Source organism: Martes martes (genome assembly GCF_963455335.1).
Source record: "Martes martes genome assembly, chromosome: 1".
Taxonomy (NCBI): Eukaryota; Metazoa; Chordata; class Mammalia; order Carnivora; family Mustelidae; genus Martes; species Martes martes.
In genome coordinates, this window is record NC_137888.1 from 100,462,524 (window position 1) to 100,534,612 (window position 72,089).

Here is a 72,089-nt window from a genome sequence, read left to right on the forward strand (position 1 = left end):
CCGACATACTCAACAGGAGATAGAAAAGAAGAAGAGCAGCAGTTCTAGGGGAAAAAAATCAGCCACTTTCCAGAAGGTAGGACATGCAGAGAAGTGAATTTGAAGCAATGGGAAGGTAGCCTGGGGGGGAGGGGTGGCTCCTGGCAAGTGAGAGAGCAGTGTAGCACAAAATCGGAACTTTTAGAAGCCTGTCCCACTGAGGGATATCACTCCAGAGGCTAAGTGGGGAGCGCGTGGGAGGGGGTAGGGGTGAGGCCATTGCAGGGACAGTGTGATTTCAGGACCCACAGGGACACAGAAAGACCTGGGTTGCCTGACTGTGGCAGAGCTCCCATGTATTGGAGCAGGGAAGCCAGTTACAGAGAAGGAGCCAAGGAGTGGGATTAGTTGGGATTAATTTACCAATTTGGGATTACCTTAAACCATGATCCAAGTCACAGTTGGGCCACTGTTCTTTGAGCAGGGACCCTATAAGTGGCAGATATGGAGAGACCCCCCTACTTCCTCCTCTGGGAGGAACAGTGTGAGAGCACACTGCAGGAATCTGCTGGGTTTGAAGGTTCCATGTGGGGCCATGCACCGGAGATAGAAAAGCTCAGTCAGAGGCTGCATGAGTTCAGAGTGTAGCCGGAGACCAGGGAGATGGGAGGGATTGACTGCTTTTCTCTAAGGGCACATTGAGGAGTGGGGCCCTGAGTGTATGGCTCCTACAGGGCCGGATATTGGGAGGCCACCATTTTCATTCCCATCCTCCCAAGCTGTACAGAAATCATTCAGGGAACAAAAACTACCAAGAGTGAACCCAAGCCAATTACTGGCCCCTGGCAAGGGCAGTGCAACTCTGCCTTGGGCAAAGACATTTGAGAATCACTGCAAGAGGACCCTCCCACAGAAGATCAGCAAGAATATCCAGCCAAGACCAATTCACTATAAATGAGAACTGTGGAACTCCAGAGCTAGGGGAAAGCAAAACATAAAATTCATGGCTTTTTGCCCCCATGATTCTTTAGTCTTTCAAAGTTAAATTTTTTAAGTTTTATTTTTTTCTTATTCAATTTTTTTTTAATTTTCCTCTTTCCTATTTTAACATTTTTAAACTATTTTACCAATACCTTTTTAAAAAATCTTTTAAAATTTTCATCATTATAGTCATATTTCATTCCTTCATTGTATTTGACTTTATTTTTTGTATACATATAAGTTTTTTTTTCCTTTAAAATTTTGGGATACAGTTTCTTTTAATAGACCAAAATATACCTTAAATCTAGCATGTGGCTTTGTTCTACTCTTCAGCCTGATCACATTCTTTCCTCCTTTTTTTTCTTTTTATAACCAACTTCTTATCTTATCAATTCCTTTTTTAGAATCTTTTTAAGTTTCATCTTTACAGTCATATTCCATCCCTTCATTGTGTTTACCCTTATTTTTGTATCTGTGTAAGTTTTTTTTTCTTTAAAATTTAGGGAGGTATTTTCTTCTAAGAGACCAGAATACACCCAAAATCAAGTGTGTGGCTCTGTTCTATTCCCCAGTCTAATATATATATATGTATATATATATATATATATATATATACACACACACACACACACACATATATATATGTATGTGTGTGTGTGTGTATATATATATACACACACACGCTCCACCTTACTTCTCCCCCTGGTTTTGGGTCTCTTCTGATTTGCTTAACATATTTTTTTCTGTGGTCTTTGCCACCCTTTTAGTATTTTGTTCTCTCATTCATCTATTCTTATCTGGATAAAATGACAAGGTGGAAAAAAATCACCACACACACACACACAAAAAGAACAAGAGGCAGTACCAATGGCTAGGGACTTAATCAATATGGACATATGTAATATGTCAGAACAAGAGTTCAGAATGACGATTATCAAGTTGCTAGCTGGGTTTGAAAAAAGCAAGGATGATATTAGGGAATCCCTTTTTGGAGAAAATAAAATGCCCTTCTGGAGAAATAAAAGAACTAAAATCTAACTAAGTTGAAATTTAAAAAAAGGTTTTAATGAGGTGCAATCAAAAATGGAGGCTCTCACTGCTAGGATAAATGAGGCAGAAGGGATAATTAGTGATATAGAAGACCAAATGATGGAGAACAAAGAAGCTGAGAAAAAGAGAGACAAACAACTATGGAACCATGAGGTGAGAATTCAAGAGATAAGTGACACCTAAGATGTAACAATATTAGAATACTTGGGATCCCAGAAGAAGAAGAAAGAGAGAGGGGCAGAAGGTACATTGGAGCAAATCATAGTAGAGAATTTCCCTAATATGGCAAAGGGAACAAGCATCAAAATCCAGGAGGCACAGAAAACACCCTCAAAATCAATAAAAATAGGTCCACACCCCACCATCTAATAGTAAAACTTGCGAGTCTTAGTGACAAAAAGAAAATCCTGAAAGCAGCTTGGGACAAGAGGTCTGTAACATACAATGGTATAAATATTAGATTGGCAACAGACCTATACACAGAGACCTAGCAGGCCAGAAAGGACTGGCTTGATGTATTCAGAAATGAGAAAAATATGCAGCCAAGAATACTATTTCCAGCTAAGCTGTCATTGAAAATAGAAGGAGAGATTTAAAACAACAACAACAACAACAAACTTCCAGGACAAACAAAAGTTAAAGGAATTTGCAAACACCAAACCAGCCCTACAGGAAATATTGAAAGGGATCCTCTAAGCAAAGAAAGAGTTAAAAGTAACAGACCAAAAAGGAACAGAGACAATATACAGTAATAGTCACCTTACAGGCAATACAATGACACTAAGTTCATATCTTTCAATAGTTACCCTGAACGTAAATGGGCTAAATGCCCCAATCAAAAGACACAGGATATCCGAATGGAAAAAACAAAAACAAAAACAAAAAAACAAGAACCATCAATATGCTGTCTACAAGAAACTCATCTTAGACCCAAAGACACCTCCAGATTTAAAGTGAGGCGGTGGAAAACAATTTACCATGCTAATGGACATCAAAAGAAAGCTGGGGTGGAATCCTTATATCAGATAAATTAGATTTTAAGCCAAAAACTATAATAAGAGATGAGGAAGGACACTATATCATACTTAAAGGGCCTATCCAACAAGAAGATCTAACAATTTTAGATATCTATGCCCCTAACATGGAAGCAGCCAATATATAAACCAATTAATAACAAAATCAAAGAAATGCATTGACAATTATAAAGTAATAGTAGGGGACTCTAACATCCTTTCACTGAAATAAAGCAAAAAATCAACAAGGAAATAAAGGCTTTACATGATACACTGAACCAGATGGACATCACAGATATATTTAGAATATTCTATCCCAAAGCAACAGAATACACATTCTTCTCTAGTGCACATGGAATATTCTCCAAAATAGATCACATCAGGTCTCAACCAGTACCAAAAGATTGGGATCATTCCCTGCATATTTTCAGACCATAATTCTCTGAAGCTAGAACTCAGTCACAAGAGGAATGTTGGAAAGAACTCAAATACATGGAGGCTAAAGAGCATCCTACTAAAGAATGAATGGGTCAACCAGAAAATTAAAGAAGAATTTTAAAAATTCATGGAAACAAATGAAAATGAAAACGCAATTGTTCAAAATAATTGGGACACAGCAAAGGCAGTACTGAGAGGAAAGTATATAGCAATACAGCCTTTCTCAAGAAACAAGAAAGGTCTCAAGTACACAACCTAACCCTACACCTGAAAGAACTGGAGAAAGAACAGCAAAGAAAGTTCAAACCCAGCAGGAGAAGAGAAATAATAAAGATCAGAGCAGAAATCAATAAAATAGATACCCAAAGAACAGTTGAACAAATCAACAAGACTAGGAGCTTGTTCTTTGAAAAAATTAATAACACTGATAAACCCCTCACCAGATATATCAAAAAGAGAAGAGAAAAGACCCAAATTAATAAAATCATGAATGAAAGAGAAGAGATCCTAACCAACACCAAAGAAGTACAAACAATTATAAGAATATATTATGAACAACTACAAACCAGCAAATTAGGCAATCTGGAAGAAATGGATGCATTTCTAGAGACATATAAACTACCAAAACTGAATCATGAAGAAATAGAAAATGTCACAGACCGATATCCAGTAAGGATATTGAAGCAGCCAACAAAAATCTCCCAACAAAGAGCCCAGGGCCAGATGGCTTCTCAAGGGAATTCTACCAAACATTTAAAGAAGAATTAATACCTATTCTCCTGAAACTGTTTCAAAAAAATAGAAATGGAAAGAAACTTCCAAACTCATTTTATGAGCCAGCATTACCTTGATCCCAAAACTAGACAAGGACTCCATCAAAAAGGAGAATCACAGACCAATATCCTTGATGAACACGGATGCAAAAATTCTCACCAAAATACTAGCCAATAGGATCCAAAAGTGCATTAAAAGGATTATTCACCATGACCAAGTGGGATTTATTCCAGGGCTTCAAGTTTGGTTCAACATTGGCAAATCAATCAATGTGATACAATACATTAATAAAAGAAAGAACAAGAACCATATGATACTCTCAGTAGATGCTGAAAAAGCATTTGACAGAGTACAATATCCTTTCTTGATCAAAACTCTTCACAGTGTAGGGATAGAGGGTACATACCTCAATATCATAAAAGCCATCTATGAAAAACTCACAGTGAATATCATTCTCAATGGGGAAAAACTGAAAGCTTTTCCCCTAAGGTCAGGAACATAGCAGGAATGTCCACCATCACCACTGCTATTCAACATAATACTAGAAGTCTTAGCCTCAGCAATCATAAAACAATAAGAAATAAAAGGCATCCAAATTGTCAAAGAAGAAGTCAAACTCTCACTCTTTGCAGATGATATGACACTTTATGTGGAAAACCCAAAAGACTCCACTCCAAAACTGCTAGAAATCATACAGGAATTCAGTAAAGTGTTAGGATATAAAATCAAGGCACAGAAATCAGTTGCATTTCTATACACCAACAGCAAGAAAGAAGAAAGAGAAATTAAGGAGTTGATCCCATTTACAATTGTACCTAAAACCCTAAGATACCTAAGAATAAACCTAACCAAAGAGGCAAAGAATCCGTACTCAGAAAACTATAAAGTACTCATGAAAGAAATGGAGGAAGACACAAAGAATTGGAAAAGCTCATGGATTGGAAGAACAAATATTGTGAAAATGTCTATGCTACCTAAAGCAATCTACACATTTAATGCAATCCCTATCAAAATATCATCAACTTTTTTCAAAGAAATGGAACAAATAATCCTAAAATTTTTATGGAGCCAAAAAAAGACCATGAATAGCCAGAGGAATGTTGAAAAAGAAAACCAAAGTTGGGAGCATCACAATTCCAGACTTCAAGCTCTATTACAAAGCTGTAACAATCAAGACAGTATGGTACTGGCACAAAAACAGGCACATAGATCAATGGAACAGAATAGAGAGTTCAGAAATGGACCCTCAACTCTATGGTCAACTAATCTTCAACAAAGCAAGAAGGAATGTCCAATGGAAAAAAACAGTCTTGGGGCACCTGGGTGACTCAGTGGGTTAAAGCCTCTGCCTTCAGCTCAGGTCATGATCTCGGGGTCCTGGATCAAGCCCTGCATTGGGCTCTCTACTCAGCAGGGAGCCTGCTTCCCTTCCTCTCTCTCTGCCTGCCTCTCTGCCTTCTTGTGATTTCTGTCTGTCAAATAAATAAGTAAAATCTTTAAAAAGAAAAAAAAGAAAGAAAATAGTCTCTTCAACAAATGGTGTTGGAAAATTGGACAGCCACATGCAGAAGTATGAAACTGGACCGTTTCCTTACACCACACACAAAAATAGACTCAAAATGGATGAAAGATCTCAATGTGAGACAGGAACCCATCAAAATTCTTGAGGAGAACACAGACAGCAGCCTCTTTGACCTCACTGCAGCAACTTTTTCTTCCTAGGAACATTGCCAAAGGCAAGGGAAGCAAGGGCAAAAATGAACTATTGGGACTTCATCGAGGTAAAAAGCTTTTGCACAGCAAAGGTAACAGTCAACAAAACCAAAAGACAACTGACATAATAGGTGAAGATATTCACAAGTGACATATCAAGTAAAGGGTTAGTATTGAAATCTATAAAGAATTTCTCAGTACAACACCCAAAGAACAAATAATCCAATTAAGAAATGGGCAGAGGACATGAACAGACATTTCTGCAAAGAAGACATCCAGATGGCCAACAGACACATGAAAAGTGCTCCACATCACTCAGCATCAGGGAAACACAAATCAAAACCACAATGAGATACCACCTCACACCAGTCAGAATGGTTAAAATTAACAAGTCAGGAAATGACAGATGTTGGCAAGAATGCAGAGAAAGGGGAACCCTCCTACACTATTGGTGGGAATGCAGGCTGGTGCAGCCACTCTGGAAAACAGAGTGGATGTTTCTCAAAAAGTTGAAAATAGAGCTACCCTATGACCCAGCAATTGCACTGGTGGGTATTTACCCTAAAGATACAAATGTAGTGATCTGAAGGGGCACATGCACCTGAATGTTTATAGCAGCAATGTCCACAATAGCCAAACTATGGAAAGAGCCTAGATGTCCATCAACAGATGAATAATTAAAGAAGATGTGGCATATACATATACAATGGAATACTATGCAACCATCAAAGGAAACAAAATCTTACCGTTTGCAATGATGTGGATGGAACTAAAGGGTATTATGCTGAGAGAAGTAAGTCAATCAGAGAAAGATAATTATCATATGCTCTCTCTTATATGAGGAATTTGAGAGGCAGGGTAGGAGTCATGGGGGTAGGGAAGGAAAAAATGAAACAAGATGGGATTGGGAGGGAGACAAACATAAGAGACTCTTAATCTCATGAAACAAACCGAGGATTGTTGGGTGGTGCGGAGGTAGGGGTAGGTTGATTGGGTTATGGACACCGGGGAGAGTATGTGCTATGGTGAGTGCTGTGAAATGTGTAAGCCTAATGATTCACAGACCGGCACCCCTAGGGCAAATTATACATTATATGTTAATAAAAAAAAATAGGAAAAGCTTAGTGACAACATTTCTAATGAGAAGAAGGTAAAAGCTGAATTTCTTAGATCATTGTTGGGATTCAAAGCAACTGGTTTACCTTGAAAAAAATTATGTAGTTTGAAAGAAGGTCCTGTGACTTGGCAGAAGAAAATTTTAAGAAAGACATATCTGTGTAAAGCTATTAGAGTCTTTAACACCACCCTGTGATGATGACAGCCAGGCTTAGGAGAACATTAAGAAGCTGGAGAAGAATATAACGTTTTTTAGCCAGTGTATGTCATGAATAGCCAGGAGGGCTTAGATATTGGGAGCTATTAATCAGGAAAGCTAGATTAGTAAAGTAGTTGAAATGACTCAGCAGGTAGAAAATCTGAAGAGAGTGCATGCCAAAAAGCACACTGAACTAGAAAAGCCAAAACAGGTTCTTTTGCAAAATGAAGTCATTAACTTTCTTATAAATAAGATGACTGCCAAGTTTTTAAAAGGTTTTCCAAATACCATGCATTTTCTCTTCAAAGAGTGACCACTGCCTCTCTACCCAGAAATATTAGAAATGTAGGAATGGTTGCTGGGATGGTCATGCAGTTGGTGTATTTTGGGGTCATGGCAAAGTAAACACCATCCCTCATTACATGGATTTACAAGTACCTATTCCTAGGTAGATACTGAAGAAGAAAAATGTGAACTAAAGACTAAAGGAGAGTTGGAACCATCTGGAAAATAAATAGTATAAAAGACAAAAATGTCAAACCAAGTTTTTCTGAAGGTAAATTATCAAAATGTGATGTCTTTTTGATTTAGGCGTGGTAGTTTCCTGGACAAGACTTCCGCCAGAAAGTCTACTAAGGCACTCTGGCTTTCTCTTGTATCCGCTGTACTATATATAGCTTTGATGAGCTTCCTCATAGGCCAATTTCCCCAGATGTCTCTGGGTGCCATTCCCACACAGGACAGGTTCCCCTGGATGTCTCTAGAATGTATTTTGTAGACAGTTCTCAGACTTCAACCCAATGAGCCACCACCCATGTAATTATAGGACATCCTAATATGCGTAACTTGATTTTTAAAGTTTCAGTATATGAACTCTGTAAGTTAGTAACTTTCATCTGAGAAATTATAACATGGAACCAAAGGTTCTCAGAATTGCTGCAAGATATTTTACATTACTTTTTTTTTTTTTTTGAGATTACTTCCCCAATTAAAATACAGTAGGGGGAAAAATCCTGCCTTTGATTTTTTTCTGCCTCTGATCTTTTTTTTTCTTTAAGATTTTATTTATTTATTTGACAGACAGAGATCACAAGTAGGCAGACAGGCAGTCAGAGAAAGAGGGGGAAACAGACTCCCTGCCAAGCAGAGAACCCGATGTGGGGCTCGATTGCAGGGCCCTGAGATCATGACCTGGGCTAAATGCAGAGGCTTTAACCCACTGAGCCACCCAGGTGCCCTGCCTCTGATCTTTTAATAAGCTTTCTGAGGAAGAGATATATAAGATATATATTGTTTGTTAAAACTTATTGAAATAAAGAACCAATGAAATCTTTTAAAAAAGGAAAGGTCTTTTGAAACATGTGTCAAATCTACACAAGTTAACTCTACCTCTTCCTTTGAGAAAATACACAAAGTTACCATCACTCAATTTCTGAAATTCCTATTTAGAAATCACCTCCAATAGCCTGTAGCACATTCTGTTGAATACCTTCAGCTGTAGTAAATTATAATCCTCTGAGGTGCATGTTTTGAAATAGCCAAAAGTCATTCAAAGTAACTTCTGAGAAATAAGATTAATAAATCATAATCATCAGATTAATCATCAGAATAATATTATATGATTATAAAAGTATAATCATCAGATTAATAAATCATAACCTATTTTCCCAGCCTTAAATTTCATTTATTCTTTCTATAGAATTCCCATGTAATTCTCCTCCTATGGCTATATTTTTGCCCTCTCCAAGGACAAGAGTCCTTGTCTTTCTATACAATATAATCCAAATGTTTTGTTAATATTTCATTTCAGGAATTGTTTAATGCCTTACAGCATTCAAATACATAGAAATGATGTATCTAAATCACCCTGGAGCCTTAAAATATAATTGGGAATCTCAGTAGATCCTGGGAAAGCTGCTTCTAATCACTATGATACTTGACTGAGGGACTCTGCTCTATCTTACTCCAACCACACTTTTGTCCTTATCTCATTACTTTTATGACAACAGATTTCTGTAAGGAAGAAGCAAAGAATTTCAAATCCTGGATATATGGATTTAAATCCAAGATCCATATTTAACTAGCCAACCATAGGCAAGTGACAACATCTTTGAGGTTCTTCTCAACAGGAATATATTAATAGTTAATCTGAAGGACTATTGTAGGAATCAAAGTAGATTATGTATGTAAAGCACATAGCATAGTCATTGACACATAGGAGTTTTAATAAAAAGCAGAAATTAGGGCACCTGGGTGGCTCAGTGGGTTAAGCCTCAGCTTAACCCACTTAACGGCTCAGGTCATGATCTAAGGGTCCTGGGATCGAGTCCCACATCGGGCTCTCTGCTCAGCAGGGAGCCTGCTTCCCCCTCTCTCTGTCTGCCTGCCTGTCTGCCTACTTGTGATCTCTGTCTGTCAAATAAATAAATAAAATCTTTAAAAAAAAAAAAAGCAGAAATTATTGTCAATTTCTCATTGCTATTCAACTCTACACATGTTAAACATCATTTCTCTAATAATTTATTTAATTATAATTGCACTTGAGGGCACCACAGTTATCCATAGAGACTTAAAGTTCTTGTCATCATTTTTAACAAACATGGGCTCCCATCTAAGTAAACTTGGTCCCTTGAAAATAATTGGGTAATTGTTAGGAAGTATGAGAGTATCATGCTCACACAGGACAAAAAGAGAAACTTTAGCAGATAAATAGATTATTTTAACTTACAAAAAGCATGAGGAAAATATTGAGGATTGAATTAATAGAAAACATTTTCACAACCTAACTTTCATCTTATTCCTTCTAAATATGATCTTTGAGTTCCAAAATTATCTTTCTTTAAAGGAAAGTGTGCAATTAATGCTATGAACCCTAAATTTGGAACTTCCATTCCTTTAATCCTATGAGGATAAATTTTTCAAAAGAAAACTTAATGCTTGTGTTTCTGACTCTCCTCAGATAAATATCAAGAATGAGTACCAGAGTTCAGAAACTTCTAATTTGGGTTTTCTTTTAAAAACTTCAACTTATTCAAAACAAGTTGCTTTTTTGTATGGTTGGTTTTGGTTTTGATTGTTTGTTTTTGTTTTGTTTTATTTTTTGGTCTAACTCTGCCAGAAATCTGACTGTAGAACAAACAAGAATGTATATGATTGGCCATAATTTTAGCCATAGCTTTCTTGCTGGATACTTGCAATCCTTTTTCTTATAAGTTGCTCCTATCAGGGCTTCTAGTTAACACCCAACTTAGAATATTGTGTTTAATTAATATCTACTGAATCCATAAATGAGTAAATGACTGTCATAGAAACATAAAGAACAGGTATTTAACGCAAATTGTAAAAGGGAAAGAAGAGCTTTGGGAAGAGATTGAATAAGAGTTGAGTCTTGGGCGCCTGGGTGGCTCAGTCAGTTAGGCATCTGCCTTCAGCTCGGGTCATGATACAAGTGTCCTGGGATTGAGTCCCACATGGAGCTCCACACTCATCATGGAACCTGCTTCTCCCTCTCCCCTTGCTCCTTCCCCTGGTCATTCTCTCTTCCTGCCTCTCTCTTTCTTTCTCTGTCAGATAAAATCTTTGAAAAAGAAAAAAAAAGTTGACTTTAGTGATTAATGGAACTTTGTTGGGGAAATGTGGGATGTTGTGGAAAAATAGCCAGGCAGAGAGAACCATAAAAATTAAATGAAGAGAAGAAAGAACATCTTTAATATAAGAACCTGCAAGCAATTTTTCAAAGCATTAGTTGGAGATAAACCTGAAGAACTAGGCAGGATCCAAGTTATAAATGATTTTGATGTCACATTAAGAGGTTTAAACTTGACCCTGTAGTAGATGGATAGTCACTTAATATGGTACGAAGATTTTAAGGAATGGAGTAATTTGATCAAATAAATCAAATATATACTTAGTTTTTTAATGGATCACTCTGTTAGATATGTGTAGGATAGCTTTAAGAATAGGGAATGAGACAAATATAGGAAAATATTCAATACATATCTGTTGAAATAATTATGGTAAAATGAGGACAATAGTAATATTAATAGTTACCAGCAGAATATAAAGAACTTATACAACTTAACATCAAAAAAAAAAAAGACAACAAATAATCCAATTAAAAAAGGGCAGAACCTGTGAACAGACATTTCTCCAAAGAAGACATACAGATGGCCAACAGACACATGAAAAGATACTCAACCTCATTCATCATCAAGTAAATTCAAATAAAAACTGAGGTGAGATATCACCTCACACTTGTCAGAATGGCTAAAATCAACAACACAAGAAACAAGTTGGTGAGGATATGGAGAAAAAGGAAATCTCATGCACTGTTGGTAGAAATGCAAACTGCTACAGCCACTGTGGAAAACAGTATGAAGAGTCTTCAAAAATCAAATATAGAATTACATTATAAATATATGATATATGATTATAATGTATGATATATTATAATTATATTATAAATATATGATTCAGTAATTCCACTACTGGGCATTTACCCAAAGAATAAAAAACACTAATTCAAAAAGGTGTATGCATCTCTATGTTTATTATAGCATTATTTACAATAGCCAAAGTATGGAAACAAACCAAGTAGCCATTGACAGATGAATGGATAAAGAAGAGGTGGTATATGTATACCAGGGACTATTACTCAGCCATAAAAAAGATGAAATCTTCCCATTTGCAACATGGGTGGATCTAGAGGGTATAATGCTAAGTGAAATAAGTCAGTCAAAAAGACAAATACCATTGATTTCACTCATATGTAGAATTTAAGAAACAAGACAAAGGAACAAAAAAACAGACCATCAAAACAACAGACTCTTAAATATAGAGAACAAACTGGTGGTTATCAGAGGGGAGGTGAGTGGAGGGGTAGGTGAAATATTTGAAGGGGATTGAGAGTACACATATCGTGATAAGCATTCTATAATGTACAGAATTGTCGAATCACTATATTGTATACCTGAAACTAATATAATGCTGATGTTAACTACACTGAAATTTTTTTTAAAGGTTCATCAAAATTTTTTTAAAATTTAAAAATGAAATCCCTAAATAATGATATTAGACAATATTAAAATTACAATTTAGTGAAAGTATATTAGAAGGTATCAAGTTTAAAACACAAATTATGCAGAACTAGAAAATACAACAGCTGTGAGGAATGGTTTCATATCTTTCACCTGCATGAAAAGATTGATTTTTCTTCTTTTTTGAAAAATTTATTTATTAATTTGAGAGACAGAGAGAGAGAATGAGCAGAAAGAGGGGCAGAGGGAGAGGCAGACTTCCCATTGAGCAGGGAGCCTGATGCTGGGCTCAATCCCAGGACCCTGAGATCATGACCTGAGCCAAAGGTAGACACTTAACCAGCTGAGGTATCCAGGCACCACAAAGACTGATTTTTCTAACAACAAACTTAGAAACTGAATATATTTTCATTCTACAATGTGATAATTATTGGGATATTAAAAAAAAACTTTTTATAAAGTATATGTATTTCAGGTTATGGATTCTTACTTGCTCTTTCAGAAGCTAAAAAAGTAGTTGAAGAAAAATTTTTGATTAAAAAAATACCAGAATAATTATGATAATGATGATTATATACCTAATATCAATTGAAACCTTTATATGCATCAAGTCTTATGCTGAACACATTATTTTATTGCCCCTTTAATTATCACATCAGACCTATGTATTATTTCATTTTATAGACAAGGAAACTGAGGCTCAAAGAAGTTTTTAAAAAATGTGCCTGTCACCCCTGTGGTATTTTTTTCCCAAAATACATAACTTCAGTCTAAACAGAGTATATCAGATAAACCCAGATTGAGGCTAATTCTACAAAATACCTGACTAGTACTTTTCAAAGGTGTCATGTTCATGAAAGATAAGGAAAGATGGAAGAAATAGCTATTTTTGCTTAAATATTTGGTTATATAAGATGTTAACATCAGGAAAAGCTGGGTGCAGGCTGAAGAGGAATTCTCCATTATCTTTGTAAATATTTTGTAAGCATATAAAGAGTTCAAAATAAAAAAGCTTTTGAAATTTCTTTGTGTCTACAGAACATGGCAGGTAAAATATAAGATGAGCCTAAAGTATTTTGTAGTGCTAGAAAGTAAAGTAGTAAAACACACCCACACACACACACACACACACTTGCACAAGAATGCACACACACACATACAAAATACAGCAGACATTCTGAAAGAACTCTCAACAGCCTGAAACAATTTGAGCAATACAATAAATAACAATGATGATGGATTAAAGCCATTGATTAAAATAAATATCTATGAGTCCATACTAATGTAAAGAAATTATTGAATAAATTGCTAACTGAGGTTTAAGAGACAAAATTTCTTTATAGAAGAATTCCAAATGATAAATGTAAATTAAATGGAGAAAATAGAAAATCAGCATTGGAATACCATGTGGTAATTGCTACAGAAAAATACTAAAATCACTGGGCAAAACTGTAAGGAGAAACAGGATACTTTCATATCTGCGAAGTATCTCTATAAAAATTATTTTTCAATTACTGTGGGGGTTTTAACATATATCCACTAACTCTTTTATACTTTCCCTCCAACAGGTGAAATGTCATTCTCCTTCCCTTGGATGTGGGCTGAACTCTGTGACTCACTTTTAACATATGGCAGGGGAGGGGACAAATTTTATAGCAGACGGACCTGGCAGAAACTGCCTTAACCAAGTGATTAAGGTTAACATCACCATCTATAAGTCATGTTGATATGATGCAATGAGAAGGCATTTCAGCTCTGAAGTATTTTCCCAAAAATGTATAGCCCAGTCTAATCATGAGAAAGTATCAGAAAAACTCAGATCAAGAGGCATCTTACAAAACAAAGCACCTATGCAGTATACTTCAAAAGTGTCAAGGTCATGAAAAAGAAAGACAAATTCAGAAACAATTAAAGATTGGAACAGATTAAGAAGACATGACAATTAAATGTAATGCAGCATTCTGGATTATCTTTTGAAATAGAAAATAATAATATTAGGAGGAAAACTGGCAAAATCTGAAAAAAGCCTATATTCAATGAACAGAATCGTACCAAGGTTAAATTCTTAGTTTCAGTAAATGTACCATGGTAATGTGAAATACTAACTTGTAGGAAGCTGAGCGTAAAGTAGATGGAAACACTCTGCACTACCTTCACAACTCTTTTGTATGTCTATAGTTTTTTTTTAAGACTTTATTTTTTTTTAAGATTATTTATTTATTTAATTGACACAGAGAGAGATCACAAGTAGTCAGAGAGGCAGGCAGAAAGAGAGGGAGAAGCAGACTCCTTGCTGAGCAGAGAGCCCGATGCAGGGCTCCATCCCAGAACCCTGAGATCATGACCTGAGCCCCTAAGGCAGAGCCTTAACCCACTGAGCCACCCAGGTGCCCCTGTATGTCTATAGTTTTAAAAAAGAAAAAATAATTTTAAGTACCTAAAGTTGAAAGACATTAATAAACTGTTCACAGAAAATAAAAGAAAAAGACCAATGGTCCTTAAAGGGTTAACATCACTCAAAATAACAGAAACTCAGAATTACACAGAGATATCATTAGTTAATTATCAGACTGGCAGAAATCCAAGAGTTTGAAAACACCCCTTTGTTAGTGAGTTTATAGAGAAACAGGACTTCTTATACATCAATGGTAAATATAAGGGACTAGCAACATGTGCATAAGGCCCCATTTATAATAAGAAAATTTTATTTAATTCTAATTAATAAGGGATATTAACAAGGGATATTCTGAATAAACAGTGGTGCAACAGTAAATCTATGTTATAGAATCATGAAAAGGAGCAAGGAAAATTTGTATGCATTAAGATGGATGCACAGGAAATATGGAGTGAATAAAAAGCAAGACACATCAGTTTATTCTTGCACAAAAGTTAGTATACTCTGAGTTTTATTTGTTTGTTCATTTATGTTTGGGGGGGGAACAGAGAAAGAAGGAGAGAGAATCTTAAGCAGGCTCCGTGGGAGCTCTAGACACATGAGCTCAATCTCACAACCCTGAGATCATGACCTGAGCTAAAATCAAGAGTCAGATGTTTGACTGAGTTACCCAGGTACCCCTAGTATACTCTGAGTTTTATATAGACACTAAACTTTGTGTAAGAATAAAACTGAAATAAGAATTAATCTATCTGTCTATATGCATATTTGGCTAATTTTTCTAAAAAACGCAGAAAAGATAAACCAGAAAGTAATGAAATTTGCTACTGAGTATGGAAATGGGGTAGAGCAAATAGGGATGGAATCAATATTTCTTTAAGTATACCTTAACTTAGTTTTACTTTAAAACCAAGAAATATATTGCTATATATATTATGAAAATATAAAAGCAAAAAAGAATAGCAAACCATAAAATTAATAATAAAGAGAAATAAATCTATGAATCAAATTGATAACATAATGACACAGAAAAAAAGTATGACATCAGATGACTTTCAAATGACTTTCAGGTACAGTGCTCTACATGTCCATCCTTAACAGGGTTTTATCTCCAGACCAAAAAAGAAATTGCAGAGAAATTTTAAAAATTCATAGTTATATTTTTTCAATAATAATATACTGATATTATAATTTGCAACTATTTATGGATGTGGAGGAATAAAAGATTTAAATGAGTATATTGTTACTAGGAAACAAGATTTTCCATGTAAAAGGAAAAACATAAAAAGATAAAAAGAAGTTATAAAAATAACTCTGGATATTAAATTTGAGTTAGAAATATCAACATGAATTCATGGTTTTTAACAGTGTGTTTCCTATCTCTGTCTACTGAAGTGTCCTAGAAGCAGTGGCACCCTAGTAGGAACAAACACACATGCACTCAGATCTTGATTTCAAGATGCTAATCTTCTCTAAAAGGAACTACATCTTTAAAAAAAAATGGCTGAGTCCATGTCTAGAGTTCACAAAAATATAAGGTGAACCTGGGATAATTTGTTGAGAAAAAAAGGGGTGTGCTCAAAAGATGCTCTGCTTGCAGTGGGAGTGATTAGGTTGTTTCAGTCAAACCACATGGCAAGTGTAACTGGAAAAATGGGACAAAATACAATAATCAATTTGAAAACAATGGAGAATTATTAATACAGTAAGAAACTGCAGAGTCGAGGTAAGATGAAATAAGGAAAACCGGTGAGCCTGTGATGTGGCAATGCTCTCCTCTTCAGTGTGTCTGCTGATTCCTAAAGCCAAGGCTGAAAGTCTGAGAAGCTGAGAAGAACTTTCAGCAAAATCACTGAGCTAGCGAGGGCAAACAGGGTTCAGGTTTTACGCTAAGAGAGGAGATCTAGTATACATTCCAGGATTTTCTAGAAACACCAAAGGAATGCATTCTAGAAATACATGCAAACTGAAAATAGTCCCTATGAGGACTAAAAGGCAGGTTCTAATTATCTCATTTCTTGAGTGGAATAAGTTGGCATGCTCCTGCCAAGCTGACTACCATAGCAAAACAAATCCTCTCAGGAGAAAAAAAACATCACACATAGCCTCAAGTAGTCTCTAAAATTTGTCTTGTAAAATGTCTGTTCCTCAATAAAAATATAATCAGATATGTAAGAGTAAAATGTTTGGCAAAGACAGAAGGATGGAGGGTGGGGAACCAGCAAAATTGAAACGGATGCATAGGACAATGGAGGTATCAGACAAGGTGGGAAAAACTGTGATTAATATGTTCAGGAAATTAAAGAAGAAATGAAAAATAGTCATAAAAAGTAGAAATAATAAAGGATATCCATATGGAAATTCAAGACTAAAAAAATAATGGAAATGATTTAAAAATAGATTAGAAGCAGATGGAGAGAATTTGCAAACTGACAGATAAGTCAAATAAATTAGCCATACTGGAACAGGGAGGAAAAAAATGAAAATTAGAGAAAAGAGCTTAAGAATACATATCACAATGAAAAAATGTTTTTCATAATTATAATGGGAATTCCAGAAAAAGAGATAAGAGAAAATGAGGCAGAAAGTATTGAAAGGAATACTGACCAAGAATTTCCCAAAACCAGTGAAAAATAAGAAATCCACTGAAAGATCTTACATACTCCAGGCAGGACTAAAAACAAAATACTGAACAAGAAACAAACCACAGATGAAAACCAAAGAGAAAAAACAAAGGTTGAAAAATACACAGAGGATTATAATACATGATCCTAGAGGAACAACAGTAACATTGGCAGCTTGTCGCTCACCAAAAAACAATGGAATCTAGAACATAAAAGTACTGAAAGAAAAATAATTGCTAACCTAGAATTCTACTCCCAGAAAAAAAGAATGAAGACAAAATAAAGACATTGTCAGAGAAACAAAATGGAGAGATTCTATTACCAATGAAAGCACTCTAAAGAAAATCACATGGGCATTTTTCAGGCGGAAGGAAATGAAATCAGATACAAGTTCAAAAATATAGATTGAATGAATGAAGCATGAAGATTAACAGAGACCATAAATATACTGGTAAATTAACATAATAATTTATTGAATTAAAATCACATAAACTGAATGACTGAATGAGAAGATCACCATTGACAACCCCACTGTAGTAAGTATTTCACCCAAGGGTCATTGATGGTTGCAAAATCATCAATAAAGGTTATTGAGGAACAAGACAGTCACATGGTGCCAAAGTATTACCCCATAGATACTATTTTAAAAAGGAAAATAAGACTTTATCATGGACAGTCACTCAAATGTTCAAATTTAGCATCCTTAATAATTCAGCTATCTCACATCATATGCCTCTTTATGTTATATGACATGAACAACATACCTATGAAGTATTTTGCCAAAGTGTTTCATTTGAATCTAATCAAGAGCAAATTTAACTTCCAATTTATTGAGGATACAAAAGACAGAGGAGCTAATTAACTGGCACAATAATGAAATAATCAGATAATTTCAGAACTTGGGGCATTCTAAGAAACAACTGACTGGACTCAAAAACTCCATGTAATAGCGGACGAAGTGAGTTGATTGTTTTAGCTTAAAAGAATCTAAAGAGACAGATCCAAAAAAAAGGCAATGTGAGCTTTGTGACTCCTAGTTTGTTTGGTTTTTAATAGCTTAAGAGGATATTTTTAGTATAATTTGAGTAATATGTATAAGGATTATACATTAAAATTATGAAATTAGTGTTATTTTTCAGAGGTTAGATAATTGCATTATAATTGAGGAGACTGTCATTATTTGGGGAAGTTTCCTGATGAACTATTTAGGGGTTAAGTCACTTGATGACTGCTACTTAATATAAAATGGTTATGCAAAAGAAATAGAGAAATAATCAAATTTGTAAAATGTTAACAATCATGAACCAAGATACTGGATATTTGGAATTTTTGTTGTATTTTTTCAATTTCTCCATATATTTGAAATTTTTCAAAATAAAAAGTTGGGGAAAAATAGACTAAAACTGACTCTAATCTATACAAGGGTTTGGAAGAATAAAAATGAAGGTCCTAATCATGTTTAAAATGTGATAATTACAAATCAAGCTAGCAAAATGTTAAATAAAATATTCCCTACCCTCCAACCTTAACAAATGGATCTTCATTTATTTCCAGGGCCAGGTTTATATTTTTTAATTCTTTAGCTCTTTGGAGTTGTGCACCTAAAATCAAGTAGTCTCTGCCTCTGACCTCCAACTCCCAGGCTCACCCCTTTCTCTTTTCATTCCAGAATTCCACTGCAAGAGAAGGTGGTCAGGGGGCCTCCCACAAGTATACACTAACATTCTAGCCCAGTCCAAGTAGCTACCATACCTCTCACAAACAGCCACTCCTGGCCACCACTTCAGGCCCACTCAGGAGTGCTGGGAAGAGACCCATATGAGTGCTAGAAGCAAGCTCAGAGACATTTAGAAAAAGAATTTAGTCATCCTAGGAAACTGGAACATGGTCTAAAAGTGGAGACAGAGGTCAGAGCACTTACCTTTGGCCTTGTGATATCATCATCCAGGAGCAAAATTCTTATTGTATGCTGGGTCTATCCAATTTGCAACAGTTACCAGGCTAGGAGTGAGATCCCCAACTTTGTAGGAGGCCAAGCAACCTCACACATTCACTGTGCTGCTTCCGTGGAGTTCAAACACTCTCAGCACTGTCGTGGGCCTCACCTAATTTCCAAGTGTTACCGCAAATTTTGTTTCCCTTTTTACTGAGATGTGTCAAAGCATCCCCACATGGAAATGACTGGGAGAGGTGGCTTTCACCTTATGAACGTAAACATACTTCTGCAATTCTTAAATCTTTAAGAGTTACCATCTTTTGTGGTGATGTACAGAGTCGCACCCACTAACCCAGTCAACTGACCCACTTCTTCTTGTCCACTTCCCATGATCTTAAACCTGTGTACCACATTCACACCCAACCCTTTCTCTGTCTTCCACTACAAGAAGGCTAAAAGCTCTCATGCATAATAAAGGAAGCAAATGGGCCAGTTTCTTCACTGATAAATAAAATCCATCAACTGATTGGTCTTTGGGAGATGAGGGAGATAATTTAGAATCTAAAAATAAAATAAAATAAATATAAAAATGTAATGGCTACATCATTTCTATAATTTTTTCATTTATTTTCAGTGTAACAAAACATTTTGACAGTCTTTCTGTTTAAAAATTACATGCATAGTGTTATTTAAAAAAAAAAAAAAAAAAAAAAAACAGGCCCAAAAAGGGAGCACTTAGGCCAAGTCACTGAATTAAGGTTTAACATCTAACCTAATCGCACTTTTAATCTTGTCAGAAATGTGGTCTTAACTTGTGAGGAATTTTGCGAACAGCACCAATGAAGTAATCTGTCATGTAGGCTCTCTAACATCCAAAGGAAAATGAAGTATTCACCTAATAAGACTCTCTCCCCTTCCCCCTAAGAGAAGGTGATCTCACCTGAAATAATCCTTTCTTTTCCTTTGCTAATAACTTTTTGCCCCACTCTCCATCTCGTAAAACCTTTCCACTTTGTAAAACTCCTTGGAGCACCCCCTACTTGCTAAATGGAATGCTGCCCGATTCATGATTGCTTAATAAGGCCCATTAGATCTTCAAATTTACTAAGTTGAATTTTGTTTTTTACTAACAGGAATAAATGCACAATAAAAATATCATTTCCTCTTCAGAAGTTAAAACACTGCCTTTTCATCTTATTACGTATGGATGGAGATATCAAAGACACAAATAATTTCAAAACAGTGAAACTGGTTCTTGTTTTCCTGCCTGGGTAACTTATTCTCAGGACCAACCACTTTGCCTATATAATCTTTTTTTCCCCAGGCCTTACAGCCAGAAATTGCTATAAAAGTGGGCCTTTAAAACAGTTGGTCTATTTCATAACTTGAGTTGAAAAACCAAAGAAAATGAAATCCAACATTGGCTAAAATCAGCAGCAGATGACATTTGCATGCTCCCTCTACCACTCTACACAATTCAGAGACGTCGATATGCTATTATCTCTACAGACTGCATAATTTGTTGGTGCACCAGTATATGATGTGCTTTACTTAGGCAGGGGGGAAAACTTGACTTCAGTATGTCTTGGGCTTAAGTAAGCATTTCAAGATCTAAAAAGTGTGTGTGTCTTTGACTCCTTTATGCTAACACAGGTTGTAAATCAGGGGAAGATGTCAGAGGAGGAGCCCTGTCCCTGCTCTCTCCGTTGCCACTAGCACAGGTCTTCAGGGCACACCTTCTCTCTTGGGTTTCTATGTTTGTTTTACTCACTGTTTTCCTATTCTGCTTAACGCAGTTTTATGAATAAGCCAGAAAATGCTCAACACAGAAGCTTCCCAACTACCAGAAACAATGAACTTTAGCTTTGAACATCACACAGATACAGGTAGGTAATTTTTTAAATGATTACTGAAGCTATTTTTTAAAAGAAGTAATGTTACTGTATTATAAGGTATTCCTACTGGGATACTAGACTAACTTTTCCTACCTCCCAAAAGGAAAATAGGACTTAACCATAGTATCAAAACAAAAAATGGTTTGTGAGCATTTGGTAAAGTGTTTTTCCCCTTTATTTATGCAGAAAAGTTAAAAGTATAAGAATACTTAAAAGTAATCAAATTTGTTAATTATTTATACACCCAAACTTACAAGTTAGCCATTTAACCTTTTACTTACTGTTTATCTGATGAGACTATATTTGATTTTTTAAAAAGTTGGCTTTTTAGTCCAAGGTCTTGCTTAGAAGGTATTCCATTAATATCAGGAACAATTGGGTGGTAGAATAAAAAATGAACCCATGTTATTAAGGAAGTGCTACCTATTTTAGCAAAAAATGTCAAAACATGACAAATTTCAGAATAAACTTCCTTGAGCAATCTTGATTTAAAATTATTGTCCTCTGATTTATCCTGAATAATATTTGAAACAGTATTGAGAAACTAATGAAACAAATGAAAAATAGAGATAAATAATCCCAAACCAAAATTATGAATTTCTTTCAAGTTGCATGATAATATGAACTTAAAGTGAGAGCATGGCTCAGAACATATGAAAAGGCTCTGATTCAAGTAGTCCAGGGCAACAGAGAACACCTCTGTTATCAACCTCACCATAAAAGGCAGCAGGTCAACAAACAGAATGGCCATGGAGGAAGAGGAAACACTCAAAGAAAATGTGTATGGATGAAATGCATATGCATAATGAAAATGAAAATGTATATTTAGGAGTTCCCTCCAGGCTCCTGAGGATTCATGGCCAATACACTGCTGGCAATATTTGTGCAAGTTTTCTTGTGAAATGAGGTGATGAAACGGGTCACACTTCTAGACCTCACTATTTATAATGGAATAGTTTGGGTCCTCCAACATTTAGTGCACATAAAAGGAGAAAATGTTAGAAGCCACCCCTCCTTTATAACCCATATAAAAACCAATTTCCTGATGTATGGATTAGGCCATAATAGGATGCACATTAAAACTAGGAAAGTATCTACTGAGGTTTTACAAATATTTTCCTTTTCTGAAACTAGTAGCTGATTTTTAATAACATAGACTTGTTTTGTATAAAATTTGATAGCATTTTTCCACCATAATTGAAAATTGCTAAAATGAAAAATAAGTCTTAGATGAGCTTTTTCCATCTGTTTCTTAATTCTACTAAGAGGTCTATTAAAGAAATTGTTCATAAATTTAAATCCCCAAATGGACAACCAGTATAAATCCATTCTAGTTTTATTACTTTAAGCTTTGCTAATGTTCACCCATAATGGATCTTGAGCTCTAAGTGACAAATTCATACATCATCAAATGCCTTGAAAGTATGGTGCAAAATGCGAAAACAGTATTTTGCTTCAGTTTTATGAGTTCTTTCCTGAAAACACAGAAGCATTGTCCAATGCTAACACTTAAAAATAATACTAGCTTCACTCTTTTTTTAAAGACAGAGTAATTATTAAACTGGACATTTAATCCGGAAAACCCAAATCCAGACAGATTGAATTTTGTTTAGATTGAATTTTCCCTAAAGTGCAAATTGAGTCAAATTTGAATGGTTATTTTCAGGCGCGCACACTTCCTCTGCCTTAAATCCCCTCATTTTGTTTAGTTTCATCCGTATTTTTTGTCTTAAATAAATGAAGCAAAACTAAGTCATTGCTCACACTTTCCTCAAGTTCTTAGGGAAGAATGCAAGAGGCTACATCATGGTGCAGTCCGGTAACCACTGAAGAAAAGGCATCAGGAAAGAGCAGTCACCTGTATTTGCTTAAGGAAACCTGACACTGATAAACACTATGAGTTATTTCATAGATCTGAAATCCTACTTAAGTGCTGTAAAAATCAATATATGTTCTACCCAGCATGTTTGTTGTAATAACATAGCATACATTTTTGACCATACACCATTACTTTCTTTTGCCTGCAGTGCTTATTTTAAACACATGTACATTTCTCCCTGAACCCTAAATAACGGAGTCATTATCATCATAATAATCAGTTCAGGATTTGCTGTGTTTAACTTGAATTATTTGATGATAAGTTCTGCTGGAAATTTTAACTACTCTGTAGCAGGGTGCATTCTTCTCTCTGAAAAATTCATTTTTATCATCAGAGCTTGCAGTCGCTACTGTGCATCTTAATCATGAAAATTAATATGTACATAAAGGATCAGAAGGAATCTTCTAACAAACACGGATTTTGTTTCTGTGTATGGAGATTGATACTAAGGAGTATAAGACAAAATCTGTTCTGTTTGAGTCTGGGACTTGGTTGGAGGAACTGAGGAAAGTACATGGGTAACAGTGAAGTGACAGGCAATGATAATACCAAAATAAGGTGCGCCTGGGTGGCTCAGTGGGTTAAGGCCTCTGCCTTCAGCTCAGGTCATGATCCCAGGGTCCTGGGATCGAGCCCTGCATGGGACTCTCTGCTCAGTGGGGAGCTTGCTTCCCTTCCTCTCTCTCTGCCTGCCTCTCTACCTACTTGTGATCTCTGTCTGTCAAATAAATAAATAAAATCTTTTTAAAAATACCAAAATAAAAGATAACAACAATAATTTCCAAGGGAGTTATGAAAGGTGATAAAGGTAGGTTGACACCTCAATGGAGGCCTCAGGCATTTGAGAGGCATGGCACCATTGGATGGATGCCTGAATAGGATCTGGGAAGATCCAGGGGAAGAAGATCAGTTCAAATGTCACCTCCACTTTCTGGGCTTTCCTGCCTGCCTTGAACATAGCGATGGCTTCTTTATGTTCCATCAAACACTTCCCAAGCAGTGGCACTTGTTCAATGCTTGATAATTAATTGTTTATTTGTCCTCCTTCCTTACTCCCCTCTCAGCATCTAAGGGCAAACCAGGAGCTTCTTCATTTTTATATCCCTCTTGCCTTGAAAGTGCTCAATAAATGTGTAGTGAATATATTTTTTGATGATCAGAAAGCAACTTAAGCAAAGGTACAAGATGAAATAAGCACCGTGTGTCCAGGTTTTATGCAAACTGGCTGTGTAGAAGAAGGAGCTTTACACTGAGGACAGTGAAAGATCAGTTTAAATGATTAGGGAGAAGACCTAAGAAGACATTGTTTGTCTAGGTGGGCAGTATGTTCTCTCGGCTGGACTCAGAATCCAGGTTTCTCTTGGTCAGCTGGGTCTATAATTGCCCAACCTACTGTGATCAAGAAACAGCAGTAACCAGACTTGAGATCTTTCAGGGCTGGCCAACTTAGTCTTCATTCTACCCAATACTGAGCCACTGGAGAGTTCTGTGACACACAGAATGAATGTTACAAAGGCTAATCCAGCTCAGTACCTGAATTGAAAAACTAAGAGGTGATTGCAAAAGTCCCATCTAGAAAAAGGTACCAGTGGAGGCCTAAAGGAAATGACTATGAGAAATTATGGAAAGAAACTGGTGTTGATAAGCTGTGATGGAAAATGTTGACAGAAGGGGAAGGGTTAAATAGGTCTCTGTGAGAGGATCACTGCACTGTTGAGAGAAGTAAACCTAGGGAGTTTTATTACGGTTTTATTACAAGGAAAACACAGTTGGCTCATAAAAGACATGATGGGAGTGATGGCACAATATACAAAGATAGTGAGAATGTCAGAGAAATAGGGGGAGAACTTCTCAAAGTAGAAATGGCAATCTAAAAGCAGTAAGAGGTGATGCTATGGGTGTGAGTAAAATTTAAAGGCAGAAGAGAGCTCTGGACCAGGAATTATAAAAGCATGAATATCTTTGTGTAAGTCACTCAATCTCTTTTTTTCTAGAAAAGGAAGCTAATATCTTATTGTTTATCTCAAAAGGAATATATAAGGAATCTTACATATAAAGAAGGAAATCCAAAGATAACTAAAAATCTGTGAAAATGACTCTGGAACACGTAGGAAATAAAAGCCTAGCATCTAAGGCAACCAACTGAAAAAGAAAGGAAACCACGCACCTAGTTGTCCTGAATCAATGTGATAACCATAACGACTCCTAGAGCAATAAAAGCACTTTAAGTCTCCAACATTGGAATACACCCCAGAAGATTAAATTAGTTACCATGAAAACAGACTAATTATGATGTCGCTAAAAGGTAAAAATTTAAAAGAAAAAAAAAGAGCCAAACCAGATAAATAGCTTTTACAAGAATAAAATTAGAGGAAACAGAATAAGACTAATGAGGAAAATCATACCTTAGAGCGTCCTCTTCCAAAATAATTAGAAAGATGACTTTGGACGAATTCATACTAGTGTTAACTATAGCTTCATAAAGACCTTAGGTAAGCAGGACACTCCTAATTGTCCATGAAAAATGGAACTCATACCTGCAAGGTGCAGTGAAAGCTTTTGTTACAGATGTTTGGTTCTTAAAATTAGAGCCACTTGGCAGTGAAACTATTCAGTAAGATTCTGTAATGTTCAGTATGTGTCATTATACATTTGTTAAAACCCACAGAATGTACAATACCAGGAGTGAACCCTAATGTAAACTATAGACTTTAGTTAATAATAATGTAATAATACCAATTATAATGAATGTACCACTCTAAGGCAAGGTGTTAAAAATATGAGAAATTAATGGGCAGAGACATAAGAGAACGCTGTACTTTCCACTCATTTCTCTGTCACTGTAAAACTGCTCTCAGATATGAAGTCTATTAATTAAAATTTTAAAAATTAGGGGCATTTTAAGGTTGCTATAAGCACCAAGGCTATATCTCACATTTAATCAAATTTCTATTAAAATGTCTGCATTTCCAATAGTAAATATTATTTTCAAATTTCAAATATTACATTTGATATATATTTGAAAATATTTTCAATATAAAAATATTGTATAATATTTTTATAATTTTGCTTTTTAAATTACTTGAGCATGGCTAACTCTTCTAATTTATGATCACCAATTATCTATCAATCATGGCACATACTCAAGATTTCTTGTGATATGAGCACATTTAACCCACAAATTATTCAAATATAATAAAATGTTTATGAATATTGATTAACTATGGACCAAGTTTATATAATGTTATGTTTTGATACAGGTAGATATTTTTAAGTTTAATTTTGCCATGATTTTCTTATTTGGGAGCCAACTCCCAAACATTTTTGTAGATCTGAAAAAGCCATTAATACCTGGCATTATCTCTATATATCCATACTTCTGTATAAAACAGACCTACTTCAAAGATATATATCTATATAGATTTTAAAAAATGAAGCTAAGTTACAGGGGCTGATACACAAGTATATTTCTTTTTGTATTTATTACCTTACCTATTTATATTTATTATATTTATCATATTTCATTTTAATACTTTAACCAGTTTCAGTAACAAATCTTCAATCTTAGGAAAAACAGGACCCAGGCATTTATTGCAGCTTTTTTTCCCTATGTTATATAACATTTTTAAACATAGACTTGATCTTTTGTCATCTACATAACTCTACAAAGGGATAATATGATGCATATAATGAGATTGTGATATTGCTTCTTTCCTATATAAACTGTCAAAAATTAAAGAGTTTAAAGTGCTCATTTAAAAAAAAATACTAAATAAGATGAAATGAAGTGGAATAAAATAAGAAAGGCAACCATTTTATATTTTCCACAAAGTACAATGTCAGTAACCTTGCCTCCAGCCTTCCCAGATAGCTTTCTTCCAGAAGCCTAAGAAGGAGACTCTAATGAAAAGGGAATTTGATCTAACTATAACTAGGCTGAGTCACACCTCATTACACATCTGAGCAGACTTTGTGAAGGGGAGCTTTTCTCAAGGAAATACCTTATTTAAAGTATGAAGACATTCGAGTTTGAATACTTTAAAATAGTGTTTTTGGTTTAACTTGAAAAGCCAGTTCTCATAAAACATCCAGGAAATCAGTGTGGAGGCAGGCATCCAAATCAAGCCATCAACCTTCTTTTCTTTTCTTTCTAGTTATTTCATTTTGCTTCTAACTCTTAGCAAAAATGGAACAACAACAACAACAACAACAAAAAACAACGATGGCTTGTCTGGATAAATTTTTATATCAAGCTCATACTAAAGCCCCGTAAGATGACATAGGGATAAAGACTAAGTATTCAACATAGGCAAATGATAACAACTCAATTAATAGCTATTCATGCAGTTATTGTACAGTGATGGTTAGAACATGCTCTGTTCTTGACTCCCAGGATGCAGAGATGGTAAGTGAACAAACACTTCTGCCCTTTAGAAGCTAAAAATCAAGTAAATGACTATGAATAAATCATTTGTAAATGCAAATCAATGTATTACAATAGAGTGTGATAAATATGAAGCAGAAGCATGTACAAAGTAGAATCGTAGAACAAAGGAGAGAGATGAATAGAGATTAGTCGCACATGCAGAGTCAAGGGAGAATTGCTAGAAGAGGTGATATTTGTGCTGGATTTTTAAAGATGAGTAAAGCTTTGCTCCATTAGAGAAAGTTCATTTCAGGCAAAAAATAATGAGGAAGTGCCAAGGCATGAAAGTTGAAACTAAACTCATGTATTTGAGCAACTTACATGTACCTTAGGACTCTCAGAGCTAGGGATACATGTGTCTGTTGAGCCTCTGAAGTGTATACTCTGTCAAACGTCAAAATGACAATATTCTGGGTTACCTCTTGTTGTTGGAGGATATTTAGTTTGGTTGGTTGGTTGTTTTTCCTATTTTACTGTGGCTACTAGAAAGTTTAAAATTACATATTTCTGTTGCACAACGCTGTCCTGGAGTGTTGAAAACAAAGAATCAATTATGAGAGATAAGGCTGGATAAATCATCAGGAGAAAAATAATGAAGAATCTTCTGTGACCTACAAAATAGTCTCAAATTGCTCTTAAGGAAAAAAAAAAAAACCCACATAATCAAAGACCAGTCATGGGAGTTAACATGGTAGCAACTATAAGGGACATGGTAGGGATAGGAAAAAGTAAGAGAGGAAAAGGGTTAGGAACCTCCTAGGGAAGAGAAAGAGAACACTAAGATGAGAGTTCAAAGCTAACCGGAATCCAAAGCTACTGAGAAAAAGCCATTTCACACCTAGAGCAATACGGCCAAAGCACAGAGCTGGACCAAAGAGCAATGTAATGATGCAGGTGGTCAGATCTGCATTCCTAAGAAGAGGAAGATAGTCTGGGCAGGGCCACCAACAGCCCAGAGCACAGCTCACAGTTTACGGTAGTTTGCATCACAAGCTCCCATCAACCAATTATTAGAACTTGGTGTTTCCCAAAGGGGGCCGGAAATAGTGCCTGACTGCACTCTACATTGTAAATATAGGCTACACTGGGTCTGGCAATGTGGCAATATGACTTCACTTAATGAACACTTTTCAGTCATTTAATACTCAACCTGGGAGCAGATCCTATTTGATTTGTTAGCTTGTCATGTTCCCTGGAAATAAGCAGGAAATTGCAGGAAGTAATGTTTTCAAAGCAGCAGATGGCACTCTTTCCTATGCATCAGATCTAAAGGTTTTATGATATGAGAGGTTGTCTTTTACAGAGGATCAAAGATTTTAAGGAATACAGCACTTTGCAGGAAAGTTGGGGGTACTTAATTCTAAAGTCCAATCTACATTAAAAAGTTCATATCCAATTCTAAAAATTTATCCTAAGGAAATAGCTCAAGAAAAGGAGGAAGGAGAATATATATGTATAAAGATGGACACTGCAGCATGATTTATAAAATGAGAAGCAACCTGATGTTCATAGGGAGGGGGATGGAAATTATTTTTTGTCCATCCAATCTACAGATTATAATTCAACCATCAAAATGACAGATGTGGGAAAATGCTTCTTAGCTAAGATTCAGTACAAATAGTATACAGAAAGTACTTCCATAATACAGCCTTTACCATACGCACACACACACACACACATACATGCACGATCATTAGACAAGTAATTTTTGCAAAAAAAAAAAAATAAATAAAGATATTGTTTGGGGGGGCTAGGGTTATTAATGCCTTTATTTGTATTTCCCATTTTAAGTAATTTTGTAATTGCCTAACAATGATATGACAGCTTCCCCTCCTAAGATAGCCTTACCTAGAAAGTATCTGGATAGCCTATGCTTTGGGTGATTTTAAAATAGTGAAAGAGGGTTAAAGATTCCCTGAAGTTCTGGTTGATGGTCTGGCTTTAGGAAAATTTACCTTCTCCCCACTTTAGAGCCTGAATTTCCCAACATTTCCCTCTTGAGTTGTTGTTGAAGCTAACACAGCATTTCTTACTTTCCTGGTGGGACCTCTAAAGTGAGGTTCTGGTGTTCGAGTTATGGGGCTTGCACTGAAAGCACGTGGTGTTGTAGTAATGGGAACTGTTGGAATAACTGGAATAAACTTTGTTCTCTACGGCCCCCAGGGAAAGGGCTGGGGTTCTGCAACAGGGAGAGAGATGGGTTGCCTTTTGCTCTCCACGTCTGCTGTGGGTCTCAGAAGAAAGAACTGACTACAACAGAAAGAGGGATGTGACACAGTCTCCAAGATGCCATCAAGGCATTTCTGCAAGATTCATCCCCCTTAGGAGAAGGAAGACAAGGCTGAGTATGCAATAGACACCTACTTTTTACTGCACCCCCATTATTAAGTGACCTTTGTTCTGGGTGCTCTATGCATGTTCTCTCCCTCATCTTCACAGAAACTCTAGGTAAATGTGATTGCCCCATTTTACAAAGGACAAAACTGAGGCCCAGAGAAATTGGGTATTTTATCCTAGGTTTCTCAGTATGAAAATTGCTGACATGGAATCAAATCCGGTCATCTGACTCTAAGCTATTTCCACTATCCTATATGAATGCAGATGGTCTCCTTTCCTAGACCTAGCACACAGTGATTGTCAGTAAAACTTCTTACCTGACACCGTGAAAAGGTAGAGAAAGGAGAGCACAACAGAACCCAATAGTTGGAGTTTTCCAGAACTCCCTCAGGAAAACTTTGTTTTACAGAAGTAGAAAGTGAAAATCAAGTAGGTAAGATCCGGTTTCAAAAGAGTATTTGTGGGGTGCCTGGGTGGCTCAATCAGTTGAGTATATGACTCTTGGTTTTAGCTCAGGTCATGGTCTCAGGGTGGTAGGATCGAGCCCCATATGGGGCTCTGTACTGAACGCAGAGTCTGCTTGAGATTTTCTCTCCCACTTTCCCTATGCCGGTCCCTGCTCAGTCTCTAAATAAATAAATAAATCTTAATAAATAAATAAGTAAAGAGGCGCCTGGGTGGCTCAGTGGGTTAAGCCTCTGCCTTTGGCTCAGGTCATGGTCTCAGGGTCCTGGGATAGAGCCCCGCATCAGGCTCTCTGCTCAGCAGGGAGGATGCTTCCCTTTCTCTCTCTCTCTCTCTCTCTCTCTGCCTGCCTCTCTGCCTACTGGTGATCTCTCTGTCAAGTAAATAAATAAAATCATAAATAAATAAGTAAAATTACAAGAAATAAAAATAAAATAATATCTGTACAGTGCTTTAAGCACAACTGTTATGGGCCGAATTGTGTCTCCTTAAAATTCATATATTTAAGCCCTAATTCCCAGTATCCAAGAATATGACTGCATATGAAGATAGGGTCTTGAAAAAAGTAAGTTAAAATGAGACCATTAGGGTGGGCTCTAATCCAAAATGACTGGTATCCTTAGAGTAAGAGAAATTTGGACACAGACAGCACAGACAGCTACAGAGGAAAGACCTTATGAAGACAGAGAGGTGGCATCTACAAGTCAAGGGAGAGAGGCCTCAGAAGGAAGCAACCCTGAAGACACGTGGTTAAGCCACCCAGTCTGTGGTACTTGGTCAGGATGGCTATAGCAAACAAAGACAACTATTCCCTCTTCTATAGTGTCCTTAAAATAATTCTAGAAGAAAAGTTGGCATCATTATTATTGTTTTACTGATGCAGAAATTGTGGCTTAGAAAGAAAAGGCAAAAGAACTTGGGAGTCCCAAAAACATTTAGGTTAGTTTTTATAAAACAGGAGAGTTATATGATGTCAGCCAACAGACCTGTGATCTAAGTGCGATTTTTTTTTTCCTCTTTGCTGAGTCTAACCTAAGCAAACTATTGTTTAGGTAGAATCAAGGAATATTACAGAATGCTTTTTGAGATTATCCTCTCATTTTATAGATGAATAAATAGAAGTCCAAGGAGAAAGTCCTCCTTGTGCCTACTGTACCAGGATGCATTCCCTCCTGCTATGAAACTGAGAGGACTAGAAACCAGTAATTGGCAGCCATACAGTGAATTGCTTTTAGTACAGCTCTCATGCGTTTAGTCGTACACAGGACATTTTCAAGTTTTCTTTACTTAAAAAAGAAACACTAGTATCAAGATATTATTCTTGTGTCACAGTAAAATTCTTTGTCTATTTCCAATTCATTTAAAGCACAAGGATTTATAAGACCTTGACAGGACCCTTAGGATCATATTTTTAAAAAAAAAAAAGTGCTCTAAGTTTCTAGAGCGAATTTTTCCTATTATGTCCAGTAGGTGGCACCACGTGAAGCACACAAAACAAGAGAACCCTGAAAAGGCGGGAATGCTTGGGATAGGGATCCGCGGCTCTGAGATCTTGGTTTTCAGACCAGCAGCATCAGCATCACCTGGGAACTTGTCAGAAATGCAGTTTCCTAGGTCTTAAGCAAGATGAGCTGAGTCATAATCTCTAGGCGTGGGGCCCAGCAATCTGTGTTTTAACAAGCCATCCAGGTAATTCTTTTGCATACTAAAATGTAAAAAAAAAAAAAATGATAAAGATTACTCATAGAAAACCAGGTTGGCATGAAAGACAGGCAATCATTTTCAACATTGAGGCAACAGAACATGTACAACATTACGGATGTCATGTCCTAATAAAAACAATGCTGTCTTTTCAGAACTGATAGCATGGGCAAACCTCATCAATTACCATTGCTATGGGCCTCATTATTAATCACCTACTATGAATCTAGCACTTCACAAGCACGCACTCAATCTCCAGGACAGCTTCTCACGGAAAGCACTCTTATCTCCTGCTCCCTTTTTTTATTTTTATTTTTGAAGATAGACAAGGAAACAGATTCTGGAGTCTTAATACTTCAGTAAGGACAAGCCAGGACTCAAAGTGAGCTCAATCTTGATGCCAAAGCCCAAGCTTTCCCCCCCCACCCCACCTTTATTGCCCACTTAGGTTTGTCAGGTTTAATAAAAGTATAGGATGCCCAGTTAAATTCAAATTTCTGCTTAACAACAGGGTTTGGGTTTGGGGGGGGTGTTTCTTGTTTTGTTTTGTTTTGGGGTTTTTTGAGTTTAAGTATAGCCCATGCAATATTTGAGACATATTTGTTGTTTATCGGAAATTCAATTTACTTAGGTGTCCTGTATTTTCACCTGGCGACCTGGTCTTGGTGTCCTTCAGCCTGCTTTCCAATCTGTTGAAGAAAAAGAGGCTGGGAAGGGGTCTTTCCTCAGTGTCATTCGGAAGAACCCTGAGCTTAGGTCTTACTCCAGGAGCTGCGTTTTAACACCATCCCTAGGTGATTTATATGAACATTACTATTCAAGGAGCACTGGGCTAGAATAGTTACTATCCACAATGACTTCAGGTCCTTCCAGGCCTGAGATTCTAGGATTTTATGAGGAAAGAAAATGTGAGACAGGTTATCAGGGTTTTGCTTTTTTTTTTTTTTTTTTTGCTTTTTCTAGAAATACTGATAGAAATCTGTATGGGTCAATGAGAAATATTGAAAAATCAATAAATATTTCATTTACAGAATTATAATTATTTATGAGGTTTCTGAAGATAACATGGAGCAGAATTTTATAGTTAGTAAAGTATCACAAAAAAATGCCTTTAATATTGGATTTCATATCCCTTATTCAAGTCACTAACAGAATATTCACAGCAGAAGAAAGGCTACTCGTTAACAAATAAGAATACATTTTTTAAGACATAACATCAAATATGAGATACAGAGGAAAGAAAATATTTCCCAAATCATATATAAACTCACTTAATTAGTGTTTATTAAACACCTTTCTCCTGTCATGATGGACAGACACAATTTGTATAAGATGTCATAACATCCCCTTATGCAAAATTTTAGTTGACCTTTTTGGGAGACAGTCTCAAGATGACTGAGACGGGAATGCCATCGAATTGCTCTTCTTACTGTGCCTATAAAAATCATTATAGCTCAGATAAATATATGAATTGGCTCATTCGGCAAACAAAAATTTATTTCCTATCATGTGCCAGGCTTGAAGGATGGGGTGTATGTGTAAGAAAAAGGGTACAGGGAAATCCAGACATGTGCAATGATTCAGAATAATATGAGTGATAGCACTGTCTAGACCAGGTCCTTAAAATGGAGAGGCAGAGCTTGAGGGTATGTACGAGGGTGCAAGTGGTCTGCTCTAAGGCCAGGAAGGCAGAAAACCCCCATAGTCTCCAACATTGAACTTATCATCATTGACCTGCATCCACTCACAATTAAACAAAATGTACTTAACAACTGATACATTTCCATCTGTCTGGTTTTAAGTTACTCAAAAGTCTTTCCAATTTAAGAAACATTTATCTGCAATATTATTTTACTCTGACATTAATTTACACCTTAGAAGAATATACTTCATTAAATATTAACTTAAGAAGTGACACTTAAGAAATTTGGGATTTCCAAATTATTAATAATACTAAACAAATATATACCATCCTCTCTTCATATTTGGCCCACAGAGGTTCAAATTATGAAAAGAATTTTAGTGACTTATTTGATCTGAGATCCCCAGATGCTATTTTTCATAAATTCCTAGAAACAGTCCACACCTCAGATAATGAACGAATGCATGTTACATATTTCAATGAGTACATAGGATTATTAAAACATGTATTTATTCCCCAAATGCTAATGTAAATTCAAGCACTTGAATAAGAACCCTTCAGGGACCTCTCTTTCCTTTGTGCAATGGGAAACACCTGCAAGTGGGGATGAGTTAGCGGGTGTGCGTGGCCAGAAGGAAGGGACAGGAGCTTATGCTAAGTAATGGGGGAATTTTGCAGTCATTTTCTGGTGTGCTGCCTGGACTTTTCAACAACAGTGGGCTCTCTGGGTCTTAATCATTATCTGGAAAAATTCAAAACCATCCTAAGCAACATGGAGAGGGTGGGGGTACCTAGGAGTGACTCAAGCCATCTAACTCTCCTTTCTCTACCACATTATTAACCATAATAGTACCCCATTCTGGGCTGAGCTCTGGACTAGATACTTAACATTTTGTCATTTTATCCTTACAAGCCTAGATAAAAGTACGTGTGTTGATCTCCACTTAACAAAGGAAAACAAAACCCAAGGTCAATGAGCTAATGAATGGTACGGGATATCTAACCCAGATTTGTCTTAACTGAAGCCAGTTTTGTGTTCACTAAGAGGCACTACTTCCCAATGCCATGTAGAATGTGGTATTAAAACTAATAATAATAATAATAATAATAAATAGCAAAAGCACACTTTGAAGGCAAAGGAGAGGACTGTGGCATATAGACTTTGGGCCTGAATGCGGAGCAGGGGAAAGCTCAGTGCAAAGTCAGGCAGCCAGGCTCACCTACAGATTACGTACATATTAAATGTATTCATACCAGCATTGGTTAATCTCCATTTGTACCAGATGGGAGGAAATTCTCCATGGTATTTCTATGAGACTTGTGACAGCTTTTGTTCAGAATGATCTTTTCAAAGATGTGTACACAGCAAATAGCCTTGGAAAGTAGAGATAATGTCCCCCTCCCAGGCTGAGAGATTCATTTCCTGATTAGGGTAGTGTACACTTTGTCCCCAGAGGACAAAGTTTGGGCATGTTTGCTAGCATCTCTCTGAGGCTTTTCCTAAGCTCACTATTCTTCAGTGATGGCACAACTCACTGTGTACACGGTATCCATCTGGACTCCTTCCTATAGCCCCCATGGAATTTGGGGGTCGTGGGAACTGATGCAGACATGCAGCTAATGCTGCCTGTTGTGCTAAGTAATCAACTGTCTAAATCTATCTGGGTTTGTTGAGTCCTTACTGAGTGAATCTATGCAATTGTCGAGAGCTGACCTAACAGCAGACTGCTACTGCTTAGGGACTGTTTCACTGCACCACCTACTCCTGCCTCCCGTCCATTCTCCACATATCACAATCCTTTGCCGAACCCCATTTCTAACAACTACACCCCTGGCCTTCCTTGCCTCTGACTCTCTGGTTAGAATTGGACAATGGAAGGGGCGAGGGGAGGTTGGGGACCAAGAATTTGGGTATTTATTCCTCTTGCTCCTTCTCTGCCTTTGTGGCGACAGCTTCTGTTGACAGTCCCTCTTTCATAGTCACTTTGGCCCTCACCTCTCCTTGTCAGACCCGGGGAGGAAGAGAACAGACACTCTTGTGTCTGTCGCCATCTTTTATTGGCTCCTTTGAGCCCAACCAAATCTCCATAGCAGTCTTCAGGAAGACCGCACTGAAACTTTTTTGATTGTGCCACCTTTCTTTGAAAAATACTTTAAGGCACTGTTTTGTGTATGTGGAACATTGGTTATACACATATACATGGAAGGCAGCTTTTAAAATCTTAAATTATCTCTTCTTCCTCACCTTACCAACTCAATACTGCCATCCTAAACTTATTGCAGCACAGGGGACTCCATAGGTAAAGAACTTTGCCTTGATTTCTGGTACTCTAGGGATGGGTCCAAGTGAACTGTGTTGCAAACATGTTTTCCCTTGCTTCTAGCTCTATTGTTTTGATTACAGAAGTACAGTGGATGGACATGTTTGGGGATGCTACAAAGATGCCTTTCTTGCCAGTATGCAGTTCACTACACCTCCTCTGGAACTAGTTCTAATTCCCAGGGTGCGAATAATATGCTGTAAGTCTTGGTTTAGCTAAATAAATACATAGAAAATTAAATAAAGGCCACAGCACAAACCATTTTACATAAAATAGACCATTTGGAAGAATTTAGAATCAGTTTTTAGTTGGAAGGGATCCTTAAAGAGCTTTAATAAAACACTTTCATTTTATAGTTCATTCAATTCTAGAAAAATTAATGTTACATAAGTTCATTGTAGTCTCCAGCAAAACAATTTCATTTTCCCTTTCTTTAATATTATTCCTACAATTCACCAGAAAAAAAAAAAAGCTACAAGAATAGTTCTAAAATTTCTAACTGATGCAGAAACATATTACCCCAGTGCCACATAAGGGAAAACTTAAGTGAAATGTTTCCTTTTATTAATAATAATGATAACAGTGTGTGAAGTAGGAGATGATGTCTGTGTTTTGTCTTAAAGGATGGACCGGCATTAGCCAGGAGGATGGGGCCCAGGAGGATTGGACCACACAAGGGTAACTCAGGCAGAGGAGACACCCCAGGCAAAAGCCTGGAGGTGAGACAGAAAAGAATGTGCCGTGGGAGTTTTAGATAGCTCAGAATTGTAGGAGCATAAAGGGCAAAGAGGAAAACAGAAGGGGGGAAGGTGAATGCCCCTGATGTCCTCCATTTGAGATTATCTGCTTGTAACCACACAGCCCAGCTCTTCTCACTGCAAATTCCTGCCAGATCTGGACTGGAGAATAGCCATAATCAATGACATCTAGGTTCTCAACTGACCAACCAATCATGCTCAACCATCTGGCTATCCCTATCTCCATTGGGTCAAGTGTTACTTAGCATTTGTCATGCTCTCTAAGCATACCAAGAAGTGAAGTAAAAAACCTAAGTAATTTTAACTCCAATTAAGTGATCATTATGAACCGAAGTCAATGCATCTACTGAACAGTCTCTACCTGCTTGTCCCTTCCAAGAACTGGTTTTTGATTCTCTTCCAGGAAGTCTAAGTCCACCTAGCATCTACATCAGTGTGGTTCAAGGAAAAATGTAATCTCTACATTGATAAATGTAACTCCAAACAAGAGGTGGTTTATAGATGATTTTATCCAATCCACAATCTACGTCAGTAACTCCCCACAATGTTTTCCCCCAAACAACCATACAAATATGAAATAAAATGCTTGTTAGACTAACGCAGCTTTAAGACAGGTCACCTACCACTTAACACTTCCCAGACACCAGATTATCTTCTTTAAGCTTTATCTGTGTAGAAATGTGACCTAAGTAGGATTTCTGCCTAAAGTGTTCCTTTATTTCTAAGGGGGAAGCTTTGAGGAAGGGTAAATAGTCTCAGAAATTAAGATAAAAGAAAGAAAAAAAAATGTATTTTGTTTCTGTTAATCAAGAGTTATATTCCAACTAGGTCGATAAGTATTTTAAAAAGTACTTAATCGGAAACGGAGAACCCATGCTTAGAAGAACCCCGCTCTTGCTTTAATGTCTTGCTATTGCCAACTTGAAGTTCTTAATGATTTTTGAACAAAGGGTTCTATTCATTTTATCCTAGGCCCTGAAAATTATTGTTTCCTGCTTTTGTCTATACATGACATGGAAGTTCTCAGATGGGTGGTCATTGAGTGGCAGGCAGTCAGGGGAAACAATTGGAGGAGATAGACATATGCCAGGCTTTGAATAATATGTAGGAGTTGGATAATGCAAACAAAGGTAGGGGGCTTAAAATTCTGCATTAGTATACTTTCTGGGAAAACACTAAATAAATAAGTAATGCCAAAAAATTAAAATTAAATTCTGAAACAATCTCCCAAAAGGGCTCCAAAATTCAAATTAATCTCCTTTTGCTCTCTCCACTCTTTTTACTTAAGCAGCTAATACATCCCCCTCAACCTATATCACTGCTTCAGCCTCCAGAAACGATGTAGTAATATATACAAACCACCAAGTAAGTTCCTCCTCGTCAGAGAATTCCACAAGGTGTCAGCCTTGGGCTAAAATGATAAATCCAATAATGGGAGATAGTTTTCATTTAAAAATAAATAAATGAAGAGTCCTAGCCTCCATTTTGGAACCTATAGGTCTGGATCTATAGTCACATAGCAGGTCCCAATTGTTGACTGCCTAGTATGCGGTAGGCATTTAATACACACTATTTATAATCCTTAAAATAACACTCTATTAATTTATATTCCCATTTTATTGTTGAAAAAGCCAAGATCCAATAAAATTAAGTCAGTTTCCCAAGGCAGCCAATAAGAGCCAGAGTTAGTATTCAAAGACAGAACTATCTGAGCTCAAATTTGTGCTATTTCTACTTCACCATACACTCTGAAGACATCAAAGAAAATAGACAAAAGAGTTCAAAGAGTGGACACAAAAACCCTGGGATCTCTCTCCTGCTCCTGTCCAGGTTCTATTCTATGTGAGCTTATGGATGGCCAGAGTGCCTCACGAGGTCCAATAAGCATCAAAGTGGCAGGTGCCCTGAGTTTGTGAAAACAACAGAACACCCACCAAGGCCATTCCCAAGGATATCTAAGTCCAGCAAAAGGACATTCCAATAAAATTCTATTGTTTTTGATCATCATCTATTTTTACTGTTATATAGTATTAGTGTCAAAGTTAATGTCCAGAATAAGTCATGGACATTAATCCTGCTTCCTGTCAGATCTTCCTGACATCATCTGAAAGATTTCCTGCTCTCAGGAACCTCTCTGTATCTGTAATTTCTTAACCAGACCTACAAACTCAGCAACCCCTCCAAGGCTCTGGGGTCACTCTTCAGTCATTTAGGACTTGGAAAGGCAACAAAAAGCAGGAGAATTAATATATCAGGCTCTGAGTTTGAGTCCTGGTACCATCACTTTTAAGGTAATCGACCCGTTCTGATTTGCCTGGGACTTCTCTGGCTTCAGTTCTGAGAATCCACAGTCACAGAAAATCCACAAGTTGAGGGCACACTCAGATAGCTAGTCACCCTAAATTCACTTCCTAATTCTGCAAGTGTAAAAACAATGCCTGATATGTAAAATGGACAAAATCTTAATATTTACCCTACTAGATCATTTTGAAGATTAAATGAGGTATATGCATGGTGTTTAGCATAAGATATGCACACAATATACTTTAGCTAATATTATTACTCTTGACCCACTCAGCCCATAATTCTTCCAGAGTAGCCAGGACCAGGACGGCAGACAGCTTTGTTTTTGCTAATCCCTTCTCCAAGAGAGAAACCCCACCACAAACCCTGAGATGGAGTCCTTCCAGACCTCTACCTTCCCTTGTTTTTCCTATACTGTTTATTTGTATGCCATCAGCCTTCCTACTTAAGAAACCCTTTAGATCTCTGTTTTTGACCATCAATAAGTATTCTGAGAGTTCACACTACCAAAAGCCTCAGTGACTATGTATGAGAATGTCCCTCTCAAGGAGGCATAGCCAGTGATCATGGGGGACAGTAAGGAAGGTGTACCACCAACTGAGTATGGCTGAGTGTGGCTGAAAATGTATATCTTCACTTCATTCACTGGTACAACATAGATCTAGCCTCAAAAATAATTTTGTTGACTTTGCCAATAATTCTTCTCAATCCAACTGTATCTAATGTCCTGTGTAATTAAAGATCTTTCTCCAACCAAGCGTTTAATGGCTGTCATGTCTGACTACACTTTGACAAATATATCTTCATCATCATTGCAAATATCGCTTTTCACTACTTTATAGAAACACAATGCATATTTAGATTCTATTTCATCTTATAAAATATAATTATTTTCTTTGCAACAAGAAAAAGGAAAAACTGGCTAAAAGTGATACCTGTTTTATTTTCTTTTTCCATTTTTTGTACACTCATATTTATGTTCAAACACATTAAAAATATATGTACATACTGCCTCTCTTATGAAATCTTGCCAAGATATTTTGACTATGTTATCTACTATGCATGAAATAATAACCTAGGGTCTATAACTGAAAATAGTATGCTTTATTTCTATCTTCTAAAGAGATACTCAGAGGTTATATTTCCTTTTCATAGGATACTGTTTTCTACTAAATTTTTAGACTTTGTCATTTTAAGTAAAATCAATACTTTGGGATAGTAATATCTATATTTCGTCCTTTGTTACCTCATTCAAAATGTCTAAATCATGAGCTGAATGAGTGATTTGCACAGCAGAGCCAATGTGGATGATTTTCCATGCAGATTTCTGTATAGCTCATCTACCTTTTTGACAAGACTTGACTGAAGTTCTCATATCACTACACAGTAGATTTTATTCTCCCAACACTCTAATCCCTTTCTGAGAGGAGGATAGAAGACAGTTCCTGTTGACTCTGGGGGAGAGACTCATCTATCAGGCCTGTTCTCCCAGCTAGCTGCATGTACTAAGTCCAAGGAGCATCTGAGGGTGGAGTTTTTGTTAGTTCATTTGGGGAGGCTTTCACTGAAGTATGTGCTTCTGTGGAGACATCTGCATCTGGATCCCTAATCTACATGATACGTGACTTACAGCTCAGTTGTCAAGCATCTGCCTTTGGCTCAGGTCACGATCCCATGGTCCTGGGATTGAGCCCCACATTAGGCTCCCCGCTCGGCAGGAAGTCTTCTTCCTCTCCCACTCCCCCTGCTTGTGTTCACTCTCTTGCTGTGTCTCTCTCTGCCAAATAAATAAAATCTTAAAAAAAAAAAAAAAGAAAAAAGAAAGAAAAGACTGAACAGAAACTTAGAGAGTTAAGGTATTACAATAGATCTGTCTACTAACTGCCAACCTTCAGATTTTATGACCCTGTGATTTAAATTGAGTGGACCTAAACTACCGAGTCATTGTATATGTAACAACCAATAGATTTGTAATAGTGCCATCGTTTGACAAGGAGGCTCTGGTTTCTGCAAGAGTCAATCAGGAAACTGCATAGTGGAGATGATGATGGCAGGTGCTTGAGGGTGGGATGAGAAAGAAAACTTCAAGGGACTTTCCTTTGACATGTTCCAAGTTGATTGTGTCAGCATTACTCAGTCATGGAGATTGTCAATACACTGTCAGGAGCACCAGAGGCAACAGAAAGCACCCATCTAATGGAAGGATATAGTCTGATAGTCTTATTCTTAAGTCAATCGATCAAAGACTCCTTGGTCTTATAAAGTGAATGTGTCCCCATCATGCCAATGCTTATCTTCCTTGTGAACATGTGTTCTTCAGGTATCCCTGCAAATGGAGCTGCATGGGACATAGAATCCTAGACCAACTCATCTGTCCAGCTCTCCCACTTTATAGATGAGAAAACTGTCCAAATTACGAAGCATGAGTTTATCCAAATAGGCCTTAACTTCTCCGGCAGAATTTTAGGAATATGAGTTTGCATTATCAGAAAGAAGAGAAGTGAGAAATTATAGGTTCTAAATGTAATCATCATGGGTAAAAAAATCCCCATTTCTCTTGATCTCTGAATTATTGGGCCAGTTTCAATTAACCAAGGTGGGCATTAAGTTTGAATCTAAGCCCAAAAGAGAGAAAGAAAGCTATATGATCTCAGAAAGAGAAATACATGGAAAATTTTCCAGCTCATCATCCATGATTTTTTTGTACCATCATACATTTATAATTCCTAATTTTACTGTCACCTACATCAGCACACTCCATTTAAAGTGACTCTTATTATCATCTTAGACCCAGCAAAAAGTTCTAAGGTACCCTTATTTCTGGAGGACATGAAAACTCTCTGAGAGTCAGAAAGGTCCGTTCAATCTCAGATTGGTCCATTAACATCATTGTTCCAACATTAAGGAGATGAATTCAGGCAATTTAAGATGTTTATGTATACAAATAGCTCCCTAACTGTCCCTTTGACCATCTAGGATGGAAGAATCACTGATTTATTGCCTAGCACCATCTTATCAATATACAAAGGACCTTCAATCTCTTTAAACTATCGTCCACAAAGTATTAGCACCTGCTTATTATTCTTCTTCTGACATAGTTCTATTCCATTCGTTCAGAAATTCAGACACTTCCATTAACTTATTTAATCTTAAACTCGTCCCTGCCAGGAAAGACTACTTACCACAAAAATGAGTTGATGACTCTAAGTAGCAACTTAAAGGTCTGGTGATACTGACTGTAGCAGGTTTCCCAAACTTTAACTCTGTGGATTAATCAAGATGAAACACAATCCCATCTGGACAACATGTAACTAAGAATGATATAATGATGCTCCTGACCTTATGCCACTTTCAGATTTGTTTTAAGATGTATTTCCAAATCAGAAGATTGTCTCTGCCCCCAGAATTGAAGTTGATAGCTTCCCAAGTAAACAGGAACATTAAAAAAAAAAAAAAAAAAAAAAAGAATTTGGATCCTTCAAGGGTATTAGGGTGTTAATGGAAAGATAAGTTCACCAAGAGTAGAACAAAATTTGCCAGGCTGCAAACCTGATGTAATTTACAAAGAATCCTTCCTCTAAGGTTCCACTTATTTATTATTTAATTCATTTAACAAACTTTTAGTGAGCATCTACTCTATGTCAGACACTAGGCCAGTAGTGGGGATTCAGAGGCAAATAAGCCATTCCTTCTCTAGAAGAGAATGGGCTTCTTCAAGAAGCCCATCATCAACTAGTTAGGTTAGCAATAATTTAATGGTTAGCAATAATTTAATGGCTTTACTCTCATCTATACCTGCAGTAAATGCCTACATAGTTGGTGAGCAGACTCCCCAAATAAACTTCCAGCCCTTTCTGCACTTAGTGAATTGGTATTATCATCTCTGCATATCTTCTCAAAGCCTAGCAACTTCACATTTTAGATGATTCCTTCAATAGCTCCTATCCTTATACTAAAATAATCAGTTCCTTTCCACAAAGGTGCCCCAAGTTACTGACCATCCAATTTCACACCTTATACAAATGTATAATGCCCCTACATGTGCACATACATACACACATGCATATACATGTAGCCTTTGTCTCACAGCCTGCCTAGGGAATGAATATCAAGTGCTTTAGGTTTCCTCAGTCTTCAGATTCCATACAAAGAATAGAAATAGGCAATGAGTCTACTTACCACCTAATACTCCTGAAACACTTCAAAAACATCAGGTAGTCCTGATGACATTAGGATGATGGATAGTGGCCAAACCAAAACCCAGCCATAGGACTGGGGGTTAGAGGCACAAATTTACTTGCAGAGATGTTAAAAGGTCTAGAAAACAGTTATTGTTACTGAGTTCTTACCATGTCCCAGGCACCGTGTTAAGTATTTAACAGGTATTCTTTAATCCTCATAAAAATGCTATTGTTCCCACTTTAGAAGTAAACCAGCTGAGGCCAAATAACTTGCCCAAGACTACATAGTGATAAATGGTGAGATCCCAATCAAAACCTTAACAGTCTGACTTCAAATCCCACTGTATAAGACATAGTTAGAGAAACTGTCAACCCAAGTGACACCTGAATATTAAACTAAATTTTATATTATCCTGGAGGACAATATTTTGGGGAATATTTTCATGTCATGGAAAATGTCCTTTAGCCATTTTTTTTCCCTCTATCTTAGTAGAGCCTGATTTGCACAGTCTGCTTCCAAATTCTGTTTCTGCCGTACTATGATGCTTGTTTATAAAGCTTATCTGTGGTATTGATGTAGAAGATGTAGAAGACAGTCAAGAGTTCTGAGAGTATCAGATCAGACTCTAAAACATAGATAGTTTCACCATCATTGGCTTATTGAAGGTGACCAATTTTTATCGGGTAGGTGTAGAATGGCCAGTTGCACTGGAAGAACATTTTTATTATATTATCTATTATATTTTTTATATTATACTATTATAATTATATTATACTTATTAATGAGCAGACTGCTTTCAGTAGTCTTATGTTCAAGCTAATATAGGGGTCCCCGCTCACTGCTGGAGCTTCCAGTAAAGTAGAGCACGGAGCCTACCATCTTTAACATCTACAAACTAGCCTCAGAGACACACAGGGGTATGTCCAATTGAGAGTTGTATGGTAGACAGCCACAGGGCCCCACCATGATTAATGATGCCAATATGAAGTCCCACGTCTGCCATCTGGGGACAATGTTTGTGATGATGGCATAATCTTCCTTTCAATTCTCATTTTCTTCTTAAGGAAGACTGCTATTTATATCCTGTGAGGATGCTCCTAACAAGATGGATGTACCATTTTACGTTTAAGGAGGGGGAAGAAAAGGCAATTGCAGGAGTTCAAGAAAAAAATGAAGGCTGAATCATCCTCGGTAATCTCCCAAATTTATATCTCTCAGTATCACAAACTGAATTATCTCTATAAACATTCGTTTGGAAAAACAACTTTCCACTTACAGCTGCATGGTGAAGAACCACATCACATCCATACAGTAAAGGTTTTATTCTCAATCTAATGTGCCAATGGCAGTTTCCAATAAGAAAAAGCAATTTGCTAGTCTAGCCAATTATGATTTGTCCTTGGATGAAGATGACAGCAAAATCTGTACCTCTGGTTCATTGAAAACATCAGAAAGAGATCCCTAATACTCAGTCTGCTTCTCTGTGAAGTTAAACATTAAGGAGGTGATTAAAATTCAGCTTAACTTTGGTACCAAATCAAAGGAAAATCATTGCTATCTGATGGTAGGAACAGGTTTTCAGAGTTGTCCAAAGCAGCAATGTTATGCATTTCAATTACAAGCTCTATGAAGCTCAGTGCCTCCAGATCTACCCTCACCAGAAATCCTCTCTTTTGTACCTTTGAGGTGTGGGGTTACTTGAGGCATCTTCACTACCATACACAGATCTATTTAAATTTGTAGTCCCTGCTTCATTTGATACCTCTCTTACCACAAGATGACACATAGCTGTGAATGAGAGGTTTGGGAAAGAATGACTCCTGATTATGTATCTTATTTCCAGTGTCATGAGAATAAAACCATTTTGCCTCTTTTTGCCCCAGTTATAGTGTTAGAACACATCAAAGAGCTGATTTGTGAGCTTGCTATGATGATAGGATCAGATAAAAAGATCAGAAATATTTATTGTGTTAATAGCCTTTTAAAAATGGGTAAATTGATGGCTCCTGAATAGTTACCCAAGAATACTTTTGAAGTTAATATACCACTATCAATGCAACACTGGATTGTTAATGTGAGGATATAAGAAATTTTGCTTGATAATTAAAGGCAGTTCCTATATCATGGCTTTAAAAGGATGAACGGGGGCACCTGGGTGGCTCGGTGGGTTAAGTCGCTGCCTTCAGCTCAGGTCATGATCTAAGGGTCCTGGGATCGAGTCCCACATCGGGCTCTCTGCTCAGCAGGGAGCCTGCTTCCCTTCCTCTCTCTCTCTGCCTGCCTCTCCGCCTACTTGTGATCTCTATCAAATAAATAAATAAAATCTAAAAAAAAAAGGATGAACAGGAAATTAAGCCTAAGTTATTTCCTCTAATTCAAGCATCAGACAAAAGTCTTAGGGACATACATGATCTAGTCATTCATTTATTAATTTAGCAAACCTTCATTGAATGTTTACTCCACGTCTGAACTAGAGGCACAAAGAAGAATAAGACTTGGCTCCTGCCTCAAAGGATTTATAGAAGCATGAAGGGCACCCAGCTGTTCTCCATGTCCTAGCCACCAGTGCCCATGTTTAGATGCTCAGACTCTCCATGTGCTTACCTACCATTCTAGTTGGTAAACTAGAGTAACTAATAACTTAACTAGTAACTAAACTACCATGCTAGTTTGTCTGTGAGGACACATTCTACTCCATTCTTCACCTAATTAACTCCTACTCATCACTCAGATTTTACCTTCATGCCTGGCCCATGGTATTTGCTCAATAAATATTATTGAATTTATTATAATACAATATGAGAAGTTTTCAAAGAGAAGAGGCAACAAATATCTCTGGGGGCACTAGGATCAGAGTAAGGCTGTCAAAGATGTAAATGAGGATGCAGTGTTTGCTGTGTATGCAAGCTCAGGATGACCGAAATGTAGAGCACATTGAGGACAGTATAGACTGAAAGGTATATTGTATAGAGGCAAGTGAACCCAATTACCAAAATATAGTTAATTTTTACATGAGTATGTGTTTATTTCTTTACATACAGCGGATGCTTTGTAGGTACTATATGTGCAAAATAACAAAGTGTTTTTATTAAAGTATGCAGGCATAAATAAAAAAAAAAGAAACGTTCATTTTAGCTAGATGTTGAAGGGATTACATGCTGTAGTTAAAAGTACGGATTTTTTTCCTAAGGTGATAGAAGTTGCAGGTATATCAATTGAAATTCAGAGGCAAACTAAACAAGTGAAAAAAAGTAAATGCTCTAGCTTAGGGGAAAAATTTTTATTAAAGGATATTAAGTAGTTCAGAGACACTCTAGCAGAGATAGGGTCCAGGCTTGCAGATTCTAGCAAAAACCACTGTCACCTCCACTGAGCATGGACTCACCAATGATCCTGGGCATTAGTTGACAAAACCTCACCAATCCTTCCAAGAATGCCATTTCTATCACCCTAGACAGAACTGAATTCCATACACCACTTCTTCCTCACATTGCTATCTTCCAAACCAAAGTCTTATACACGTTCTTCTGACTGGTAGAGCCAAAGTCTCATGCCAGCACCATAGCTGCAACGGAGGTTGGAAATGTGAGTTTCTAGCCTTAACCTAGGCAGAGGGAACCCATAATGTAGGATATTCCCAAGAGAGGAAAGATATTCTAAAGGGGAAAGACACCAAAGATCATGGAACTGTACACTCTTACCACAGGAAAGAAACATAACCAAATTTACATTATGAAAAGATCTCTTTGGCAATATTATAGGAAATGGATTGGAGAAGAGGGAAATTGGGAGATAGAGAGATGGATTTAGGAGGTTAGAACAGGCAAGAGAAAAAAAGGTCATGGACTTCAGTGCTGACAGTGGACACAGCACAAAAGTAAACACGAAACAAGAATATAAGATCCTAGGAAGCAAGGACTTGATCTTTTTCACCACAGGAACAATAATGATTCCTTCCACACAGAAGGTGCTCAATAAATGCTTCCTTTTTTAAAATGAAGGAGTAATTTACATATAGTAAAATTCACCTTGTTTGTAATTGTGACAACTGTTTACTGTAGTGCAACCACTACCACAAGCACGATATAGAATGGTTTTATCATACGCTAAGTGTCCTTATGCTACCCTTTTATAGTCAATCTCTCAACTCCAACCCCTGGCAACCATATACATATGGTATGCAGCCTTTTGAGTCTGAGACACCTGTGCTGTTGTGTGTATCAGTAGCTCATTTCATTTTATTGCTGAGTGGTATTCCTTGGTACCAAAGCTTATCCATGCCTCTAGTGAAAGATGTTAAGGTTTTTTCTGGTTTGGGGGATTATAAATCAACCACATTGTGGTGTGAACATGATTTTTCATTTCATTGGGTAAATACCCGAGTAAATACCTTCTCAGGGAGAAGAGGAAACATATTTTGGGGGGCACTAGGACCAGGGTAAGACTGCCAAGGGAAACTTCAGGTACTGAGTCATATGGTAAGCATACGCTTAACTTAACAAGAAACTAGAAAACTATTTCCCAAAGTCTTATTCCATTCTACATCCCAACCAACATTGTATGAGAACTCGGATTGCTTCACATTCTCACAACCACTTGGCATTGCCATTTTTTAAGCCATTCTAATAGGTGTCTAATGGCTACTTATTGTAGTTTAATATTCAATTTCCTAAGGACTAGTGATGTTCAACACCTTTGCATACTCTTATTTGCCTTTAATATATCTTTTCTGGTAAAATCTTAAAATATCTTTTCCACAAATATTTAATGAATTTATAAATAAACTGATTCTAGAGATATTTAAAAAAGTAAAATTACTTTTACCAGGTATAATTGAACAGTGGTAATGAGAGAGAAGGGAAGGAATGGAGGATGATGCCAAAGTTTTTGGATGAATGTTTCTTAAGAGAGTTTAACTGAATGATTTACTAAGTATGACCAAAGGTGGCTATTTCAATGTGTTCCAATTAATTGTCATTCAATAGTCTGTAGCCAAATCTAAAATACATGGAACAGTATAGCTTAATGATGCTTTCCTGAAGTTTTCCGCATTTGCAAAAACAGATGAACCTCAATTAGTTTTTTAACTCCTGCTTATAAGAAAAATAAATAGGGTGCCTGGGTGGCTCAGTTGGTTGGGCCACTGCCTTCGGCTCAGGTGATGATCTTGGAGTCCCAGGATCGAGTCCTGCATCGGGCTCCCAGCTCCATGGGGAGTCTGCTTCTCCCTCTCACCTTCTCAGTTCTCATTCTCTCTCTCATGCTGTCTTCCAAATGAATAAATAAAATATTTTTTTAAAAAAAGAGAGAAATAAATAAATCCCAAAAGATAATTCCATATCAAATCCCAGAAAACCCTGGCAGTGGATAATTTTGTGCCCTCCAAAAGAGTACTAAATCAAACACTAAATCAGGATAAAGAAGAACGTGAAACAGAGCTGAAGGCCCTGGAAGTTAATTAAAGGCTGATTCTTCCTAATTATCTTCCCTGCAGCGAAGGATGCTGAAAAGGGAGGTCAGGAGATTATACTTTTTTGCCTCCTGAATCACTGAAGAACCAAAGGTTCCTGGACAGTAGGGGGTAGCTGGTAGCTGATGAAGGAAGAATTTCTTTCTTTACATGGAACTCCCTGATTGTGAAAGTAACCCTGCGAGTTGCCTCTGAGCCAAGACAAATCAACACTCCATGGCGCCTCATGTTGTAGCGGGGATGAAGCTTCCAGAATGGCCAGAGCACTCGACAGTCCGGAGAAGCGAGAGCCGAAGAACAAACATGGGTCTGCCAGGATTTGGGGGCTTCATTAAGATCAACTAACCACAGTGTCACATTCACACACTTCTGGTAGAACATGAGACACCAGGGCCAATCAAGAGAAGAAAACAAAAGTGAAATAGGCACTATATTCTAACTATGGAGGAAAAAAAAAAAAATAATTAGTTGAAAAAATACACTATGCCTTGATTCTGCTCATGCAATATCATGAAAAGCCTGGTGGGGGTGGATTCTCTCCATTGTCAGCTGATTCTTCCGCTGGGAGAAAACAGCAGTGCTGGGACCTCAAAGATATTGATTCCAGCCTCCACTCTCCACCCTCTCAATAATACACATGATAGAAGGCCCTAGGAGAGGTTTATGACTCCCCTGCCCATTGGAAGTTATTTAGTGACATCCCTGGAATTAGAACTTAGATCTGGTGATTTGCTACTCATTCCTCTGCCAGAAATGTCAGCTCAAAAGAATGCAGCCTCAGCAGAGGGTCAGTGACGGGCACTTCCTAAAATTTTGCATAGGGCTTTTTTTTTTTTTTTCTCACTTTTTTTTTTAATTTTTTATTTATTTTCAGCGTAACAGTATTCATTGTTTTTTGGTTTTGCTTTGCCCCAGCTCCATCTAAGCTTCAAAAAAATAAAAAAGTTATTAAAGAACGTATTCAATAGTTTCTAAAATGCATTTTATACTTAGTTTAATGAGCTTTCTATTTAGTGTTAAAGCAAAGGAGGGGAAAGAAAAGAAACAAAATTAATAGAGAAGAATATCTACAATGCGGACCAGTGGAAATAACTGCTTGTTTGGATCCCAGATTTGCCACATGTTAGTCCATTAATTTAGACAAATTATCTAATACTGCCAAGGTTAAGCTGGTTTGCTTCTGAAATTGACATAATCATACCTTCCTTCTAGGACTATTGTTTGATGGTTCTCCAAATCTTCAAGATTTTCACATCCCAGGAATAAAATTAGAAGCCACAGAGAGAAAGCTCCCTCTTCTTAGAGCATCTGTTTTGGTCTATATTAAAGAATTTTAATTATTATTTACATATTAATATAAATATACATAAAATGGGTAAACATGCAAAATTCAGAAGAATTTTTAATATAAATTTGAGGATTTTCAAAAATTTGGCAATTACAAGTTCCTTTGCCTATGCCCTCAAACACATTCTCTCTACTAAAAACAAAAAAATCACACTCCTGTGAAGTGGTGGTGGTCGTTCACCGAAAGGGTTCTGGACAGGAAGCACTCTGCTCTCAGCACACAGCATCACAACAGTCTCTGCCCTTCCTCTGGCCAGTTGTTTCTAACGTGGGAGGCTGAAATGTGCATATTGACGCTGCTTGAAAATAATACACTATAGCTCACCAAAATTTCAAAGTAACAGCCCAAATGGAATCACAAGCCATGAGAGGGCCATGGAAAGTGAATGAATGCAACATTCAGGTGAGTTTCAAGCTGTTCTAAGACTAGGACAGGGACAGGAGTACATACACAGAGAGAAGCCCATCCTTAGCTGGGCTTGGTTTACAGCAGAAATGACAGTTTAAAGATCTACAACAGTCCCGTCTTACAGAGAGGGCACAGTTTTCATATCCACAAGGGCTTGTCCCTGAACTAGATAACTGCCCACGTTATTCTTTTTCAGTAAATCAAAGCCATCAATTACCGCCTCTTAGTGTGACTGCTTCAGGTGCTGGAGGATAGACAGGGCCGAAAAGGAAAATCATTGGCAGTGCATGGCTCCTTCTAAAGTTGTTTGCTGCCAGTAAGAGTGTCAGACAACTGCTGAAGGCATTGTGTAATTCCAGCCCCACACTAGCTCGGACCCCAACCCAGTGCTGCCCAGGGCCTGTCATTCATCACTCGACCACATACATCTGAACCTCGAGGACCTCTGGACAGCCTCATGGAGGTGTGGAAACATGATTCTGTAGTTAAAGCTTCATTTTCCACAGTTCTCCTCCTATTCATCTCTCGGTTTTAGTGATACTGCTAACATAGGTGGTATAATGACCAAACTGAGAATAAAAGTGCTCCCATAAACCACAAAGAATTCAGATTAAGCTAGTAATTTTTATGAGATAGTGGTTCAATGAAGGATTTTTCAAAACCAGTTTTTTTTAAAACAGGAGTGAACTATTTACAAACAGTTGGTGATAATTATTAGAAATCATTCATTCAGACATTAACTATTGGGTGCTCCTTTGAGCTAGGCACTGTTCTAGCCTATACTCAACATTCTTTGATAGTTGTGCATGCGGATCAAATCTAAAACAATCATCAGTGCTTTGGAAGTAAACAATTAATTCATGATTGTAAAAAGTAAGTTCAAATACTTGAGAAAAAGGAAAGTATCCCGCTTTCCCATGACCACACTTCCATCTCACTATCAGTAATCTGTTTAATTCTCCAGTCAATTCTGTGTGTGTGTGTTTAAATATCAACTGCTAAGTAGCATTTTTTGCTTTTGACAAAATGTTAGTATACACACATAGTTCTGTAACATAATCTTTTTAACTTAATAACATATCATGGACATTTGCCCATAAATTATGTATATTTTTTAAATCATTTTAACAGCTATATCAATGTTACACTGAATTAATTTGGCACATTTAATTCCATGATTTCTTCTTTCAGTACATATTTAGACTGGTTCCAAGTTTTGCCTTTTAAAAATAAGACATCCCTGAGCACCCGTGTGTCTCTGATGGTTTAGAAGTGAAGTCGTTGAGACCATATATACGTGTAACTTTAAATTATTTTTAAATATTGTACAAATAGTACTAAATTGTCCCCCCAAATACTATACCAATTTACACTCTGCCCATTATTATATGGGAAAGCTCAGGTCCTCACACCCATATTAACATTGGACATTATCTATTTTTTAAAACTTTTTCCAGTCTAAATTTTTTTTTAAAGATTTTATTTATTTATTTGACACAGAGAGAGAGAGATCACAAGTAGGCAGAGGCAGGCAGAGAGAGAGGGGGAAGCAGACTCCCTGCTGAGCAGAGAGCCCGAAGCGGGACTTGATCCCAGGACCCTGAGATCATGACCTGAGCTGAAGGCAGAGGCTTAACCCACTGAGCCACCCAGGAGCCCTCCAGTCCAAAATTTTTAAACAACTGATCTCTTAACAAGCATTTTGTTGTCCTAAGTAACATTTTCTAATCACTGTTGGAGGTTAATCATTCTTACATTTGTAGGACATTTTTATGTTTGTTTTATAAGTTGCCAATCCATGTCATTTACTTGGCTCTTCCACAAGGCTGAACTTCAAAAGACAAAGCTTTATCTTTTCACATTCATTTGTAGGAGCTATGTTTTGTAGGAGAGAGTTACCCCTTAGTCTTCCATATCTTTTGCAAGTTTGGTTTTTTTTTTCCTAGTTATTTTCTTGTGTCTTATTCTCTGTCTTCCACAATGGAGGCTTTCAATAATGCCTGCTTATCCTTGGCTGTCTGTTCTTATTTAAATGTGAAGCATTTAAAAGCCAACTGAAGTTCTGGGTGTAGAGATAGGACCTGTAGATGGTGGACTTATGTGAGATCCTATGGAAAGCTGATCTTTCCTTGGAAAACCCTAAAATATCAATACTTACACACCTTTCCCTGAAGCTGTCCAGTTTTCCCAGAAAACAATCTGTCTCAGCCTAAAAGACCCAGTGAGGTCAAAGATTTTCACAGACACCCTGGAAGCTTATAAGGGGAAGTGGCTTGAGATTTCACTTTTTAGTACTCAGACTTTCACCGAAGTCCTTGTTTTCAGCCTGGAGTCTTACTACCGCTTGATCTCTCTGAGACAAGATCTCTGGTCAAATTTCTCCAAAGTATAAGCTCACTGTGTCCTGCAGAAGTGGGCAGGGGTATCCACCTGGCTTCATAAATTAAGGGTGGGACCTGGGGGTCTGATTATTTTCTTAGGGCCCTTCAATCAAATCTCTAGATTCTGGGACACCTGGGTGGCTCAGTGGGTTAAGCAGCTGCCTTCGGCTCAGGTCATGATCCCAGCGTCCTGGGATCGAGTCCCGCATCGGGCTCCTTGCTCAGCAGGGAGCCTGCTTCTCCCTCTGCCTCTGCCTGCCACTCTGTCTGCCTGTGCTCGCTCGCTCTCTCTCCCTCTCTCTCCCTCTGACAAATAAATAAATAAATATATATATAAAAAAAAAAAATCTCTAGATTCAGCCCAGACCTCACTTTAACCCTCCTTGGTCTCTGGTGCCTCTATGCCTGAATTGTTATCACATTTTTCAGGATGAATTACTGTGCCTGTCATTGGCATCCTATTCTTAAAGTACTTAGGTTTTTGCCATTCTCCCAGCTGTCTCCTTTCTGTCTTCTAAACACTTTATAGAGCCTCATGCCCACTGTTCCTCTTTTATTCATTTTGCCCTCATGGGTTTATGCTTTTTAAAATCTTTCACTGTTGTTTTCGTGAAATGAGGTAGGGAAAAAAGTGAAAGTTCTGAGTCTGATCTTCCCTTTGTAACTGGAAGACTTTCTCATGACTTGTCCTAAATGTGGATGTCCCTGAGAGTCTCTATTGTACAGGAATTATGGGAAATTCTCTTTAATTATCACATTAATCTATCTGACAACTTTTCTTAAGGAGTCTTTATAAATGGTCAGGGAAATGTTGAAACCAATAGGAAAAACTGAACTGGAATCAGGGTACGGTCTTCAGATTCTACCACTGAGTAGCCCATTTTCTGGAGAAAGTCTCAGAGACAGAATCTTCATCAGCAAAATGAGAGGTTAAACTATGGGAGTACTAAGGTTTGTTCCTCATTTTAAAAGGTGATGGATTTTTTTATGAAAGATTTTGAGACCAGTGGCAGGAAGGTTCTAGAACATGGGGCATGCCTAAAAGAAGCAAGGCAGTCACATGCCACGGCAGTTTAGTTTGTCACTTCACAAGGAGGAAGAACAGTGCAGCAGAAATTGGGGATCTAGAGTCAGGGAGCCCTGTGCTTGCATCCTCAGTGCATAGAATACAGCTATGTAATGGCTCCGTAACTCACGACAGCTTCATTCTCCTCACCAGTAAAATGCAATTTTATAGGACTATTGTATAGATTAAGGAGTATAATACCTGCACACAGGATATAATGCACACTTTTTGTTTTCAATGTGTCCTTGCTAATTGCCATCTGGAATGCTCCCTACAGATACTTCTGAACAACTTTCCTGGAGCATCTTTACTTTCTGAAGTGTGCGATTCTACCTCCATACTCTAATGCACTAGACCCCGACATAACTCAGGGTGGACACTGGGCTACAAGGTATGTAGGATTTATTAAAATGTTTGTGCTGCTGGAAAATGTGGGGGGGGGGACTGCCAGTGAGTGGGCTTAGAGCTAAAGAGATGGATCTGATGGGGAGCTGCCCCCTGAGGCTTAGCATCCAAAGGCTTGGGCCAGTGTGATTGCTGTCAGCATCAAGAGGCCCAATTCAATCGGTGGGCACAACTGCAGAGGCACAGACAGTGCAAGAGCCATAAACCATGCAGCAGATGGTGCAAAGACCCAGAGCAGACAGGGCTCTTTGGAGCAGGAACAGTCCTTTGCCTAATCTGCTGACTAAGAATTAAAAAATTAATCCCTGGAGAGCAAGCAAGAACAGGACAGAAGTCCAGGTCCCAGCCAAGTGGGCTGAAGCTACAAGGACAGGGCCGTGGTTGTGGCAGCAACTTAGAGGTCCAATGAAAGAAACTGAGGCAGAAGTTCAGCCAATCATGGTGAGCTCCCATGACTGGGCTAAGAGAAGGCCACTGTACATTTTGCTTCCAGGTGTCCAAGGCCCCCACCAAATTCATCTCACTGGGGCCAGGCAGCCAGGACTAAAGCCAGCTTCCTTCTGTTTCCACAACACCATGTGCCTTGCCCTAGAATGATTCAAAAGCTGTGTGCAGAGCTACACGTGCAGGGCCACCGCTGGGCTGAGCTGGGCTTGGCCCCGCAAAGCACAGACAGAACTGTTACATACAACTTGTCTCTGCTGTACAAACAGAGCACGAACTGATTTTTAGCTGAAGTGAGGGAAGATCCTGAGAGAAGAGTGTGACTTACAGGTAGTACACCATCTACTTAAAAGAAAGAAAAATTGTTAGAGGAGACTGCTTCGTATTCATTCTTTACTTGGTAATTATTTTCTCCAAAAGGGGAGTGGCTAAGAAAATAGCTGGCTGGATGTGTTGAATATGAAAATTTCAAAATATGAAACTAGGAGAACTTTTTAGAGTAGTGGGATCCCAGATGTGTAAATTCACTGAGGCTGGGCAATGAAGCAGCTTGTCTCTCTAGGACTTAATCAGAGACCCCAAATGTTTGGTTTGGGTGCCTCTTTCAAGGGAGATAGGAAAGGGCATTTTTTTAAAAAGAAATTTTCTTTTAATATTGATAATCAAGTTTATTAACGTTCTTGAAGTTCATTTAAAAATGAAATTTCAAAGAGCTGCTCCTTTTCAATTACTCAAGCTGACAGGCCCATTTTTGATGTGTCACTTCTGATGGATTAGGTTGGTCAAACTGCATTAGATGGTAAGTGCCACACAGCACAGCATTAGTCATGTAATTGAACAGGATGCACAGAATGGTGAGGAGTATACCAGAGATGCTGTTTTCTGAAAGGCCTATACATCCAAATATCTATTTCTCATTTCTGATTATTTTTCTCAAACTTTATTGTCTCTCGGCTTTGTCTCTTCTCATATCTCTCTTGGTCTCTTAAATGCCTTTCCTGTATACTTGACCTCCTCTAGTTTGCCCATTCCTCAGAGGGACCTGATTAGTGAAAAAGCTTTCTTTCCTAGCTTGCCTCACTCAGGGTGAATGCTACAGAAGGACACCTATGTGAACGACTTGGCTTTCCTTGTTGAAACTCAACTAGTATGCCTAGATTTTCCAGAGCTTCTACTGCTGACCCCAATTCACTGGCAGTTATTTCCCTTGAAACAACAAAAATTATTTCAGGCTATCTTTTTAAAAAATCTAATGGTATCATATAGGGAAACTCACAGCACTAAAGGGACAACTGAAAAATTGGTCTTTAAAAAGGACAAAACATCTCTTGAGGTCTACATTGTGGGGATCAGTCACTCTCATAGGCACTCCATAATCTGGAGGGGTTGTGATTTCTACTCTACCTGCCTATTCCATGGAGAGAGGTCTAGTAGTGTCACTGCTGGCACGACAACACGACCAGGGTCGAGAGGGTAAGAGGATGGTGAAATGAAGATGAGACGCAAAGAGATGGGGACAGGAGGGGCAAGGTGGATGATGTCCAAGCAATGCCAGTTTATTCAGAAGAGTGCTCTGATATAAGTATCGTACAGAGACAATCACAAGGAAGCAGTGATCCATTGCATTCTTAGAATAGTTTCCACAGGTTCCCCTTAGAAAGCTTCTTAAGGCTCATGTGCAAACATCCTGACGCCAAGAGGGCTGCTTAAAGATGAGTTCCCTATAGATAAGTAGACAGAGAAGGGCCAAAAGGCATCCGGTGCGGCTTCTGGCCCCTGCAGGAACAGCAAGTCGAGTTACTGATTCACGGCTTTAGGCCTGCATGTCCTGTTCCAGATAAGCCCCAGAGGGTGTTTGCGTAGGAGAGCATGAGACCCATGGCACAGGCCCATTCTCAAAGCACCTCAACTTACTAACCACAGGATTGCTTTAACCCTTAGGTTTCAAGGAGGCGCGAGTCAGGGCCTGGTTTGGTTCACTCTCAAGCTACTGCGCGGCCTCCCACATAGTAGGCCTCATTGGATCTTTTCCCACCATTTGGCTGAGGAAAAAGAGTGTCTTGATTCATTGTTCTACCAAGCCTATACTCACTGGAGGATAGGTGATTACCACAGCAAAAGAGATGAAAACCCCTACATATCCACTTAGCTCAAAAGGAGCAGGTTACCATGAAGCTAGATCTGAACAGTATAGGGCTTGTAGATAAAATGGTGTGCTAGAATCTCAGTAGTGTTAGGTCCCACATGAAATCAAGTAGGGTAAAGCCACTATTAAAAGTGCTAAGTGATAGGAGAGGCTGGGGATGAGCACCCAGTCACAAACACCAAAGTCAAGGGACCCTAGAATTGCCTTTTTATATACCTACTTTTATAGTGTGACGGTTACATGAGATAAGGCAGCAAGGTGCATACTATCACCCGGTACTTTGTAAGCGGTTGGTAGGTGTTATCCTTCTTGACATGGTCCCAAGATTGTCAAGTGGACGTTACTTCACCACAGGTTATTCTTTTCAAATGTTCATATTTTGCCTCTCTAGCATGGAAGTTTTTCTGCCTAAGTGAAGCTGTGTTTCTGACAGAAGCCACTGTCAGACATTTGCATGCTTAGGGTTCAAGTACAAAGAAACAAAATGGTTCCCTTCCCTGCCCCCATACTAAACCTGACCATCGCCATGCTAAGCATACTTCCCTCCTGTCTTGCTGTTACTCTGGGCTTCAGGGAACCATATAGAATAAAAATTTCGAATAAAAGTCTGGATGAGAAAGAGGGGAAGGGAAGGAAGTGAAGAAAAGGAGATGATAACTAGGAGGACATACATGATAAAAGCTCTTTGAGAGTTTGCAGATTCTCAAAAGCCAAGAGGGAAGTTAAACCTCCTCACCTATGACCTTCTCCTTCACTATGGCCAGGGCCCTTTAAGGGATGATGGTCACAGGAGGGGAGGCACCAGATTTGTAGGATTATAAACAAAGGACCAAAACATATGGAGCTTCCCAGCTGCCCTGTTTCAGCCTAAGAACTCCAGAGAAATGCTTAGTTCTTCAGCCTCAATTAGTTTCAGGCTGTTACAATTCCACTTCTGCTGATTGGAGAATTGCTGACAACTTTCTCTTCTCCAAAGGCCATTTAAGCTTTTAGGAGGTTGTACCTCTACCAGGTCAATACTAATTGGAGCTGGTGCTGACATCTGTAGATATTGGAGAGATAGGTATCACATTGACTCCTGGTCTTCTGATCTCATCTAGAAACATCTCTTTCCCTTGTGGCTAACACATCTCCTCTTCTCTTTCTCCATCACACTGGAGACTGCTTATAAAATTTAGCTCATTAATTGTATTATATGGTGTTGTAAAACATCTGGGGAGAAAGTTCATATTAAAACTGGTCTGAAAGCCAAAGAATATAAAGGATTATTATTGGCAGAGGAGATAAAATTATAGTGAATTCAGGAGTTAGTGTGTTTTTCACAATCTAGGGAAAGAATATAATCTTAGGCTTTATGAAATTTTAATTAGATGAATATATAGACTCAAGTAACATATAGGAGACTCAACAGATAGACTACAATTGTTCTCCAATGTTTCTCTATTTTTCAGATGCCAAAAAGGAAACTACTTGACAGATGGGCCATCTTTGTAGCACATTATGCTGATACCCTCAATTTGTTTCACATACTATAGGATAGATGAATGTGAAATTTCAGTTGTAATACATAACCGAATATGCATATATTTACATAAAAAATATATTCGGGGTGGCTGGATAGCTCAGTTGGTTAAGTATATGACTCTTAGTTTCAGTTTAGGTCACGATCTCATGGTCATGAGATCCAGCCCCATGTCAGGCTCCACACTCAGCGTGGAATCTGCTTAAGATTCACTCTTTCCTTTCCCTTTGGCCCTCCCCCTGCTTGTGTTCTCTCTTTCTCTCTCAAATAAATAAATAAATAAATAAATAAATAAATAAAACATTTTTTAAAAGCCACAATATATTCATATAATCAAAAGAGCCCTAAATATAAAAGTTTTTATATCTTAGTTCCTTAAATGTCCAGGATTTAATTTATAACTTAAGTTTACAATACTCATGTTCTCTGGGCACACAACTGACAACATATTTTGTGGGTTATCTCTTGTTACTAAATTATAGAAATCAAAGTTTGGCAGCCATTATTTCTCAGTGGGATCTATAAATGGCGATTAATACCACTACCAATGAGAAAGCTTAATTTTTCCCAAGTTGGTATAGTCTACCTGAAAGCTTACTAAAGAGTAACTTTAAAAGTTAATTAGACATCATGAAGACAACATAGTCTACACAGCAACAAGACTCAACTCTGCTAACAGTGAAGATTTTAAGATGTTGCTACATATCATTAACCTTCCTTTTTGAAAAGACGAAAGATGCAGCCATGTGTTTTACAGCCCTATTTGCTTCCAAATAGAGGTTTATGAAAGAAGTATCTGGATAATTGACTAAAATTTTCACTTTTTTGTTCTAATATTTTGATACTAGGAAGGTAGCCTCACATGACCTACTCTACCTCCACACTACCTCATTTCAGAAGGCATTTAGTGAGTGGCATATGAAGTCTCAGGAAAGATACCAAGGTGACTAAGAGTACTTCAGACTTCAAGGAGATCAAAGTTTGGTACTATGTAGTAAAACAATATACAGATCTTGACTTGGCATGGGGAAGTCCCAGTAAGCCCATCATAATTTATAAGTTGAAAATACATTTAATATACCTAATTTACCAAATATCATAACTCAGCCTAGCCTACCTGAAACATGCTCAGAACATGGACACTAACCTAGAGTTGGGAAAAATCCTCTCACAGAAAGCCTAGTTTATAATAATGTGAATATCCCGTGTAATTTATTAAATATTGTCTGAAAGTGAAAACCAGAATGGTCATCAGTGTATCAGTTGCTTACCCTTGTGATCACGAGGCTGACTGGCAGCTGCAGCTCACCACCACTGCCCAGAATCATGAGTGAGGATGCGCTACCTATGACTATGCTAATAAAAAATCAAAATTCAAAGTACGGATTCTACTGAATGCATGATGCTTTCTCACCATCCTAAAGTCATAAAACCGTAAGTCAAATCATTTTAGGTTGAGGATGTCTGTACTTACCATAAATGTAAGGAAGATGGTGGGTGCCATAAACTAAGGATAATATGGAAAAGAAAAAGTGGACATCTGTGTGGGTAGAATAATGTCTCCTGCAGCTGTGCAATGTAGCAGCCTTGAGGGTAGCCAGCCCAAGACTTAGAGAGGGAGGTCCTGAGTCTGATTCTCAGACCCAACAGGGACACTTGGTATGACTCAGGCAAGTTACCCACAATGTCTGGATCTCCATGTCCTCAACTGTAAAATGAAAGTGATAATCTCTCTTCACAGGGTTGCCACATAATTGAGACCATGCCAAGCTGTTAGTTGAATCTGAAGTGCATGGCAATAAAATTCTGAAATGGAATTTATTGTCCATTTAAAACATCATTTAGTAGTTATTACTGATTTGATTTTATGAGTAATTGAGAAGTTTTTAAAGATTTATTTATTTGAGTGTGTGTATATATTTATATACAAGCATGGGGAGGGGCAGAAGGAGAAGGAGAGAGAATCCCAAGCAGACTTCACACTGAACACAAAGCCTAAACTGATGTTCATCCCAGGACCCTGAGATCAGGACCTGAGCTAAAACCAAGAGTCAGAAGCTCAGCTGACTGAGCCACACAAGTACCCCTTTAAGAATAGTTTTAAAAGGGATTGAGCAGCCACTGGAAACTTTGACGTATACTAAATAAACATGTAGGATTGTAAATATGCTTGTTTACAGTAAAATGTAAGCCAAAAATATCCAAATATTCAAATACCCTCTTTTTACCAAAAAATGTAATATAGGAATATAATTTTTTCGATAATGTTAACTTTATGATCTAGTTCTTAATAAGTCCAAATATAAGATATTCAATGGCATGAAAATACCAGCAAATATTATTTCATTTTGGATAACTAATGTAACAATATTTTTTTTCTTTTGCATATCTACCCAACACGTGCACCTGTAGGTATTCATTCTGTCCTGGGAACAACTACTATTGGTGCAATGTTTGCTCTTGAAAAATTTTTAATTACTCTGTACATTCTTTTCAGTTCCACTGTCACTTTGCATTGGAAGATTACTATTTTGGGGTCTTTTTAAAGTTTTTATTTAAATTCCAGTTAGTTAATATACAGTGTAAGATTAGTGTTTGATACAATAAAAATATAATTTTAAATGTTGGGATGAAAATTCATAACTTCATATTTAGCTTACACTATACTGCAACAAAAATAGGAGTTAAGCTCCCAGGTACTTTAAAGAAACAGCATGTGAGAGTAGAAATTTAAAGGTACAAAGCAATTCGCATGAGGTACCTAGAACAGTCAAACTGATACAGCCAGAAAATAGAATACTGGTTACCAGGGGTTGAGGAGAGAAGGGAAAGGAGTTACTATTTAATGAGGACAGAGTTTCAGCTTGGAATTTTGAAATAAGGGTGGATGGTGGCAATGGATCCACAACAATGTGAATGTACTTAATGCCACTGAACTGTAGACTTTGAAGTGTTAAGATGGTAAACTTTGTTATGCTTTTTTTACCACTATGAAAAAAAAATACTAAAGGTCTATAAAGCAGCTTTTAATAACTCCCACTGCTCTTATATAATCCTGGTTTTCTTTGTTGGTTTGCATATTTCAGTTCACTGGGGATAGAAGGAGGTATTAAAAATAAAAGATAAGGTTAAAATTATAGTGGTACCTGCAAGAGCACTTCAATATTGAAGAAAGTTCTTTAGAGATCATACAGACGACTGAAAATCTGATACTCTGTCCATGGATACCTGGCTTCAGAGAATAATTCCAAAAGGGAGGAATTTATATTTATTAAGCATCAACTAAGTGTTAAGCACTGTACTAGATGCTTCTGCTGGCTTTGTCTCATTATATTCTCACAGTAACTTAGTGAGATTTATTATTCCCATTTTACTATTTATTATTCCCATTCTATTCTCACAGTAATTAATGAGATTGATCATTCCCATATTACAGAAGAGGGAATGAGGACTTCAGATTTGTGTTCCTGGTAATGCATAAACTTGGTCATTTGAATCCCTGTCTCCTAAATAGGAAATCAAATATAACAGATATACATTTTGTGCCATTTCCCTATGTCAATGGCTAGTAGCTTTGGCAATATTTAACCATTCCTAGGTAACATAGATGATGTGCTACAGCAGGAGGAGTATTTGACCAGGAATTTGCAGCAACACTACAGTCCCTTTGGATGGATCAATAAACTCTATCTAGGCCCTGCTTCCCTCAGTTGTGAAGGGAGATAAGGACCCCTCCCCTATTTCACTGAGTTATGCTATAAGGGATGAAGTGATCAAGGATGGAAAAGTACCTGACAGATACAAAGGGCCATAAAACATGTGAACCTAGCATTTGCAGCCACAATTGCCAGTTGCTGCAAAGATCTAAGTTATCTAGCCACCCTGTCACCATGCAATAAAGTAAAGCCCTTTGGTTTGAAAAGCTTTTATGATCCTTCATTTTTTCAGGATGATCTCTCCGACCTTCCTGGTATGGCTAATCAATAGAATTCTGACATTATCTGGCATGAACACAGTGTATAAAGTTTTATGAGGCTGAGAAGCTTGTCTCCCAAATAACACTGACTTCTTGTCTTGCTCCTCTGGGCCTTGGCCATTCCCCATCTCAAATAGAACCTCATGAGCCTCAAAGAGACAGAGCTCTCGGTGTCTATGCAACGGTTCAGAAGCCACAGTTAAATTATGTATCAATATGACTTGTCTAGACATAAAACTGGCTTGATTGCTTGGAACTGTCTTGGAGATGGTGCATGGAGCACCTTCTGGACAGGTGGTAGGTGTTAATGAATGAGGTAGTTGCCACACAGATAAACTAGGCTGGCAGAGAGAACAAATAAAATGATGTTGCCACAATGCCAATGTTATTTTTAAAATTTAATCATGCTGCCTGGTGGCTTAATGGGGATTTCTTTTCTATAATAAAGAAACCAAGCCAGAAGCTGATGCCATGAATGAGGTCCTATCTACACAACACAAAGCAAAATGCTGTTTTGATGACAAAATTCAGAAATGGAGCAAATTGGAGGGGGAGACAAAACATGACAGACTGTGGACTCTGAGAAACAAACTGAAGGTTTTGGAGGGGTGGGGGTGGGGGAGGTTGGGTGAGCCTGGTGGTGGGTATTAAGAAGGGCATGTATTGCATAGAGCACTGGGTGTGGTGCAGAAACAATGAATCCTAGAACACCGAAAAAAAAAAAATGTAGACAGTATAGTAACATAATTCAGAACCCAAGGATGGGTTTTCCCTCTCTGATTTATTCCATTGAGTCTGTACTCCAGCAAAGCCAACTTAGCAATTACAAAATGTCTTCAATTTTACTATATAGATTCAGATTGAAGATGCTTATACCATCATTAAGGGTGAAAGAAAGAAATACTCACGAAAAGTATAAGAATCCAATTGATCCAACTTTCAAGCCCAAAGAAAGCTGTTCTAATAAATAGTATCTTCTGATCATAGTAATTAACTTGGTCATAAATAAAATAAGAAGGAGTTACCTTTATTTGGTAATACCATTAATATGAGACACACCTTTGATTTCTTACATTTTGGTATGTGCAAGTCAGAGGAAGCATAGAGGCTAAGATCTTACCCTACACAATAGGAGCTGGCAATGCATATCCCGAAGGCCAAGTGTGCTCCACTGTTGCTTTTTATTCAGCCCACATGCTAAGAACATTCATTATATCTTGAATTTTTTTTTTAATCAAAAGACAATATTTTGTGACAGATGAAAATATAAAATTCAAATTTCAGTGTGCATGACTAAAGGTTTATTGGAACATAGCCATTCATTTACGTGTCACCTATGGCTGCTTTTGGACTACAACTACAGAGTAGCTACAACAGAGAGCATATGGCCTCAAAGCGCAAAATATTTACTATCTGACCCTTTGTAGAAAACATTTGCTAAATCAGTGCCCTAAAATCATCCTGCTTAGGTTCAAACCTGCTCTACCACTTTATTAGCAGGGTGTTCTTAGGCAAGTTAGCCTTCCTATGCTTCAGTTCCCTCATCTGTAAAATGAGACTGACACCACCAACTACATAGGCTAGCTGAGGGAACTAAGTAAATGAAATTGGTTTAATGTGCTTAAACCAGTCCCTGGACCATAATAAGAACTCTATGTTAGTTATCATTATTATCATACTTTATCTTCTAAAAGGTTCCAAGGTTACATCTTATGCTGGTTTGGGAAACTGTAAAGAAAAGTTTTTACTAAATGAAAAAAAAAATTAGAATATGCAATTGATTATAATCATATTGTTTTATGTAAATTCAGCAAATAAAATGTCATGGGGAAAAAGTAGTATACATGTGTTCATTATTCATCCCGTCACCTGCCATGCTTTTGTTGTTGTTGTTGTTTTTAAAGATTTTATTTATTTATTTATCTGTCAGAGAGAGAGAGCAGGCAGAGCGGCAGGCAGAGGCAGAGAGAGAAGCAGGCTCCCCACTGATCAAGGAGCCCAACGCAGGACTCGATCCCAAGACCCTGGAATCACAACCCAAGCCGAAGGCAGTGGCTTAACCCACTGAGCCACCCAGGCGTCCCACCATCACCTGCCACGTTTTTAGCCAAAAAGCTTTGTGTAATTTTGAAGCCCATTAGTCAGAATGAAAATATAGTTAGGTAAAACCAGTTGGATTGTCACATAGGTCATATTATGTAAAGATAGGATTAAGCCTCCTGAAATTATTCGTCTAATAAAATACATAATTAGATATTGATTGTCTGACTAAAACACCAGCTACAATTTAAACAGTTATGACCAATTGTGTCAGCTCACCGTGTTACCTTAAATATTATAAAATATAAGACAAATGCCTAAAAAGCTAAGGATAGTTTAATTTCAATATTTTGCTTTAGAGGCTTTTAAGTAAACTTTGTCTTCTATCTTGAAGAAGATTTTAATCTGGGTTGAAAATATAGACATTTAAGGAAAAATAAAGAAAAGATGATGGGATATAATCATCAACATAAAAAGTTCTTTGAAATTATTAATGTATAAATGTAAAAATGGGTGGAAATATGAATATAAGTTTTAAGAATGAAAATGGTAACTCCAGAAAGAGCACAAATGAAAAATATTTTTAATGATTAATTTAGATTAACATAAGTTATATTTTTTTATAGAGTGACAAAGATTTTTTTCCTAAATAATAATGTTGCTAAGGGTAAAATAATCATAGCAAAGATTATTAAGATGTTTACTTAGGGCCATGTTCTTTTCTAAGGGCTTTATACATACCAACTTGGGTCATCTTCAGAACAACCTCAATTCAATATTATTATTAGAAGCATTCTAATAATATTCTACTGTTTAAAAAAAAAACAAAACTAGAGCCCTAAATCATTCACCTACTTGGAGGTATTTCAACCCAAGCTTTCCGGTTCATGCAATTACTGCTTCCCACTACTATGCTATTGGTACAATGACCTGGACATACTCATACTGGGCTTGTTTCAGAGAAAACAATATACATCATGAGCTGATGGCAGGTAAAAAAGGGGAAAGATGGTCTTCATTGATGTTCTCTCCATCTTAACTTCTTCCAAGAGAATATGTTTCCTTGTTCCACACTTTGTCCTAGACTAATGGTAAATATATTTTCAATGATATTTTAAAGACAAAATAGAAATCTTGCCAAGGCTCATAAGAGCAGTTTTTGTCAAGTCAGAACTACTATACAGATACATGGTAGTTGTTCCCTGGTTTAGGGTCAGAAGAGAAATCACAAATTTACAGATGGGGTTTTTGTGTGGATATACAAGAGAAGGGAGGGACAAGTATATATTGAGGATCTGCCAAGTTCTAAGAGCTTTATACGTGTTGACTCATACTGACCTCCTAAATCTGTGAGCTGAGTTATTATCTCCACTTAACAGAAGACATCTCTAGGTCACATCAGCTGGGTTATTTAATTTAACCAACCTCACACAGCCAGATAGTGTTATAGCCCGGTATTGACTTAAGTTTATCTAATTCCAAGATTTCTGTTCCTTCCGGTACACAGCACTGCCTCCTATCCAAGAAGTTGTTATCAGGTTTTATCTCTATACCATGAGGAAGCAGAATTCTGATATGTGCTGTTGGGGACTAGGGTACAAAATCAGGAGGATGTGGAAGAAGGAACAAATATAAGAGCAGGAGAGGACACTTGAACAGAAAAGTAGGAGGACTGCCTGCCTGGGATCAGGAACTAGAGCTCACAATTGGCTTTGCGTGCTCCTTTAGCATGACATGTGAGGAGGACAGATCAAAGGATTGAAGACAAGACAAATTTTGCCTAAAATTCTTCATTGATATGTAGGGAAGCGCATTAAAATACATAGAGTAATCCACATCATGTGAGCAACTCACAACTGAGACCTGATAGAAATATATATTAAAAACATCTATTAAAGAGAATGTAGATCAATACCTGGCCACCAGGTAGAGCCACAAAGAGGAACAGAATGCAGATTCCCAGGAAGGGCCAGGATTACCTCTTGTGATGAGAGCTAGCAGCATTGGGAAATCAAGCTAATGATAAGACCCCATCTATTCAGTATAGCTGGGAGATAGACTAAGCCAGCATTCAGTGATAGGGTCGGCCATGAGCAGACAGGGTCCCAGGATAGCAAAACTTGGATCCAGAGGAGCAGAATGATATTCAGGTAGGGGTAAAATGAATTTCCATGCTAATTGTTATGACACTTTTTTTTTTTTTTATTTGACAGAGAGAGATCACAAGTAGGCAGAGAGGCAGGTAGAGAGAGGGGGGGGAGGAAGCAGGCTCCCTGCAGAGCAGAGAGCCTGATGCGGGGCTCCATCCCAGGACCCTGGGATCATGACCTGAGCCAAAGGCAGAGGGTTTAACCCACTGAGCCACCCAGGTGCCCCTGTTATGACACTCTTAAAATGCTTTATCAAGCTCTGTCCTTATATGATGATAAAGATGGACACATCTCTCCCCATAGACTAGGAACTCTTTGAGGGCAGGTGTTATGTTTTAGCCATCTGTAAATACCCAGACCCTAACATTATACATTATAAATAAACATTTAATGTAAGATGGATAGATGAATGAAAAGAGCTTATTTATGAGTTTGATGGAAATCCACTTGTTATGATTGGGTCATAGGACCCCAGGATACACTCTACAGTCAGTTTGACTTGCAGCTAAATCATAAGAGCTACCAAACTAGAGTTCCTAGGATTCTACCAATCAAGGTCATAACTGTCCCAAAGGCCCTTCAAGGCAAGATCCTCAGGTAGGGCTCCTAAGGGACACAGTAGTGGGACAGGAGGGATATAAAGGCAGGGGGTGAGCTGAGTTAACTCAGTGTGTAGAATTTTATCAGTGCAAAGTCATTGCTATTGACTACAGACTAACTAGGCAAATTGGAGCATGTCCAGAGAAGTAAGGGAAGAGTGTGAGGGGATAGGAATTTATACTGAAGGTAGAATTATGAAGTCTGGGGTTCTATCACTAGAAGAGATCAGACTTATTAACACCCAGTGCTCATCATATCATGTGGGTATTATATGCAACTGATGAATCATTGAACACTACATCTGAAACTAATGGTGTACTGTATGTGGGCTAATTGAATTTAAATTAAAAAAAGAAGAAGAAGAGATCAGACTTCATAGGGACAGGACAGCTCACCTCAAGCAGTTTTGTTTATTTGTTTGTTTGTTGTTGTTGTTTTTCCTGTGTAATATTCTAGGGCAAAACTGAAACCAATGAGTGGAGAATAGGCAGGTGGACTTCATTTGCTGGTAGCATGGATAAGCCCGTGGCAGGGAAACAACACCAGTCACTCTTAACAGACTAGAATTGGTGAGATTAAAGTGTGGAACCACGTGACCTCCATAGTCATTTCTTTTCACTTGTTCTATCTCAGAAGTCTCCAGGGTTTTGAGGAAACTCATCACAAACTCAGCACAAAAGTCATGCTTAGGAATATCGAGAGAGAAAAATGGAGAGAAAGAATGAGCAAGAGAGGGAAAGAGAGAGAAAAGGAGGAATGTATATGGCCCCCTGAGCTGGTATGTCTTTGTGTAGCTTATATGTATATTAGTAATGCTCTCCTTCTAGACAGCTCAACCTTATCAAAGCTCTGTGGTACTTCATTCAGTAAAGTAATGAGCTGGTGGTTGTCCTATCCCTCATGCTACTTTTTATCCCAAGGATCCCGAATCTCAAATTTCATCCATGCAGTAGTTTTGCTTTCACTTTTAAAATATTAACTAATTTGCTTTAATGATTATACTCATTACCCCTTACTTCTGTGAAATAGTATGTCATACAAATTAATTAGTTCATCCTCCCATGACAAATATCACCACCACCCCCCATTTTCAAACCTAATTTTAATTCTCCAGAGTCATAGTATGAGTCAGCAACAGACCCAAAATGTGAACTTGGAACTCTGACAGTCCGAAATGGATGCCCTGACCTTTAAATGTAAGGATGATTCCCTTGGCCCACTGACAGCATGTGGTGACTTCATGACTTATTTCCTTTAGCTAATGAAACTGTATGAATTACCAGCACTCTCCAACCTAGCCATTCATTCATTCCTTTACCACTACGCAGAACAAGAGCAAATAAGCTAAGGCCCAACACTTCCAAAGCCTACAAGCCTTTTCCAATATTTTTTTGTTTGTTTTAAACTGTGATCATAGGTTGAAAAGTGAGTAAAAAGCAGTCTTTTTGAGGTGGGAAAAGATAAGGCATATAACCAGATACATTTGACAAAAACATCCAACTAGAATCATAAGGCACTGTGACAAGGGTAAATGAGATGAGATGGAAAACTGAGTTAGTTGCCCAGCACATTCTGAATCACTAATAATGGAAGCACTTTTAAGCTGCATGGGATCAGAAATTCTTAAGCCTTAATTGACACAACTTTCTGGTTCAAACTGGTTTTGAGTTTTTGCTATGTGCCAGGCAATTTTTCATGTATCACTAAATCCCCAAATAACCCATGAGGGATGTACATTCAAGGAATGCCTAAGATTCTAAGAAGCAAGTACAAAATGGCAGAGGTAGGACTAGATCCCAGGATTCTGGGGCTTCCGAGTCCATGTTTTTTGTCCCCCCCACCTCAAGTTGCCCCCTTACAATAGGTGAACAACAATTACAGGGTAAGGGGTTAGGTGGGAGGTTTACCTCTCATAAACTACTTGAGTAAAATGCTGCCTGGTTTTATGAGTTAGTGCAGTTAGTTCTTGAGGCCCATTGGGAGGGTGCTCAGGGCCTCAGAGACACTAGGGGAGTGTATCTGGGTGCCATTATCCCAGCAACCAGGTTCTACCAAGGGCCAGAGGAGACAGAGATGAGGAGGATACAGATTTCTTTACTGATACATGGGAGACTGAAGCATCCAACATCTTTACAGTAACCCACATTCAGAGGGCATGTGTCTTATCTAACAACTTTGAGTTTTCTAAAGCAGCGTGAGCCTGTGGAAAGAGTGGGAGTGGGTCAAGAGGAGCAACATAAACCAACAGTTAATGACCCGGTTTGAGTCAGGCTCTGATGCCAACCACCTGGGGCTATTCCTTACACCTGCGCCGCTGTTCAGGGAGGAGATGTTGCCACACTAGACTTCAGGTTGCACAATGGTCTCAACTGCATGGGAATAATCTGATGGCATCTTAAAATAAACTATGCAAAAAGTGCCATACAAACTCTAATGCAGTATTTTTCTCTTTTCATATTTTAAGACTGTCTGTGAAAACTAAGGCTTGTTAAGATGTCTGCTTAGGAAGGTCACTTACATATTCCAGATCTGGGCATATGCTATACTCCGTGTTGCAGCCCACCCATCTACTTCCAAATATGCAAAGCTCATAACTAAGAATAAGACTTAGTTATCAGTATTTTCCATCTGACTGCATAATTATAAGAATTGATTAGAAAGTCTCTTTTTAGCTCATTCATATCTCCAGGGTAGATGCAGAATTAGGCGGCCTTAATTGCAGAGGCTGGAGAAACTGTAAGCTTTGAATTGGTATATATAAAACAAAAAGAAAAAAAAAAACACCTTAAAGTTGTCCAGTTAAATTAGCATGAGTTTTTATTCACAAATTTCTGATTCTCTATTATAGCTCTGGGGGCTTATAAACAAATTTTCAGGTAGTTTATTTTTTCCCTTTCTCTCTATACATGTATTAGTACATTTTGACATAAGGGTAAATTCCCACAAATCAAGTTAATCTCCTAATATATGTTTATTTCTAATGTAGTAACTGGCTGGAACATTAGAAGATTATTTTTGAGTCATACAGTGAGATCAAGTTAATATGCAAAGAACTAAATCGTGCACAAATGGAATCTTAACATCTAGAAACTTCTCTGGAGATGCAACTGTAAGAATGAAATGTGGCCCAAGAAGCATACAGCCCTAAGAATATGGCAGAATTTGACCCTATTTTATTCTTGCTCACACTTTGTAGATTAAAATATTATTTTCACTTGAAATAAACAAATACATTGATCTTTATTATTTCTCCCCATCCCCCAAAAGATAAGAGCAAAATAAAGTTATCTTTAGTTTGCAGCTGCTATGGGAAACATCAAGAGATAGCCCTGGAAAATAATGTAGCCACACAAAAAGCTTTGAAGCCCACAAAGATATTCTTTCTTTGCTAGGGGTGGGGCAATAGTACTAATAAACAAAGACAAACAGTAAAGCCCATGATTCCTACTGACAGTCTTTGCCCATCACAAGATTCTTTGAAATATAAATCTCATTTTTCAGATCACCCTATTTGCAAAGAAATGATTAATTGAGCAAATACATTTTTTTTTTTTACTCCATACTAGACAAGGTGTGTCTTTATAGCAATATGAACACAGAGAAAACACATGCATCTGTCTGGGTAAGTCAGGAAAAGTTTCTTGAAGGAAGAGGTATTTCATTTCAGCTGGGCCATCAAGTTAATGAATGTGGGTACATATTCTAAACAAAGGGGACAATACAAGCAAAGTATTGAAGATATACAAGTACGTGGAAGACTAAAGTCATGGTTAAAACACTCCAGTATAGCTGGAACCTAGCAGGGATGAGTAGGAGATGGGTCTGGAAAAATATATGGGGACATATTGCAAAACTCATATTGAAAACTAAGGAGTTTGAACTTTAAAGCTGTGGAGATCTGGAGATGCTAGGAAGGAGAACAAAATAATCAAAACAGTAGGAGTTCTACCTTGTTGGTTTTACAGATTTTGTTGGATTATAATATAAACAGAAGATAGAAGTAGTGTATAACTTAATGAATTTCACAAAGTCAACACAGCCATGTAATACCATACCACTAACCATCCAAACAAGGACCAGGTCAAGAAACAACATCACCAGCTCCCCAGGAGACTCCTCATGCTCCCTTCCTGTCATTGACGGCTCTCCACCCTTGCCAGTAAAAGTAACCATTATCCTGACTTCCACTGCTATTGAATAATTTTATCTAGTTTTGAACTTCCTATGAATGGAACACCATGCTATCTGTGCTTTGGTGTTTGGTTTCTTTTGCTCATTACCATGTTTGGGAGATTAAACCATATTGTGGTAGAGTTGCATTTCTTTCATTCCTGTTGCTAAATAGTATCCCATTGTATGAATATACCACACTTCATCAGTTCTGTGATGGATGTGGATATTTGCGCTATTTCCAGATTTGGGTTGTTAACAAAGGATATTGTTATGAATATCCCATACAAGTCTTTTGGTGAGTATGTGTATTCAGTTTTGTTGCATATAGTGGAAGGGGATTTGTTGTGTCAAAGGGTAAGCTGATGTTCAACTTTAGTGCACATGCTAAACATTTCTGTAGGACCTGTTCCAATGCACATCCCCACCAGCAGTCTATGAAGTTCCAGTTACTCCACATCCTTGCCAACCTTGGTACCGTCGCCTTCATTTAAGCCCTTATCCAGGTATACGGTGTTTTAAGGCAGGTTTCAGAAAGTTGACAGGCCATGCAGTTCAGAGCACCATTTCTGACAGCAGGGTCTGTGGCAACTCAGGAAAGTTGTATGCCCTTGGGTTATAGCCTGGGCTCTCAATCCAGAGAGAAGCAGCCCCCATCCCCATCCATTTAGCACCAACCCCTCCCTGTACATTGAAAGCAAGTCCTGCTGGGGCAGCTCTCTTTACCACCCTCACAAGCACAATCCTGAACTGATCTCTGAGGCTAAGTGTCCTGCAGGGTGGGATTCTTTGGAAGGTC